The sequence below is a fragment of the Acomys minous genome, assembly GCF_964271855.1.
Source record: "Acomys minous genome assembly, chromosome: 14".
Lineage (NCBI taxonomy): Eukaryota > Metazoa > Chordata > Mammalia > Rodentia > Muridae > Acomys > Acomys minous.
Genome location: NC_140496.1, coordinates 7498882 through 7561886, shown reverse-complemented (window position 1 = coordinate 7561886; position 63005 = coordinate 7498882). Strand labels below are relative to the sequence as shown.

General features: G+C 51.7%; 3 protein-coding genes across 7 annotated transcripts; 2 read left to right on the top strand and 1 right to left on the bottom strand.

Annotated features, from left to right (window-relative positions):
- Positions 1-4240: 4240 nt before the first annotated feature.
- On the bottom strand, positions 4241-14812 carry MTHFSD (methenyltetrahydrofolate synthetase domain containing). 4 transcript variants are annotated; one of them, XM_084757309.1, is made up of 8 exons: positions 14762-14812; positions 13422-13525; positions 12715-12828; positions 11459-11572; positions 9522-9612; positions 8095-8207; positions 7780-7905; positions 4241-5640 (listed from the first exon to the last, which is right to left on the bottom strand). In XM_084757309.1, the coding sequence occupies exons 1-8, from the start codon at positions 14775-14777 to the stop codon at positions 5194-5196; spliced, it is 1125 nt and encodes a 374-aa protein (XP_084613435.1). In that variant the 5' UTR covers positions 14778-14812; the 3' UTR covers positions 4241-5193. The 4 variants fall into 4 exon arrangements, with proteins under 4 accessions (XP_084613435.1, XP_084613434.1, XP_084613436.1 ...); XM_084757308.1 differs by lacking the exon at positions 12715-12828 and adding an exon at positions 12571-12684; XM_084757310.1 differs by lacking the exons at positions 12715-12828; positions 14762-14812 and adding exons at positions 12571-12684; positions 14509-14742.
- A 9077-nt stretch (positions 14813-23889) lies between these two features.
- FOXC2 (forkhead box C2) lies at positions 23890-26688 on the top strand. Its single transcript, XM_084755668.1, has one exon. The coding sequence runs from the start codon at positions 24396-24398 to the stop codon at positions 25878-25880; it is 1485 nt and encodes a 494-aa protein (XP_084611794.1). The 5' UTR covers positions 23890-24395; the 3' UTR covers positions 25881-26688.
- A 2829-nt stretch (positions 26689-29517) lies between these two features.
- FOXL1 (forkhead box L1) lies at positions 29518-37998 on the top strand. 2 transcript variants are annotated; one of them, XM_084755493.1, is made up of 2 exons: positions 29518-29608; positions 35132-37998. In XM_084755493.1, the coding sequence occupies exon 2, from the start codon at positions 35272-35274 to the stop codon at positions 36274-36276; it is 1005 nt and encodes a 334-aa protein (XP_084611619.1). In that variant the 5' UTR covers positions 29518-29608; positions 35132-35271; the 3' UTR covers positions 36277-37998. The 2 variants fall into 2 exon arrangements, with proteins under 2 accessions (XP_084611619.1, XP_084611620.1); XM_084755494.1 differs by lacking the exon at positions 29518-29608 and adding an exon at positions 32936-32968.
- Positions 37999-63005: the final 25007 nt, after the last annotated feature.

Below are 63005 nucleotides of genomic sequence, written 5' to 3'. Positions count from 1 at the left end.
CTGAATGCCTACAAGGGCCTCACTGAGCACCCGCGGACTGCCCGCCACTCAGCCAGGACAGGACAGCCTGCTGTTGCCGCTTGATTGGATTGTGTCAACAGTCAGTCACCTGGCTGGCCGTTTGGAAGCAGCCTCGCTTTGAGGCAAGCCGGATGGGAAGCTGGGATTGCACGTGCGCTCCTCTCAGAGCAAGTGTTGGGTCCTGCAGCTGTGGGTCTCCTGAAGGGATGTCACCAGGCCTGGGCCACCCAAGGGACGGTGGGGTGGGACAGTCTGAACAGAGCTAAAAGCTAGCCCTACTGAACCCAACCATAGTGCCTGCACAGCCCCTTTCAGTGGCTGTTTGCCTGGCCAGGGTGGGCAGCCACGCTGGGACCCAACCCATTTAACTCAGGCATAGTTCTGGTGTTCAGCGCCCTCCTGGAGGCACAATAGTGGCCCAGGGAGGGACCATATGCTAAACCTCTCTGAGCATCTTATTAAAACTAGTGACATCACTCCAGTGACAACACTCTTTGTTCCCCGACTATCCCGGTCATGGCCGTGTGGAAGGATGCCAGGTCTTAGATGTCCCTGAAATAGGACAACTTGGGTGTCTTTGGGAATGTGTCCTGAAAGTAAATTCTAGATGTGCACATGATGTCTCTGAGTCTGTGAGACAGGGGATCTGGTTGGCTCTGGTCGCCTGGGTCAGAGAGCAAGGCCTGTGTGTGAAGACAGGCAGCAAGTAGGCCACAGGGGTAAGTAAGTCCCAGGAAGTCAGGGCAGCAGGTGGGCAAGGGGCAGGAGGCACAGCAGGCCACACTTGGTCGTGGTGTCAATACAGGGAGAGAGCTCAAGGTTAGGGACCTCCGGAAAAGAAGCAGGAAGCTGGGACACTACAGGAGAAGCACCTGGGATTGTGCCCTTGGCTATTTCTCATGAGGAGACAGCGCCACCTGCTGTCCATTTCTTGCAGTTCATGCTAGAAATGGGAAATGTGTTTATGTGCCCAAAGGTGTGGACCCTATTTTAGACCCTATGGCCTCAGTTTACGGGAGGTGGATTATTTTTATTGTTTTTCTTTTGTTTTTATTTTTCTTTATCGAGACAGGGTCTCTCTGTGTAGCCTTGGTTGTCCTGGACTCACTTTGTAGACCATGCTGGCCTCGAACTCAAAGCAATCCACCTGCCTCTGCCTCCCGAGTGCTGGGATTAAAGGCGTGCGCCACCACACCCGGTGAGGTGAATTATTTTTGTTGGAAGTTGTGTTTAACCTTTTCTAGTTACATAAGCAATACGGCTTTAGAAAAACTTCTGAAAAGTAGACGGTTAAGTCACTTCCAGTCCCATCCCAGGCAGCTTTGCAGCCCCTGAACACATGCTCTGCACTCGGAGAGACTCGTAGCCCTGGGGTTCAGGGCTCCGGGCACTGGGTGGAATTGCAGCCCTCCTCCGCCTCTAACTTTATCTACTTCCCTCCTGATATGCGAAATATGTTGTGTGTCTCAAAAGAATTAACTGAAGAAGTAAGGCACAGAGAGGGTGAGCCCTGCCTGAGGTTACACAGCTAGAACACGCGGCAGCCCCTCCCCTGCCCTCCAGGCGGTGTGTGGCTCTGACTCCGAATTCTTCAACCACTAAATGTTCCCTGTGTTCTGACAAGCTGCTGCGGCTTCCAGTTGGCCTGGAGGCCCTGTTTGTGGCAGGTCAGTGTTCCCCTGGGGACAGCCTCTTTTTCCATTCACCAAGGCCAGGCTCCAGGGCTCCAGCCTCTGGCCTGAGACCCTTTTTCTGGAGAGCTGCTCCTGTTGGTGGGTTTGTCAGACCTGCAGGTGGGAGCGATGTCAGCCTTACCCACAGCTCAGCACCTCAAGGCTAGTGCTTATGGCTTCCAACCACCGAAGCAGGGAGCATCCACACCACACAGACACATGTCAGCTCCCATTTCAACCTTTGTGATTTATGGTCCTGGAAAAGAAAGGGCTCCATTCACAGGACGTGGCATGGGAGCAGGAATGCTGCTCCTTACTTAAATCTGCTTGTCCAAACCTCTCTGTGGCGGTCCCCAGTTAAAAACCTTGGGTGACCCAGACTCTGTGGAGCTTGGCAGCATGGGAGGACCAGAGGGCTCCAGAGTCCTGGGGACCTGCCACAGGAGACAGCCCAGCACAGTGGCTTACCCTGACACCCATGCAGTAAGCCTAATGTCTCCTCACAGGACAGGGCCAATTTTCTCTCCTGCCAAATGGCCCTGGCTTGATCCTGCTCAGTGTGTGTGTGTGTGTGTGTGTGTAAGAGCAACTTGGCTCGGTTCCTAGGACTGAGTAACCTGCAACTGCAATTGTGATGGGGGCTATGGTAAATCTTCTACCTGCCCTTAAGAATTGCCATTCTTCAGAAGGAACATTGTCTATACTTTAATAGATGATTTGTGGGTGCCTATCATTATGTGAGGATGTGTGAAACCACACATCTGATTACCAAGGAAGCAAACACTTGACCCAAGTTTAGTGGCTGAAAACTCTCAAGTCATCTCACTCATGAGGCCTCAGGAGGCTCCCTCAGGGCGATCAGCTCCTCACTACTCCTCCCCCTGGCACACTGTCTTGGCAGTGCTGGGTGCCCGATCCTCTCCACAAGACTCCATGCATCATCACTGCATGGGGCTGGTCTCCAGATGACAAGACGAACATGGTGTGACTTTAGGCAGATTTGGGGGATGGCTTCTGGTGGGGAGGGCTGGTGCAACTTTACTGGGAAGTTGCACCAAGCTCCATCCAAGCAACCTGGGCACTTCCTGTTCTTGGGAGACTAAAGAGAGCTCCTTTCTGTAGGAAAAGGGAGTCCAGAGTAAGAAAAATCCAAAAATAAACAACAAATGTTCTTTGTTTTAGGGTGTGTTCTATTTTGGATGCTAGTCACAGAGCCCAGATAAAGGTACAACCCCCTTTGTTGCTTCTGCTGGGAGCTGGGGCTGTGAGAACAGGAGCCTCAAAAGCAGCATCACACACAGGCCAGGTGTCTGGGACCCAGGCAAGGTGGCATCAGGCCCAGGTGACAAGATTGGGTTATGAGGTGGGGCAACAGCAGGCCCAGGCGTCTGAGATTGGGTGTGAGGCAGGACAACAGCAGGCCCAGGTGTCCAGATCTGCCACCAGGCCAGGACTAGGAGGCGAGCCTGTGTGTTGGCTCCTTCTACAAGGACAGAAAGCTGCATCTCAGGCCACACAAGACCATCAGGATCAGGCCTGTGCCTTTAAATGTGTGTTTCTGGGTCTAGCCATGCAGAGTGGGATGGACTGTGGGTGTTTGTTGTGGGCGCCTGATAGGCAGACAAGCTTCATCAACTCAACACAAACTGGAGTTATTTTAGAAGAGGGACCCTCAGCTGAGGAAATGTTGGCCTGTGGGCAAGTTTTTTTGGTTCTCTCTCTCTCTCTTTTTTCTTTCTTTCTTTTCTTTCTCTCTCTCTCTCTCTCTCTTTCTTTCTTTCTGAGACAGGGTTTCTCTATGTAGCCTTGACTATACTGAACTCTCTTTTGTAGACCAGGTTGGCCTGAAACTCACAGAGATCCGCCTGCCTCTGCCTCTCTGAGCGCCAGGTTACAGGTGTGAGCCACCACCGGCTTTCTGCGCTTTCCTGATTGATGGTTGGTAGGAGGAGCACATCACTGAGGGTGGCGCCACCCTTAGGTTGGAAAGCAGACTTAGCAGGCCATGAGGATCACTCCTCGTGGTCTGTGTCAGCTGACTTGCATTCCTGCCCTGACTTCCTTCAATGACAGACTGTGGCACGGAAGTAAAAGATTTGAAAACCAAACCAAACCAAACAAACAAAAAACCCTTTCTTTCCCAAGTAGCTTTTGGGTAAGGGTTATCTCCCCAGTCCCCAGCTCTGATGGACAGCTCATGGAAGGTGAATTTCCTGGGTTGCTCATGCTGGTCTGGTCGGCAGCAGGAGGGGACAGACAGCTCCATGCTGCCATCCTGCAGCCGCTGTCCCCATGGATAGTAAGAAGGGACAAAAAGGGCAGAAGAGGGCCTGAGGAAGCAGAGCAGGGTGAGGGTGGGGTGGCCAGTGGCTGTGCTGGGGAGGAGTGAGAGGGAGGGCCAGGCCAGCAGGGGTCCAGGCCAGTGCTCAGCGCAGCTAGAGGCCTGCTTCCCACACACTCTTCACAGGATCTGTGACAACTTGGGAGAGGTAGTTACTGAACGAGCACAGCTTCTAAGGCTGGGTTCCTGCAAGGAGGGAAATGTGCATGTGTCACAAGTTTATTTTCTTTACCATCTGAGCAAGGCCTGCCCTTCTGGGGCAAAGGGCAGTATTAAGGGACAATGTGGAAGACCCACTGGTAAAAACAAGAAACTTCTCAGGCGTGCATATTTGAGCAAAATGACCCCGCCCCCCATCTAAACGTTGATTTTTGGCCTTTTTCCTAGGATCAATGGCATAAGTGGTTCTGGGAAGGCAGAGGCAGCTGCCACCCTCCTGTCACCCTCATCTGAGGGACAGCGAGGCCCTAAGCCTGTTGAGCAGCCTGGGTAGACTCGATCACGCATGTGCACAATGCAGGGGTTCCAGGAACAGAACTTGAGGTTTAGCCATGTGTGGTGGCACACACCTTTAACCCCAGCACTCGGGAGGCAGAGGCAAGAGGATTGCTGTGAGTTCAAGGCCAGCCTGGTCTACAAAGCGAGTCCAGGATAGCCAAGGCTAAACCGAGAAACTCTGTCTCAAAAATAAAACAAACAAACAAACAAACAAAAAACTTGAGGTTTGCCTTCTTGGGGCACAGAATCCCCTCCCAACCCCCGTTCTGCTGGGCTGGGGGTCTCCAGTGATCACAAGGACACCCTTCTGGCTGTCATTTGCCCCAGGTCTCTGCCACGGTCTCTTCTCTGCAGGCCTCTGTTCACTTTCTCCCGAGCCCTAAACCAGGTCTCCACTCTATTCTTGTGCCCTCTGCACCCAGAGACCATGGCATGGACTTAACAAAAGCCAGAACACGCATGGCTCAGAGCTCCCGGTAGCCACAGCGCTGTAATGTGTCTCTTGCCTCCGTGCCTACTCATTGACAGCAGTCTCTTCCCAGGAAACAGAGGAGATGCCTCACACAGCAGCAGGTCATTATCAGTAGCAAATTGTCACGTGCCAGGGACATCCAAACAACAGAATGGGCATGGCTCTTCTGCTAGGGACTGCTCACCAGGTCACGTATCCCTCTGTTGTCCTAGCGTCACTCTCAAGGTGTTGGCACCCAGATGTAGGCCCTGCAGGAGAGAGAGAGCCTGCTGGGCAGCAGCCGAGTCTGCGTAGTGTAGAATAGCCCTGTGCTGTGGCCCCTGCCAGGTAAGCCTCAGGGGCATCACTCCCAGCTCCCGGAGGGCTCTCTTCAGCTCACGCACTCGAGTATCATAGGGCAGGTTTCCCACGCACACAGTGGCAGCTGGTTGGGTGTCCTGCACCTGCAGGGAGCTATGGGACCCTCCTAGGGATCCTGCTTGTGACGGTGGTATAGCCCGGGGTCTCCTGACAGTGCTTGGGATGGATTGCTGGCTGCCAGGCTCGGACTGAAGAGTGACATCCTTTCCAGCTCGCCTCTCTCGCTCGCGGAGGCTCCTGAGTACTGGGATTTTTGTGAGCATCTCACAGCTGACCTGAAAGAGAAAGCAGCCTCAGCTGGTCATGGGGTTCCCAGGGGTAGTCACACAAGGCCACGCCCACACACGAGGGAAGGATTCTGGCAATGAAACCACTGCATCTTCAACTTTGTTTGTTTCTATGATGCTGGGGGTGAAGCGCGGGGCCGCACACAGGCCAGACAAGTGTGCACCACTGGCTACAGCCCAGCCATTTCTTTCTTTTTATTTGGAGTCAAGGCCTCATCATATTGCCCAGGCTTGTCTGGATGGCACGCTTGCCATCATTCTCCTGTCTCAGCATCCAGAGTGCCAGGATGATACGTCTACACCAGGCCTGGCCTGGACTCCACTGCTGAACAGAAAGTCACCATCCTGCTGCTGTGACCCCGTGTCAGCCTGAATGATATCCTGGCCCTCTGAAGGCATTCAGCTTGGCCCTCCATGCGCTACAGTGAGGGCGGAACAGGCCTCTATCTTCCTGGAGACCCTGGAAGTAAAACAGCTGGGGCTCCTTTGTGGACCACCCACCCAGAAGAGGCTCCTGCAGTCACTGGGATGAGCATGGGCCACAGAGGGCAACGCCCTGCCTACCTCCAGGAGAGCGACGGCTTCTACTGTGCCTGTGGCTGGGAGAGCCCTTACATGACCAGGAGCATCTCCTGGGTCAAACTGAGGCCTGGCCCTACACACACAGCCAGGCAGGCCTGACCCTGAGTATGACTCATGCAACACTCTCTGGCAGAGGGTCACCAAGCTGCTAAAGGAACAACTTGTTGAGCTCAGTGCCAACCTTTGGGGCTTTTGCCCAGGCCACCTGTGGCCCTGCTTGGTTGGTACAGTTAGCCAACATCCCAACAGCCTGCAGAGACGGTGGAAGTCAGATCACCACGTGGGCACAGTGTGCCTTGGAGGATGAGCGAGGCGCCTGATCCATGTGCTCAGACACATCTAGCAGCGGGCTGCCTGGACCAACTGGCAGGAGGCAGAGGTAGGCAGATCTCTGTGAGTTCGAGGCCAGCCTGGTCTACAAAGGGAGTCTAGGACAGCCAAGGCTACACAGAGAGACCCTGTCTCAAAAAAACAAACAAACAAAAAAAACAAAAAAAACCCAAACTAAACCAAACAAACAAAAGAAGCTGCTGGGCAAGCAGCTGCCAAGAAAACAACCATGGCTCCAAGGCAGGGTCTCCACGGCGTGCGCATCAGGTCGGCACTGTGAAGCTGAGCAGCTTGGGAGGCGCGATGATGGCCTCTCCCGGTGCTCAGGCTAGCGTGGAGCCTGAGTCAGTCCTCTCTAGAGCATCCTGATGTGAGTAGGGAGTGACGACGCCCAGCACATGGCCTAGTTCTCCAGGGTTCCCAGCCCCGATGGCTCTGCCATTTTCTAGCCGCTCACATCTGGGCTTGCAGAACGAGGTTCACACACTGCCTAGGCTGACAGGGGAGTCTTGCTTTTCCTAGCTGGCAGTTAGAATGGCCATTACATTCTGTCAACGTGCCACATGAAATGAAAACTCTACTTGTTGGCCAAACAGAAAGTAACATTTTTCAAAGTTCTGTAACTAATCCTCCAAAAATTATAATGCGGATTTGACTTTCACATGTCAATCATCTAGAAGTTTGCAATCCCTTACGGGGGCTGGTAGTGTAGGCTTTGTAATCCTGGCTACATGAGAGGCCTAGGCAGTGAACCCTGCTTCTAACGTAAAAATAAGCAAAGGGCTAGGAGGCAGCTCAGTGACAGAGTGCTTGCCCCGTATCACAAGGCTATGAGTCTAACCCACAGAACTGCAAAACGACCTCAGGGAGTGGTGGCACATACCCTGAGGCATGACACCCAAGGCTGACCTCTGGCTTCCACACACGTTCATACAAAAACACAAACTCACAAACACACGCACACATGCACGCACGCACGCACGCTCAGAATGAAAAACACTGCCAAAGGAGCCACAGTGCAGCGACCCTCCTACCACTGCTTTCTAGGTAGACTCTATGCCTCAGCCTGAAGATGTGACTTAGGCTACACCATTCAAAGTTCCACGTGATGCCAATGTCCAGCCACACAGGACAGTGGTGCGCAATGGCCAGGCCACACAAGGAACACCATGAGAGCCACCACAGTAGGCCGTGTCAGCCACGGGGATGACCCACCTTGGACCACGTGATCCCTGTTGGCTTTGGGCGTGCGCAGCCTGTAGCAATGACCCTGGAAGGAGTGATGATGTAGTCAACAGTGAGGTCGTGGTCCTCCACAAGAGTCTCAGGGATGTCAATGACCTGGCCAGGGTAAGGAACTGACAGTTAGGTTACAGCAGGGCCCAGCAGGAACTAGGCCAGCAGAGAGATGATCTTCAGACCCACACCAATCAACACCTTTCATAGCATGATTAGGAGCATGTGTCTCTCTCTCCCCTCCCGCTCCTGGAACAGCTGGAGGGGCACTGGTGACACATCTGCAGGACATACCTGGCAGTCATGGACAATGGTGACGACTGGTGTCCCCTCGTGGACAGCTCCCATTGACACCATCATGGCATATTCAAGATCAGCATACCCTTCTCCCTTCCCAATCCGCCAGCCTAAGAGACAAGGCAGGCAGGGCAAAAGGGGGTCCCTGTCAGGCCTCTGTGGAAAGGACAGATCCCAGTGTGCCTGTTGTCCACAGCGGCCCACAGCGGCCCCAGAACATGAACCCACAGGCACCAAACAAACGCTGAAAGTGCACGGGGAGTAAGTGAACCTCAGATGCCGCAGAGTGACCAAGCTCACACTTGTGTGTCTGTCATGACAGCAAGACACAGTGGAGAGCAGGGACGGGACGGGTGCCGTGTTCTGAAATCAAAACCCCAAAGTCATGAAGGGTCAGTGTGTGAAGACAGAGAAGGGAGTTCTACTTCCAAGAGCAGGTGTTTTGATCTGCCTGCCTCGGGAAGAAAAGCCAGATGCAAAGGCGCAGTGGGGCTTCGAGACCACAGGCCCATGCAGACAGAAGCACAAAAGACCACAGCAGTCTTCAAGCAGTAACAGCCTTCAGCTCCCAGGGTGCACCTGGGCTCTCCTTGCCTGGATTCTGGGTACCACCACGGCATACCCAGGCAGTAAGCATACCACCAAGATGCCTCTCTAAGACTCAGACCTGCCTGAGCCCCTGAAGAGTCAGAAACGCACACTGGAAGGAATGAGACAAAGACAGTGGGCAGCACAGCAGGAGATGGTATGTGAGGGCTGCACGGCCAGGGTGAGCTGAGTCAGGGGCGGTTAAAAGGCAGGCGGCAGGCCCTGCACCAGTGCTTCCCAGCCCTCCTGATGCTTCCACCCTTTAATACAGCTGCTCATGTTGTGGTGACCCCCAACCAGAGAATTGTTTTTGTTGCTGCTTCATAACTATAATTTTGCTCCTGTTATGAGTCTGAACATGAGTATCTGGTATCCAAGATATCTGATATGTGAAAAGGGTTGTTCAACCCCCAAAGGAGTCAAGACCCCACAGGCTGAGAACTGCTGCCCTACCTAGCGGCACACATGCATGTCAGCTGGGCATCTGGAACAAGGTGGACACAGGTGGGAACCTGAGGAAGGAAGTGTAAGTTTGAGGCTAGCCTGGGCTATATAGCAACACTCTGTCAACTAAAGGCAGGGGAGAGATTATGGCTCACTGTCAACCTGCTAGCTGTTGGGTAACTCCAACTGTGAGCAGGCCTGCGTGCACACCTGCGGGGATGTCCCAGGTTGCCTTGGTTGAGCTGTGAGATCCAGTCACTATTTCATGGCACTCAGCAGATTTGGAGGTGACTGGCACAGTGGCTGAGGTCAGGCTCTCAGAGTGGAGACTGGCAAGGGAGAATGCACAGGGCAGCCTTCAGGAGCATCTAGACCGCCTGTCTCTAGCTTACCTTTCTCAGACACAGCAACAGATCCCACAACAACTAAATCCACAAGGACACTGGCATCCAAGCCCACGGGGACGCTGAAGTTCCGCACACCCTGAGAAGGGAAATGTGAGGCTCAGCTCATGGTCTCAGAGCAGTCAGGGTGGACACCCTACAGGAGGCAGTGTCCTGGGACAGCCAGTTCCAGGAACAATCTGAGGGTGAGTCTCCTATGGGTCCTATCCTGGGAAGATGGAGAGACGGGACTAAACACAGACTCAGAACACTAATGCCAAGAGAGCACCAAAGGCATTCAGGTGGGAGCCGCACAAGCAGGCCAGACCCTGACGAGTCATGGGAGCTCCACGTTCCTCATAGCAAAGGGACCCCAGGACGCGTGTTAGAAATGAGGCCACTGCCTCCTTAAGCTAGACAGGGTCAGTACCCTTCATATGGGCACCCCTGCTCCTGGAAATACACCCCAAGTACAATCCGAAGCCTGTATAAGAGTGTGAAGGGAGGGACTGCACCTGGACAGCAGGTCTGAGACCAGTGAGACCAGCGTGGGTCTGCCTGGAGTGCAGCACAGGGCATGCCCTGTTGGAGCCTTGTGCTGTCCCTTTCAGTGGCCACGGAAGTAGGCTCCTCCCTGCCTGAAGTCTCTGAGCACCCTGCACAGGGGCCTGGGACTGACCAGAACTGTGCTGTAATCTCACTTTCCTCCTTTTTTTTTTTTTCATTTTTAAATCTTTTCCCGGTTTCTTCAATGCTGGGGTAGATTCTGAGGCCTCATACATGCTGTGGGAGGGCTCTGAGGCCTCATATATGCTGTGGGAGGGCTCTGAGGCCTCATATATGCTGTGGGAGGGCTCTGAGGCCTCATACATGCTGTGGGAGGGCTCTGAGGCCTCATACATGCTGTGGGAGGGCTCTGAGGCCTCATACATGCTGTGGGAGGGCTCTGGTGAGGTGCACACCACCACCCCGCCCTCAGTTCATTTTAATCTTTGTTCTGAGATGCAGCCTTGCTGTAAGGCCAAGGCAGGTTTGGACCAGCAATCCTCCCACACGAGCTCACCCAGCAGCTGATGTCAGATGTGAGCCACCAAATCCAGCCCTCCCTGCTGGCTCCTCTATGCACACATATTTTATCTTTACAGCATGTTGCACACATTTGTGTAAGCTGTAGCCGATTCTGTTTTCTAAATAAGTATGAGAAAATAATAAACACTTCAACCTGTACACGTTGGCCTTAAGGGTACATGTTAGCCTTAAGGGAAAATCCCTGTAAAAGGGAGAAGTGAAACGACAAGGGGTTTATGGTTCTTTAAAAAGCTACCAAATGTGTGGGGCGGTGGTGGCGCACACCTTTAATCCCAGCACTCAGGAGGCAGAGGCAGGTGGATTTCTCTGAGTTCCAGGCCAGCCTGGTCTACAAAGTGAGTCTAGGACAGCCAAGGTTACACAGAGAAACCCAGTCTCAAAAAAGCAAACCAACAAACCAACAAAAAATGCTATTTAATGTAAGGTATGGATCCTGGTCCTCTAACACGTGAGTGTGGTTACAGGCCAGCTCAGCTAGGCTGAGAAGGGTCTGGCGACATGTAACCGCGCTCCTGTCAGCAGGACACCCAACAGGGGTTTCCTGGCCTGCTCTGCCAAGGGGATGAAACCTGCTTCAGCAAGCACAGGCACGGGGCACCGAACCTACCATAAGAGGGAGCCACAGTGCAGCTGCTGCTTGAGTGAGCTTTTCTTTTCTTTTCTTTTTTTTTTTTTTTTTTTTGGTTTTTCAAGACAGGGTTTCTCTGCCTGCCTCTGCCTCCCAAGTGCTGGCCCGGCCTTGAGTGAGCTTTTCTAACTGGCCAAACCATTCAAGGATCTACAGTGTGGACATAGCTGCTAAATCTACTCCATAGTGTTCTATTTTACCGTCCTGACTCACGAGGTCCAGGACTCACCTGGGAGGTGGCACATTTCCTCAGGATGTCTTTGGTGGCTCCAGGGGGTGGTGTGATTTTGTTGAACAGCCCCGTCCTCAGCCGTGGAGTTGGGACCAGCAGTGTCTTTTTGCTCTTTGAGGAAGAAGGTAGTCAATCAACTACACAGTGGGCGCATGTCTTCCCCACTGCAGGAGGAAAGGGTCTCTCCACTAAAGAACACCTGAGCACACCTAGCTGCTTGGTCCCCACCCCACCCCAGTGCCACTGGGAGACTGCAGGTGACAGTATGGGAGAGTGTCCATCCCCTATGCCACCCCCCTTGAGCAACAGCTCCCCAGTGATCCCTGATGTCCTCGTTGTGGTGTAAGGTTGTCACTCTAATTCAAACAGGGTTCACTGCCTGGGAAGTAAGGCCAACAAAGTCATGTTTCCAGAAAGACTCCTGGAGGGAGTCTCGTGCTCAGCTTAGAGAACAGAGTTTTTCCCCAAATAATCTGCTCTTCCTGTGAGCACAAAGGCCACGTGACCTTCCTTACCAGACCATGTCAAAGGCGTCCTGCACAGCCGAGGTTTCTGTCATGTAATATGACAGCGGTGGGGGACAAGAGAGTCACTCCACAGTCTCTGGTGTCCAAGGCTGGTTTCAGCCTGACATTCAGTGCTGACAGCAGCAGAAGACTTGGCTCAGCAAAGCTACATCCGTCATCGCATTACATTAACTAGGTCATCCAGTGATAACTTTATAGTTCTGCCTTTATTCCCTTTGTCTGCTCTGAGTATTATAATTGCTTATGAGCTACAAGCATTAAAGTGTACACCCGGTTCCCTTCTCATATTGACTAAGTGAGATGCTGTAAAGCAGTTAAGTCAACCCTAGGGGTGCTCCCCTGTCTTTGAGAAGAGGCCCACACATTTAGGCCCAGACTCTGCTCTATTTGGGAGACAAAGTATCAGATTTCTAACTGGGGACCTTTTTGTTTCAAGGAATGAGAACAGCAACAACGTCATGAGGAAATGGCTTGCTGTGAATGCTGTCACCGCACAGTCTACCCAGATACACTGCATGCATCCAGCAGTGGCCTGCAAGTTGAGCCTTCATGAATGAGGGCAGCCTGGCAAAGTGGAGTCACCTGCAGCGCCAGTAACCGGACACCTTCCAGGGGCTTATCGGGGTCCACTTTCACTTCCTGTGTCCCAGCAAAGACTTCCAGGTCTCTGATGCTCTGGCAAGCCAGGTAAGACCCCTAGGTAGGCAAAGATAGCACAGCACTCACCTCCAGCACTAGGAAGCGGGCGTTTCTCTGAGGAGCATCAGGATTGACTTTAATGGTTCTGGCCACACTGAAAGCATGCAGCTGTGGGAAGTGTTGTGCAGCGCGAGAGGCGCCCTGTGTAAATGTGACTGCATTTACCATGAAGACATGGGCCAAGTAAGGCCTCAGCATCATAGCCCAGCATCCGCCCAGACTCCCCCAAAGAGACAGGAAGAGCACAGGGTGGAATGGGGCTCAGTTTTTACTGGAAAACTCTAAAGTGCAGAGTCTGCAGGATTTCCACAGAGAAAGGAGCTCATGTGATCATCAGCCAGTCAAGGATCACTGGCTTACACCAGCTCTTTCAGGCAAACTATTTTCCATGCGAACCATCAGCAACAGTCATCTTGGGTTGACTTCTATTTTGAACGGTCAGGAAACTGAGGCCCAGGGCTGGTCAGGTCACAGTGCTGGGCTTCCCTCTGGGGGCTCTGTAAGTGGCTGAGGGAGGCCAGCTCTGTGGAAAGCACTGGTAGCAGGCACACAGAGACCGTGGCCCAATAGGTAAGAGTAGGATGTGTCAAAACACAAAGAGCCCTCCAGGGCCTCACGGACTCTGCCTCTGCTCACTGTGCCCCCAGAACCAATCCCACCAGAAAGCATCACTGACTTGACTTCTCCAGGACCAGCTCAATCCCTTTCTAACAACACCAAGAACACTTCTGTACCTTAAAGTTAGGAATCCTGTGATGAACGGGCCGGGGAAAGTCGGCTAAGTCGTGTGATTCCATATAGTCCCAAATTTGTTCGCGGATGCTTTGCTTGGAGACACCTGTGACAACAAAGGACCGTGACCTGCTGATAAAAAGCAATCCCACAATGCACGTGGCCACATGTATACCTGTTCTGGTGAGGCCATTTGCCCAGGAGTCTGTGACCACACCAGACCAGCTTAAGGTATCAAGTCTCTTTTCAGGGCAATAAAAATAGTTTTCTCTCAAGCTTCTCACCAGTTGAAAGAAGAGTTCCTACTCTGGTCTTCTTTTTTTTGCTAGGAAACTGGAGCATACTAAAAAACACAGCTGAGAGTTCATTTGTGCTCTTTTCTCTGCAGTCCTAAAAGCTCCTGCATTCTAGGCGAGCACTCTAATGAGCTACGCATTTTTCTGAGGGACGGGGTAACTGCTGCACAGATGGGACTTGAACCTAAAGTCCCTTCAACACCCCGAGGAGCAAGGGTTATAAATGTGTGCCACCAGGTTTGCTTAGAAGGTGGTCTCTTTAATCCTTTGGTGGTACAGTCGGTCAAACCTGGGGCTCTCAGTGTGCTAAGCAAGCACACTGCCACTGAGCCACGCCCCCAGCCTGACCTTATTAGTTGTTAAGCCTTACAAATGAGTACATTTGCCTTTCTCATTATTCATGGCTGAGGTGGTTGGTGGCACAAGCCTTTTATCCCAGCACTCATTAGGCAGAGGCAGGTGAATCTGAGTTCGAGGCCAGTCTGGTTTACAGAGTGGGTTCCAGGCTAGCCGAGGCTACACAGAGGAACCCTGACTCGAAGAAAACAAAAAGGTTTTTTATTGTGGATGTGCACTGCCAGCAACGGCGGGGTGGTGCATGCGGGTGCCTATGTAGGCCAGGTGCCGGAGGACACTTGTGAGCCATCTCCTATGCTTGCTGGGACTGAATTTCCCGGCCTCTGCAAAAGCAGCAAGCTCTCTTAACCGCTGGCTGAGGCCTCTCCAGACCCAACTTTTGAACCCTTTGTAAGTTTCGTGGCATCACAGAGTTTGCACCGGCGGACCCGCTGACCTGCAAGGGGATGCGTTCCAAACTTTGGAGGCTGGTGCACATACTTCCTACTTGTTTAAAATGCTTTGTAGCGCGGGGCAGGGAACACGCTGGGCGACACCCCTAACCCTGTCTGATTCTCCTTCCCAGCTGTCAGTCATGCCATCACAGACATGACATGCCGAGCCGTGTCCTCCCCACGCCGCATTCGGACCACGGGGACTACAGTGCCATGCCAGCCTCGGTTTCTCCCTCTGCCCTGTGTGCTCCTCACCGGCCTGAGCCTCCATGGCTAACACGTCACCGCGCGCCGCCTCTAGCAGCGCATTCCGGCGCGCTCAATGACGTCAGACGCCTGCGCTTCGAACTGCGCCTGCGTATTGAACTAGGCTGCCGCAGGCACAAGCAAGGTTGATACTGTGGGCGGCGTTCCCGTTCTGGGTTGGGGCCCACTCTAACTGACGACTTGGGGTTCCCAGCTGTAGCACCCGACGAGTTAGGGGCCTCGAGGCCACCGCTGGAGCCGCCTTAGAACGCAAATGCCACGGTCTTTCCAGGGACACACACGCACCCAACAAGTATGCATTTGTATTATATGGAACATATATAACATATAGGGCCAACAAGATGGCTCAGGGGCTAAAGGTGCTTCCGGGCCAGCCTGACAACTTGATTTAGAGCCTCAGGACCCGCAGAGTGGAAGGACAAAAATGACTTCGTAAAGTTGTCTTCTGACCTCCACAAGCTGTGCTGTGTCATGAATGCATACACATACACACACAAATACAAAAGACATACGTATAACATAAATGTATATGCAACCATGTGTGAACTATCTTATATGTACATTTGTAGAAACATCGCTTGAAATTCAAGGTTAACAAGGAAACCTGTATATAGGAGTGGATCTGAGACTGGGGACACCAGCTAGGATTTCCAGCTTCATGTGTCCCAGGTCAAAGAATTGTACTGGGGACACATGGTTAGAAATAAAGACTAGGCGGGTGGTGGTGACACTTGCCTTTAATCCCAGCACTCAGGAGGCAGAGGTAGGCAGATCGCTGTCAGTTCAAGGCCAGCCTGTCCAGGATAGCCAAGATAGAGAAACCCTGTCTCGAAAAACCAAAATAAATAAATAGAAGAAGAGGAGGAGGAGGAAGAAGAGGAAGAAGAAGAAGAAAGACAGACAGACAATTTACTAAAGAAAGGAAAGGCACTCTTGAAATAAGGGTGATGAGCTGGGGACACCAGCACCTCGAATGTGGTTGTTGTTTTTTAAATTTTACGTCCACAGAAAAGCCACAGAGTTTCCATATGCCCCTTCTCATATGGAAACAGAGCTTTCCCCACTGTCAACACCTCATTGTCACATGATCAAGCCGCATAGTCAACTTACTGTCACCCTGGTACACAGCACTCCTGGTGGGGTGAAACAGTTTCCTGTAAGAGATGGAAGCCGGGGGAAGGGGACAGTATCTCAGGAATGGGAAATGGCAGCAAAAGAGAATGGAAGAGCGCAAACTTGAGTTTGGATCCAGCAGAGGTGTGCTCTGGCTGAGAGCTGAGGGTGTGTGTGGCCCAGGGAAGGTATACAGTGGGGGTTCAGGCAGGGGGAGGGGTTGCAGGAAAGTAGAACGTCAGGCAGGAAGGAAGAGGAGAGGCAGAGTTGGGAGACGGGTAGATGAAGGGTATCACCACTCCAATGTCTAATAATCTTTGTGATGCTTCAGGATTCCTGGGCTTACCGAAGTGTACAGTCTCCCATGGCAGGCTGGGCAGAACAGGGGGACGGAGTGCCCAGAGGGACAGTCCAGTATCTCGGTTAAAATTCTCGAAGACTTGGTGCTTTGTCCTTCTCCTTTTCCTTCCCTCCTCTTCCTCCTCCTTCGCTTCCTCCTTCACCTCTTCTTCTTCTTCTTCATCATCTACCCCCCCCCCCTTTCTGAGACAGGATTTCTCTGTGTAGCCCTGGCTGTCCTGGACTCACTTTGTAGACCAGGCTGGCCTCGAACTCACAGCGATCCATCTGCCTCTCCCTCCTGAGTGCTGGGATTAAATGCATGGTGTGCCATCACACTCCTCCTCTCCTTCTTTTATTGAGACAGGCTTTCTCTACACAGTCCTGGCTGCTCTGGAACTCACTTTGTAGACCAGGCTGGTCTTGAACTCAGAGATCTATCTGATTGTGTCTCAGGAGCCACCACGACTGAGTGGCACTTGCTTTTCTGCCCTCCCCCCAATCCTGGTCTTCCCTTTTCTTCTCCTCTTCCATTTTCCTCCTTCTCTTCCAGATCCTTTAGGTGTTTTGAGACAGGGTCTCTCTCTGTCCAAGCCTCGAACTTAAATTCCTCCCGCCTCAGCCTTCCAAGCTCCCAAGTGCGAGGATTACAGGCCAGGCTCACCACACCTCAGCTTGCATTTTCTTTTCTCTTTCTTTAAAAAGATTATTTATTTAGTATGTATACAGTGCTCTGTCTGCATGTAATACCCACACGCTAGAAGAGGGCACTAGATCACACTACAGATGGCTGTGAGTCACCATGTGGTTGCTGGGAATTGAATTCTGGACCTCTGGAAGAGCAGTCAGTGCTCTTAACCTCTGGGCCATCTCTCCAGCCCTTTCTTTGCTCTCTCTTGAGAGTCTGTTGGAGTGGTGCTCCCCCCATGTGAGGAGGCTGCTCTCATCCTCCAAAGCTATCCACTTTGTTTTCTGATATGCCTTCCCCCCCAGAATCTGCCTGTATCCACCTCCCCAGTGCTGGATTTCCACATGCAGATGTTTTTATTTTTTAATATGGGTGCCGCTTACAAGGCAAATGCTTGACCGGCTGAGCCCTTTCTTACTCCAAATGCCTTCTCACTGGATGTGCATGTGGAACGAAGGAGGGGATGGTGGTGTCCTGTTCAGTGTCCTCTGCTTTCTAGAACTGTCATTCCTTTGGGGACATGTCAGGCTGTCCTCTGAGAAAGGATTGGGACCTGGGCTGTTGGCCAGTCCCCCTCTGTGTGCACACTGAGCTACCTGGCCCTCTCCTTTCCATGCTACTTGTCTCCTGTAGCCCTCTTAGATGAAGCACATCTCCCTGGAAGTGAAGAGAACACCGCTCCAGCGGACTTTAACAGTCATCTATTTATTTATTGTAGACTATGAGGCAGGACCTCAGCACACAGGACCTACCTACATGGTGGGAGGACAGAACTGACTCCTGAAAGATGCCCTTTGACCTCAACACAGTCAAGTTAGCACATGCTCCCCCACCCCCAAATAAATAAATGCAAACATTTTTTTATTTAAAAAAGGAAGAGGGCCAGGCAGTGGTGGTGCAGGCCTTTAATCCCAGTATTCAGGAGGCAGAAGCAGGCAGATCTCTGTGAGTTCAAGGCTAGCCTGGTCTACAAAGTTAGTTCAGGACAGCCAAGGGTACACAGAGAAACCCTGTCTCAGAAAACAACAACAACAACAAAACACAAACAAAACAAACAAACAAAAATAAAAAAGGAAGAGATCCTAACAGCCCGGTGGGGGGTTGGGGGGGGGAGAGAGGCACCTGCTGAGTGTGGCCTGGCAACAGGTGCGAGCATTATTCTACCCGACTGACTGTGGCAGAGAAATGGAACAAGGTAAGGAGTGTTAAGTAGCCAGATGGTCCTCAATGGAGGCTTCAGAGGAGGCGGCTAGGGAGCAGGTACCTGAACTTGACGAACAGCCAAAGGTTCCACAGGTACAACAGAGACATGTCAGGCTGAAGAGAAGACTGGCTGAAGCGGAGGAAAGGCGACCTGGCTTTGTCACTCCTAAAGGTTAAGAATATCCCGTGGTACAGAGGGTAGCTTGATCCCCAGGGGTCCACTCTGCCCCTGCTCTACCCAGTCCGCGAGCATCTTCTCGTCCCTGTGAGGTCCCAGTGTCAGTGTTAGAGACCACTTTGAGTCACTGGTCCAAACTGGGGGGATCTGAGTCTGGCTTAGCCTCAGCTCTGGGAATAGATGGAGAATAGATGGAGACCTTCAATCTAGGGACTACAAATCCCAGAACCAAACAGCCACCTCCACACCCTTCCCGCTCTCAGCACCGTTTCCTCTCCCCAACCCTGGGACAGAAGGCCAAGTTCCTTTCTGAAGTTCCAGTCAGGGTCCGCAGCAGCAGGCTCCCACAGGAACCCATTAAGTCTGCAGGGCGAGTCACGGGAATTCACAGCCTCACAGCCATTCCTGGCTGGAGTTTTAGAAAACCCCAGAACAGTGGGAGAGGTTCTTGAACATTCGCCACTCTCTACCGACCCTGGAAAGAGCTTCGCTTTCTGTCTTTTTTCCCCCCCTCCTCCTATTTTCAGAATTATAATGATGTTTTGATTTTTAAAATTTCCTATCTTACAGAGAATTCGCAAGACTGCTACAGTGGAGAGGCCATAAGTATGGAAACCACCATTTTGTTGCATTTATGGGGGAACTTTCCTTTCTATTTTGGTCACCTGTGTTGGTTAGTGTCGAATGTCCGTTTGACAGACTCTAGGCCCACTTGGAAGAGGGAGCTCTGAGGGTGTCCGTGGGGCATCTTGGTGGCATTAATGGAAGTGGGGGGGGGGTCCAACACTGTGGGCGGCACTGTTCCCTGACTGGAGGCCTGGACTGTGTGAAACAGCACCCACCCTGTCACCCCTCCCCTCGGTCCCTTCTTCACTGTGGCTGCAATGTGAAGTTCCCGCCCTGTGATAAGCCCCGCCCCCTCCCCCCCCCAGTGTGGCTGCAGCCCCAGTAAGTTAGGGAACTGTGAGCTGAAATTGACTTTGGGTGAGTATTTTATCATAGGCTGGAAAACAGGCTAAGATGCCATCACTAGTTGATGGCATCTCTTTCCTTCCTTTCCTCCCTTTGCTCCTCCCTCCCTTTTTTTTCTTTTCTTTTTCTTTCTCTTTTTTTTTTTTGGACAGGGTTTCTCTGTGTAGCCTTGGCTGTCCTAGGCTCACTTTGTAGACCAGGCTGGCCTCGAACTTACAGCGATCCACCTGCCTCTGCCTCCTGAGTACTGGGATGTGCCACCACGCCCAGCCTCCTCCCTCCCTCCCTCCCTCCCTCCCTCCCTCCCTTCCTTTGCAGTACTAGGATGGAAACCAGGGCCTTGTGTGTCAGGCAGTCGCTCTGCTCCACGGCACATCCCTTTCAAACATTTTACAAGTTGCAAAGACTATGACATCAGCCCTAAATATTTTGACATGTGCTTGCTACGGGGCAGGACGTGTTCTTACCTGAGCGACATCCTATCTCACTTAGGAATCTTTACCTGGGGAAGTGAGGGTCCGATGCACACTCTGGATTCCTGTTCCCTCAGACCTACCCCTTGTTCATATTAAACTTCTGGCTGCCTGACATCAACTGCTACACATAGCCCTTGGATTTCTCTTCTTTTCTTTCTTTTCTTTTTTCTTTCTTTTTTTTTTTTTTTTTTTTTTTTGCTTTTGTTTTGTTTTGTTTTGTTTTTTGAGACAATGTTTCTCTGTGTAGCCTTGGCTGTCCTGGACTCACAAGGCTAGCCTTGAACTCACAGCGATCCTCCTGCCTCTGCCTCCTGAGTGCTGAGATTAAAGGTGTGAACCACCATGCCAGGCTGGATTTCTTTAATGTCTTTTGAACCTCCCACCCTCACCCTTTCCTTCACTGTCGCAACTTCTGGAAAAGTCATTCTTAGTAAAAAATGAGTTTGAATCCATCAAGGGCTGAGACTTTTGTCCTGAGAAAGGTAATTTCCAGAAGCTGACTCACAATGGCTATTTAAAAGGTAGCTTTGAGGCTGGGCGGTAGTGGCACACGCCTTTAATCCCAGCACTTGGGAGGCAGAGGCAGGCGGATCTCTGAGTTTGAGGCCAGCTTGGTCTACAGAGTGAGTTCCCTTGGAGACAGCCAGGGATACATAGAGAAATCCTTTCTCAATAGATAAGATGGATGGATGGATGGATAGATAAATGGATAGACAGACAGACAGACAGCAGCTCTGTTGTGGTGGGGTGTACACCTTTTATTCCAGCACTCAGAAAACAAAAGCAGGTGGATCTCTGAGTTCCAGGCCAGGCTGGTCTACACAGTGAGATCCTGTTTCTTAGGGAGGGACTGTTTCTCTGCTCATATCCGACCCACAGGTCAGTCCAAGGGGTGCTGAACAGGGAGCTGAGAGCAAAATCTGCTTCTAGCTTGTCTGCATTGGTCCACACTGGACCTGGAAGGAGGCAGAAGTCTCCAGACCTACCTGGCTTTTCACCACACATCCCATCAGTCAGCTTCTCACTCAACTTCCTAGCTCCCCGCCCCCACCTCTGCAAGGGAGCAAGCAATTTGTTCAACAGCCCTGTGGGGTGAATCCAGCCCTCTAGCCAGCCAGGATATGCAGAACCTCCTTGTTTCCATGGAAACTTCCAGATGTCTCAAGGATGTTTCTGTCTCTCAACCTTGACATAGCAAAGCTTTGATGAAGGAGGACACTCACACCCCCACAGAGTGAGGGCTCCTTCCTGGACCCTAGATTAGGCACAAACTACATCCAAACACCCGTTTTCGTGGAAGAAAAAGTGGCCAAATTAGGGAATAGACCTTGGGGGCTAACTTTAGGAATGTTATCTAACAGTTGAACTGGCTGGAGTCTCTTCATTCGGAAATTGGCTATTGGTAAGCCAAGAGTCAGGCTTACCATCTTTCTGAGCTTTGCAGGCTTTAGTGCAAAGCATCGTCGTGTCCACAAGGTGTCAGCACCTTCATTAGAACCAGACCAAACCTGTCCGGCTTTCCTTGCTCCTTTACTATTAAAAAAATTTTCCGTTGTAGTTCCCCATTTGGCCTCAAGGTGGCAGCATCACCCACTAAGTGTTTGCCGAGCGTCTCCAGGTGATGAAGCCTTGGCGCCTGCAGAGGAAGACCGGCCCGCGGGAAGCGGGGGAGGCACCTCTCTGCCCTTTTCATCGCTTATTATTTGACTAACACAGAGGGCCCTCTGGGGTCTGATTTGCTTTCGAGTCGTTGACAACAAGACAAGGAAGAGAAGGAACAGGCAACCAGAAAGAATGTAGCAACTCTTAGAGAGCTGAGGCCTCTGCAGGCTGCAGGCCGGGATGTGGTTCCTGCCAAGCCCAGGTGTGTGCAAAGTGTTGTTTTAGAAACCGGAACAAACATCTCTGTCGGCGCTTTACCGGAAACCCAGGTCCAGAGCGAAGGAGCATCCCTCTCATCTTTTTGAGCCTAAGAGGTGGATCAATGCATCTGAGAATTAAACCGAAGTTCTTTTACGAAGACACCGGTTTAAACCTGGGCACCCCCTGGCAGAAAGTGGCCTTGGGGAATTTATATTTCATAGTCATTTGGTTTCTGCCCTGTGCTTTGATAAAACTACGTAACATGGACGGACGGACGGGGACACACACACACACACACACACACACACTCCTCATAAAATCGGAATAAATAGTGTCCCTTCAGGAAAGCTTATGGACTTGAGGCGGGGGCGGCGGGGGAAGAATTCTTGATCAGTGAGTGGAATTTCCAGCAAAATCGTGAGAAAAACTGAATACTGCCTGTCACGACCCTCATGAGAAAAAGATACTTTCTATCATAGTAATTTTTAAAAACAAAGAAAAGGCATGAACGCAAACACACTAGGGGCATTGGAACAACACGGTCTTAGCGGGACCCTGAGAGTAGGGGAGAAGACTTAAACCCTACACCCTGACCTGCACCCGAAGTATGCACCCAGGAAGCCTTATTTTACTGCTTATAGGGGGGAAAGGGAAATATGTCTAAGAAGAATGCAGAAAATAATCTAAAAGATGTGTTTCCCGAGATCCTTCAGGTCAGGGGCCCTGTGCCGCCCTTTCCTTTAAATTCTGGTTATTGAGTCAAAGAAAATATACACAAATACTTATTTTGTTGTTTCGATGATAATTCATGTGATGCGACTAATGTCGCCTGCTCAAGCGCCAAAACTGGAAAAGAGAGCTCTGATCTCTAACACTTTTTTTTGCTGAAAATCTAATTGGGGGTGTGGGGGAGCTGAAACAAAAGTCTCATCCGTAGCTTTCTTCCCCACCTAACCGGACCAACAACTCCCAAAAGGTTCTGTGAGCTTGGAGCCTTTCCGAAGGGACGTCCCAGTGCTTCTGGGGAAGCGGGCGAGCAAGGATCCGATGACGACTCGAAGTGTTGAAGGAATAAATAAGCAGTCCACAAATAAACAAACTGTCCCCGGGATTCCTAGAGGGAAGCTTGAAGGCCTGGGACCTCGGAGTCGCTGCGCGTCAAGGCTGGCAACGAAAAAATCCTTCAGTTACCAGGCCCTCTAAGGAGACCGTGGTTCTCAGCTCACTTTATCAAAACTCAACAAAGCAAACAAAGACAGAAATATAGGTAGTCAATTTACAGGATCCCAAAGATGCTGGCCGCGGAGTGGGATCCGCGCTGAGCTCGGCGCGGGCAGGGGAAACGGGGTCGGAGGCCACACAGTGCTGGGTTCCCTTCTGTCTCCGGCGGCCGCGGCCAAAGCGCGGAGTAACAGGCCTAGGGCTCCCCACGCCGGGCGAGGACCCCCGGCCCAGCCTGCTCCCGGTGGCTGCCTGCCTTCTCCTGACCTTCAGGCAGCGGGAGAGTGGGCCTGTCAAAACTATTTCATAGCTGGGGAGATGGGAGACCAGCCGGCCGGAGGCTAGCCCTTGTCTACGCCGGAGAAGAGACCGGGAAAGCAAGCGGTGGGTTTGCGCACTTCCCTGAGCCCCACGAAATGGGCTGGAGGACGCTAGTTGGTCACCTAAGCCGCAGGGAAGACTGGCAATCAATTGCTCACAGGTGTTACCTTTCCCCACCAAGCCTTGCTTCCCAGGCCAACCGCCCAACTAGGGGCGAGAGGAACCGAGTTCTACAACCCGGCCTCCTTTGTGGGTTCTTAACTCGCCGACCTCGAAGTGTCCTGTGGATTATTCACCACCGCGTTCAAGAGGCTCTCAGTCCGTTTGCTCTGAAACCATTACAACTAGGCCCCGATCACTAACAAATCTAATTATTCGCCTCTTCACTCATCAATAAGACAAATCTTAAGGATCTTGGCTACTTACAAGGTTTTGGTCTGGGCAGATCTTAGCCCAACTTCATCAATTATATTTTATATTTAAAACTAAACCTCTTTATTTTTTAAAGGAACGGGTTTTTATTTTTTGCTCTGGACACGTGGCCTCGTTAAACAAAATGTGATAATAAAATAAAATTTAATAAGATGTAACTTATTTTTAAAAGTCCTCAAGTTAACTTGAGCTGTGGGGTGGGGGGTGCAATCTGGCTAAGAGCAGCTGGGTCTTAGAGCCGACGGATTGCGGCGCTCCTCGCTCTGATTGGTGCCATCCTTCTCACAGCTGCCAGATGATTGGTGCAAACTTCCTGGAGGGGGCGCGGCCTGAAGAAAGTAAAAACTCGCTTTGAGCTAGAAGACTTTTGAAATTTTTCCCAATCTCTAAAAGGGACTTTGCTTCTTTTTCCGGGCTCGGCCGAGCAGCCTCTCCGGACCCCAGCTCGCTGACGCTGTGGACTGCCGTTCTGCTGGCGGAGCTCTGAGAGCCGCTGTCTCCTTTCCTAGCACGCAAAAAGGCTAGTCTCGCTCCACGGTCACGCTTGGCGTCTCTGCCGACAGCTCAGGGCTGCCACCCGCCGGGCCAAGAGCCGCCCGGGGTGCGCCCTCCAGGATGCTGACCCGCCCGGTCGGCTGAACTCGAGCGCTCCCGGTCGGCCCGAGCGCCGGCGCCTTCCGCGCGTGGCCCGCGAGGCTGCCCCGAACCGGGGCTGCCCGCGCCGCCCCGTCCCTTCCGGTTCTTCTGCTCCGGGCCTCGCTCGCCGCGGGCCGCAGTCCGTGCGCGCAGGCAGCGGCCGGGTGTCTGGGACGCAGTATGCAGGCGCGCTACTCGGTGTCGGACCCCAACGCCCTGGGAGTGGTGCCCTACTTGAGCGAGCAAAACTACTATCGGGCAGCGGGCAGCTACGGCGGCATGGCCAGCCCCATGGGCGTCTACTCTGGCCACCCGGAGCAGTACGGCGCCGGCATGGGCCGCTCCTACGCGCCCTACCACCACCAGCCCGCGGCGCCCAAGGACCTGGTGAAGCCGCCCTACAGCTACATCGCGCTCATCACCATGGCGATCCAGAACGCGCCTGAGAAGAAGATCACCCTGAATGGCATCTACCAGTTCATCATGGACCGTTTCCCCTTCTACCGTGAGAACAAACAGGGCTGGCAAAACAGCATCCGTCACAATCTGTCGCTCAACGAGTGCTTCGTGAAGGTGCCGCGCGACGACAAGAAGCCGGGCAAGGGAAGCTACTGGACGCTGGACCCGGACTCCTACAACATGTTCGAGAATGGCAGTTTCCTGCGGCGGCGCCGGCGCTTCAAGAAGAAGGACGTGCCCAAGGACAAGGAGGAGCGGGTCCACCTCAAGGAGCCGCCCCCGGCCGCAGCCAAGGGCACCCCGACGGGGACCCCGGTAGCTGACGGACCCAAGGAGGCTGAGAAAAAAGTAGTGGTCAAGAGCGAGGCGGCATCACCCGCGCTGCCGGTCATCACCAAAGTGGAGACGCTGAGCCCGGAAGGCGCACTGCAAGCCAGTCCCCGCAGCGCAGCCTCCACGCCGGCCGGCTCCCCGGACGGTTCGCTGCCAGAGCACCACGCTGCGGCGCCCAACGGGCTGCCAGGCTTCAGCGTGGAGACCATCATGACGCTGCGCACGTCGCCTCCGGGCGGCGATCTGAACCCAGCGGCTGCCCGCGCCGGCCTGGTGGTGCCGCCGCTGGCGCTGCCTTACGCCGCAGCGCCCCCAGCCGCTTACGCGCAGCCGTGCGCGCAGGGCCTGGAGACCGCGGGCTCCGCGGGCTACCAGTGTAGCATGCGGGCTATGAGCCTGTACACCGGGGCCGAGCGGCCGGCGCACGTGTGCGTTCCGCCCGCGCTGGACGAGGCTCTGTCGGACCACCCGAGTGGTCCTGGCTCCCCACTCGGCGCCCTCAACCTCGCGGCAGGTCAGGAGGGCGCACTAGGAGCCTCGGGCCACCACCACCAGCATCACGGCCACCTCCACCCACAGGCGCCGCCGCCCGCGCCGCAGCCCCCTCCCGCGCCGCAGCCTACTACCCAGGCCACCTCCTGGTATCTGAACCATGGCGGGGACCTGAGCCACCTCCCCGGCCACACGTTCGCGACCCAACAGCAAACTTTCCCCAATGTCCGGGAGATGTTCAACTCGCACAGGCTGGGACTGGACAACTCGACCCTCGGAGAGTCCCAGGTGAGCAATGCAAGCTGTCAGCTGCCCTACCGAGCTACGCCGTCCCTTTACCGCCATGCGACCCCCTACTCCTACGACTGCACCAAATACTGACGCGCCCAGTTCGCCTCTGCCCCAGGCCAGCACCGGCTTCGCCTCCCCATGGGACCCTCTTCGACAGAGCCGCAGAAAGCGACGGAACGCGCCCCCCTCTCAGACCCGGGAACGGAGATCTCAGTGCATCTCGCAGGTAACTTACCCGCAGCTGGGTTCCTGAGATTCCCGGCGAGTCCCTCTAACGGGGGACGCCGCCCAGCAAAACGAAATACCGATATTTTTTTAAAACAGTCCCCTTCCCGTACCCGGATGCTGCGCCTGCACCCCTTGGGGCTTCACAGATTAGCTTATGGACCAAACCCCACAGGAACCCCTAATGACTTCTGTGGAGACTCCCCACGGGCGCTTGAGGTCTCTCCGGATAAGGTGCCTTCTGTAAAACGAGTGCGGATTTGTAGCCAGGCTGTTTTGTGTTGCCCAGAGCCTTTAATATAATATTTAAAGTTGTGTCCACTGGATAAGGTTTCAGCTTGCCCAACCGTTTCTGCCAAATTGATTTCAAGAAACCTATGTTGGTTTTCTTCCCCACAGTACCATGATAAAATAGATTTTACCCCCAACTATAGGTCTTTTACAAAACAAGAAAATAATTTATTTTTGTTGTTGTTGTTGTTCTTGGATGACGAGGTCAAGTATCTGATACTTTTAATTTAGGAACCACGATGGCTTTGTACAGTAGATGCCATCTGGAGTATTCCTAAAAGACACAAAAAGACTTTAAAAATTCAACTTCATCTGTGTTTGTCTCATGTGGTCTCAATGTTGTATTTACCTTAAATAAACCCATGTTGTTTTTCTGCCCAAAGTTCGGACAGTGTCTTTGTGTTCTTGCATTTAAAAGGGAAAAAAAAAGTTGTAGTAAGCCCGCTTCTGTGCAGGTGGCCTGGGACCTTGAAGCATGAACATGATTTGTTGAAATATTCCATCCTGGAATTTTTCTCTCAAAGCAATCTGAGAAACTGTTCTCCCCCGTACCCTCCCTCAAAACACAGACAGGGTTGCCTGAAGGCATAGAGAGAACTACTTCTTTATGGAATGCTTTGCGGGATGCAGAAAACTATAGCCAATTGTCAAAACAAAATGGTGTCGCTCTATCTCAGTGTCCAGCTGTCCTCTGTTTAGTGGAGAAACAGAGCAAGGACAAACAGTTGCACAGCTAGTTAACCTCAGCCAAGTCGCAATCTGGGTGAGCCCTGTGCTCCCTCCATTTCCTTAAATGCGGACTTCTTGCCCCTGTTAGTGTTTGAATCCGGCCAGCAAAAACCAAAGGGGATTGATACCTGCTATTTAATGGCTGGCGTTGGGATCAAATTAGAAATGCATTTCAGTCTTGATTTATTTCTCAATTTGGGCTTTAAATATTTAGCCCTGTATTTCACTGTAGTGAAAAGAGAAGCTGCAGTGCCACTCAAAACCATGATATTTTGCCGGGGGTGGTGGCACACACCTTTAATCTCAGCACTTGGGAGGCAGAGGCAGGTGGATCGCTATGAGTTTGAGGCCAGCCTGGTCTACAAGGTGAGTCCAGGACAGCTGAGGCTACACAGAAAAACCCTGTCTTGAAAAAAAAAAACCCTTTATTTTAGCGCTGAAAGGGATCTGGTTTTCAGCACACTAAATAACAGGGAGAGATTTACCCCCTGATTTTGATATCTTTTTCTTAACAATAATATAAAAGAGAAGGGCAAACCTTAGTAAATGTATCTGGGGGGGAGGTTTCCTTTCTGCTGGCGGGAAGGTACATCTTCATTGCAGGCCTGTGTGTTGGACTTCAGGTGCTCAGCCTCCCCGATTCCCACCCCAGCTGGTAACCTGCCCTGTGCTCGCGAAAACTCTTTCTGCACAGAATCTGTTGGCAAGGGGGCACTTTGTAGGTCATCTGCTTGGCTCAGTGGTGGCCACAGTAACACGTGTATTGTGTTAATTGTTAAAGCTGCAAGTTTTATACCTATGCTATTCTGAAATAGAATTAGGGGAAGTTTGAATCCTGATAATTCTCCCCATATGTGTAACCTGCGGTGCCGGAAGGTGACCGAGGCTTCATTATCTTTCATACAGTGGGGAAACTGAGGGCTTGACTGGGGTGCAGCGGAGGGTGGGAGCAGGCCAGGTATACCTTGGTTCCTGAACCAGAGCAGACAGCATGGGAAGGGGTCAGGAGATCTTTAGTCCCTTCCAACACTGGTTTCATTTTGCACAGCTCTCTTCAAACCGCTTGCCCCAGGAGAAGCGAACTGCTTCCGTAGCCAGCTGGCTCTCTCCTTTCCCAGATGTTTTACGGGGCGCCTCCTTCTTAAGATCCAGAACTCCTGGTGCCTTGTGACTGACCGGGGTGGTGGTGGTGGTGGGGAGTTTGGTGGGTGGGAGCTACTTAAAAGAAAATCCTTCTAGAATAGGTGAGCTAGAGAACAACCCCCTCCACCGCCCCAGCCTGCCCTCTGCAAGTCTTGTCTTGGAACACAGGCCTGTGTTGCGGGCATTTTCAGGCCTCCTGGAGCCGCAGTATGGAAAATAAGGCCCTGAGAAATGTTGGTCTGGGGTGTTGCTTCCTCAGAACAGGCAAGGAGGAGGAGAATAGGTTCCTGAAGGTCAGCTTCCTACAGTTTGCACTGAGCTCACACGTTCACAGCCCTGCTTGGCCCAGTCTTAAGCACCTTAGACACAAGGGGCTTCAACCGCCACCGCCACAACAGTAACTAAGCCAGGAAGCGCCCCTAACCCACAATGTTGCCAGCAGCAAGGAGCAAGGTCGGGGCCACAGTACTGGGGGTCTTAACAGCAACTCTGAGAGTTGGATACTCCTTGCACTAAAACCTCTATGGGGACACAGGTAATTCTCCGGTTCACTGGTCTTCCTCATGCAATCCAGGACATTCCAGGACATTCCAGGAAAGAGGCGGGCGGGGTGGGGTGGGGGGGCAGACAAGGAGTTCTGAGATGGAATCACTCTCTGCCAGGGTGATCCTACAGACCACCGAAACTCAGCCTCTCAGGCTCTCTCGGTTGGGCAGATTGCAGAGGTAATGGCAAAAAAAAAAAAAAAAAAAAAAAAAAAAAAAAAAATGATAGCAAGGCCCGCACGCTGGCAGAAACCTCCATGTGGGTTTATCCCAAGTCCTAGCGCTGACCTTAACCAGGTGCACCGATCAACCCAGCCAGTTTCGAAGGATCCAGGTCTGCCGACAGCCTCCATGCCTCACACACCTCACACTCCCAACTGGAGGGAGCATCGAAGCTGAAGGGAAACCACCACACCTGAACAGTTTCCAGGAAGTCCCTGCCCACCCTAACCAGCTTGGGTCTGCAGCCCCAATCCTCACTGTGTGGTGCAGGTGGCCTGTCACAGCAAATGAAAATTTCATTTCGGTCCAGGATGTGTCTGACTGGGAACTTGACTCTTAACGTTTCAAGGTATGGACCACAGCCTCCTGAGCATATGCAAGGATCACAAGCCTGACCAGTTCCGCCACTCTTAACCTCTCTCTTACTGAACTAAGTGAAGATCAAAAGTTTAGGAAGAGACGACAATGAAGGGGTTCGAAGGTTCCACTCTACTGCCTGGATCTGGAAAAGGCGGGTGAACTAAAGCTTCACGCTGTACATATGCTTCACGAGACAGAACGGAGTTTCCATGGTGTGTGTTGACTGGTGTCTTCATCCTTGCTCCCACTCCTAAATCCAAAGGTGGGGGCAGGAGTCTCCCACCTTGTTGTAAAACCGAACAGGTAAGTGTGAATAACGATGAGGAGAAGACGCCTCAACACTTCACTGGAGGACCAGTATCCTGAGAAGGTTCTGGGATCTCCTAGCCTGCAAAAACTGCTGTGTCCCACAGGGCAGCCTGCCACTATATACAGCTGTGATCTGAAGATGGGTCGGTGGGTGGCTCAGCTAGGAATAGAGACAACCAAAGTCCAATTTCCGATTCAGGTCGGGTGACAGGCTGGGTCAGAGCCACAGAGTACCATCCAGCTCTGAATATTTGGAATGCTTTCCCAAACTTTTGAGGAGCATTCCCTGCCTTCCATGGCCAAGGCGTTGAAAATGTTTTCTTTTTTGACACAGGCATGCAAGGAAGTGGGTAGCGTGCTTCCAGGGTATTTAGGAGGCTGGCAGCCACAAGCCCTCACTGGGGACGGTGTCTGGGAGGATGCCATGTGCTTTTTGACTTGTGTCAACCTTCTTACTTTTCAACATCCTTGCTCTGTGGGGATGACAGCAGAAAGACTTGCCGTGCGTGTGTGCTGCCTCTTTGGGTACTGTTGTATAAGCATTAAAGTGTAGGAATCCCTTGCAGAGGCTGTGAGAGTGTGTAGCTCTGGGGTGCAGGGAGGGGAAGTGATGGAGGTGCGGGCACCTAGCTGACAGACAGATCCCTGTAGTGGGATGCTGCGACCTGCCCTGTTCTGTCATGGAGTGTTTTAGGACCTCACTCTCTGGCCACTGCAGTGGCTGGTGGTAGTGGGGGGAGGCAAGAGGGGGGGGTCAAGAATCCTGCATGGCAATCGGAGACCTTTCCAACCCCAACTCTGCGATTCCCCTGGCACTCTGCCTCTCAGGGAGTCTGTCTATAGTTGAAATCTTGTCTATAGTTGAAGTCCCAGCACCATTTCAGACCCCATAAACAGTCTTAACTTCATCCCATTGCCTTAAGCTTTGGGGCCAGCTTCTTAAGGTGGTATCTCTCAGGATTCTGAAATAAGTTTTTTTTTAATTATTTAATTAATTTATTCAGATTACATCCTCAATTGTTTTCCCAAACTAAGTTTTAATGGGAGTGGTGCAGTTTCGCTTCTAAGAGCACTCGGTTAGCTCTCTCAGAAGGGACTCTGTCATCTGTCTTGCCTATCTGGATGACTTTGGGTGGGGTAGTGGATGTGCCCTGGGGCCTCCTTGGGAACCTTCCCACTCTTTCTGGGAACAAGGTGCTCTATAAATAAGTATGTCATTTGGAAAACCCTGCTCCGCTCTCTGGGCCCCACTCAGCATCAGATGACCAGACCCAGCTGCCCTACCCCTATCTACACACCCCAGGGGAAGCAGGGCAGACTCAGATCTGCTCTTTTCAAAAGAGGAGGGAAGAGCGCTCTCGGGAAAGCCTTCTGAGTTTGTGAGGATTTAGGGCTGCACACTTCCCCAATTCCTTCTCTTCTCTCTCTCCTGAGGACACCTGAGCATTCAGCCGCCCCCTGTATCCAGGCTTCTGATTCCGGTCCTGCCAGTTGCCCAAGTGGCAGTGGCCTGGCCCTGTGCTCTGTGACTTAGCCGCGCTCTGCAGAATGGGCGGACCCTTCAGACTTGTCTTTCATAGCTGCTGGGTGGGGGTTGGGAGGGAAATCATTTCCACAGGGGTCCTGAGTGCCACATAGAGGGTGGGTGGCTGTTGTAGTATGATTCTGTCCCTGTCTTCAGGACAGGTCCGCCATGAGAGAACTGAGACAAGCTAATTAACTGGGGCCTCAGTTTCTTGGTCTGAGAAATGAAAATAAATGTTTCTCCTGTGTGTGTGTGTGTGTGTGTGTGTGTGTGTGTGTGTGTGTGTTGTGTGTGTGTTACTGGGAAGTGAATCTAGGACTTCTCACATGCTGAGCAAGTGTCACATCGCTGTCACCACAACCCCTTTACTTAAAACCATTTTGTTATTATTAGCTTGTCCCTGGAGCTGGAGTTAGAGGTGGTTATGACCCACCCCATGTCAGTCCTGAGAACCAAACTCCTTCAGAACAATAAGTGCTCTTAACCGGGAACCCATCTCTCCAGCACCTCCTTTTTGAGACAGGATTTCATGTAGCTTAGGTTGACCTCAAAGTCTCTATTTAGTTGAGAATGACCTTCAACTTCTGAACTTCTTGCTTCGGCCTCTTAGGTGCTGGGTCTCCTGGGCACCATGCCTGCATAATGTGGGCTTCCTGAAAGCTAGGCAAGCCATCTACCTACTGAATGATACCCCCATCCCTAATTTACCTTTTTCCCCCCTTTTTTGTATTTTGAGACAGGGTCTCACCAACTTCCTATGAACTCACTGTGTAGCCCAGACAGACCTTGAACTTGGAATTGCTCTGCCTCAGCCTCATGAGTAGCTGTGACAAGGTGCCCAAGGGTAGGTGTGGTGGCACAGGACTTTAATCCCAGCACTCAGGAGGCAGGCTGGTGGGTCGCTGTGAGTTCGAGGACAGCCTGGTCTACAGAGTCCAGGATAGCCAAGGCTACACAGAGAAACCCTGTGTTGAAAAACCAAAAAAGTATCCGAGGCTGTGTGTGTGTGTGTGTGTGTGTGTGTGTGTATGAGAAATGATTTAATATCAACACTCCACAGGGCACACACAGTGGTGCTCAATTCGCTTCAGTAACGATGCTTTGTCCCCTGGTGCTGGGGTTAAAGGTATGCATCACATCCCCGCGTCCATAACAGTTTTGTCATTACGGAGACAAGTCCAAGTCTGCACCCCAAACATAGTACACTAGGTGAGCTCAGAGTCTTAGTGCTACTTAGACTGTCAATTGAATAGAAAAAGAACTGCATTTCCTCAGAGAATAACACAGATGGCCTTGGGTGTGCCTGGGGCCAATGGGAAAAAGATCCCGGTGTTCATTCCTCCCGGGGCTGGGTTTTTGAGGGGCTTGTCTCCTCATAACCTCCAGGAGCAGCGCGCATCCGCTTTGTCCCAGCAACGGGAATGTTGCTGTCAGCCTTCATCCCACGCAGAAACCACTGCCAGTTCTGCTCCCAGGCCTCTGGAGGAGCTTGGTTTCTCCTGGGAAAGAGATGTCTGTCTCCCAACTGATTGCCCACTACAACAGTGTGTGTGTGTGTGTGTGTGTTCGGGATTTAAGGAACCTGGTTGGAACCCCTTCTCTCTTCCGTAGGACACCCACACCTTCCTGGCTCCCCCACCCAGCCAGGTTGACATTCAGAGGACTGAGCTTCCGCACGAGGGCGCATCCGCTCCTAGACTCAAGTCCCCGGAAAGGCCCGACGGCGCCCTTGCGCGAGGATCCCCCCTACAGCCGACCTTCCGAGGCTAAGGCTGCTGAGAGTATCACCTGGTGGCTTAAGCTGCAGACCGCGCCCGGAGCTGGACCCGGTACGCCGGCTCCAGCCTCCAGCACACACTGCCAACCGCCAGCCCCGAGCCTCTAAACTGCTGGCGCAATTTCGCGGGAGGTTTCTAAACTCCCCCCAACTTTACTATCCGTGCCCCTCCCACCTGCCGGGCGTGTCTCCGCCGGCGACCAGCCCACGCCTAAAGTGGGCGGTGTTTATTATTGTCGAGAGTCAGCTCAGATTTGCCTAAGGGGTTGGAAGAGGTACAGGGACGGCGGCGCAGCGGGGCGCGCCTTCCAGGAGGGTCGAGGGTGAAGGCTGGACTTGGGACTTGGGTCTTGGAGAGCTCTGGGATTGGCGGGAGGGGGGCAGGGGGAGGGAGGGTGCGGAGGTAGGGAGAGAATTACACAGGGACACTGACACTGGCTTATCTCTGGGGAGTTCAGAAGCGAGGGGAGCGGGTTGCAAAGGTCCGAGGTTGCTCATACTCACCTTTTATCACAGAATTAGGGTAATCTGGTGAAAGCCTGGCCACCAACCTTCCTACAGAATGTATAAGCTGCTACACTCGGGCTAGAAATGCTGAAGTCATAGAGGAAGAGGTGGTGTCTGACAGGGATAGCTGGGACACTCCTGCAGGTCCATCTATCACTGAATCGGGTTTTGTTTTGTTTTGCTTTTTTTTTTTTGTTTTCAACCAAAAGTGAAACTTCCATTTTCTTAATTCCTCACTCGCTTCTCTGCGGTGGCGGTATGTTGGGATGGGAGGACATCATAAACGCAAAGGCTATATAATCCGGGTCATCACTACACTTCTCCACCATTCAGAGGCCATCAGAGACCGGCAGCTGGTCCAAGCCTGGTACCCTTGTTGGCGCTCCTTCTAGAAGGGGCAGAAGTCTTTTCTCTACACACTTGCACCCCCAAACACTTCCTCTTCTCTGGCAAGACACTCAGCGAACAACTGTCAACCCAGACCCCCACACTTCCTTTCAACAAACAGTCGCAGGCAGGCAGACATCGTGGAGAGAGACTGGTCACGAAAGGCTAACCTGCGTCCCTACCCTACTGGAGGGGAGCCACTTGGAGAGATGCCCTCTTTGGAATAAGCATCATTCAGGAGTTTGGATTCAAAGCTTGACGTGGCAAAATGTAAAATGAGCCGGGGTAGGGGATGCTTACGCCCCTGGATGGGTGGGCGGGTGGGGGGGGGGACGAGCACGCAGGCTTCACAAATGCCTAATGTAATCACCAGCCAGCTGTGCACACTTGTAAAGCTGTTGTAACCCCCCTCCTTGTTATAAACAGGAAAGCACAGAGTATGGAGCTAAAGACCGACGTTCAGGAACACCAGCTCCCTGCCAGCTGCCACTCCCCCCCCCCCTTTTAATGGTGTGCCTTGCTAGCAACCTTAGCCAGACCAGAAAGACCTTGTTTCCTTCCCCAGCCCACTTTCCAAGGGGAGTTGTTTTGCCATCTTCACTGGAGCCAGGGACCCTGTCCATCTATAGTTTCCCAGAGCTTGTCTGTTACCCAAAAAGGCTGGCTCCTGGGGTCCTGACAGGTGAGACATCTGGGACAGTAGTCCCCTAGTGGGTGCTCATCTCCATGGGGGGGAGGGAGGGGCTGGCTAGTGTCTTCCCAGCTCCCCAAAATGCAGAGAAGGGTGCTATCTCTACACTGCCTGTTAAGCTTGGGGAAATAAAAGATCTCTGATGGGAGGCTCCCCGAGACCAGCTTAAAATGTACCCCCTTTGCTTCCCCACCCCCATCTCCATCTCTTCTTCCTGGCCTAGCAGACCCAGCTTAGGCAGAGGCAGAGCCACCCGTCCCTCCACATCCTGCCTTGCTGACTGTGTGCTTACAGCGTCAAGGGGTGGACGTGGTATTTCAAACATCAGATCAGTGCGTTTATATATTGGGTGCCCGGAAATTTTTCCAAATAAACACAGCTTGATTCAACTTGGGTGGGCGGACTTATCAACAGACTAATTCTATAAACAAATGAGGAATAGCCCCGAAACCGATTGGCTGGTATCAAAAAGACACGTGGAGGGAAGAGCTGGGAGATTTTCAGCAATGAAATTTTAATTAATGTGGGTGGGCTGAGAACACAAGGACTGTTTATCATAGACAATTTATTTTCCAGCGCTAAGTCAACACATAATAGCAAACTTACAACAATTATTTAACATTTTTAAAGCCATGAAGAAGGGACAGAGCGCGCAGCGGCTGGGGAGAGCGGCAGATCGCAGGGCGGACGCACGGAGGGCTCCCCAGGAGGGCTCTAGCGCGGGGCGAAGTCCTTAGGCCTCCCGACGGAGCGCAGCCGCTGCTGTCGCCATGAGCCACCTCTTCAGTCCCCCGCTGGCTGCTTTGGCAGCCTCGCCGCTACTGTACGTGTACAGCCCCGAGAGGCCCGGGCTGCCCCTGGCCTTCGCTCCTGCCGCTGCACTGGCCGGCCCGGGCCGCGCCGAGCCCCCGCAGAAGCCGCCCTACAGTTACATCGCGCTTATAGCCATGGCGATCCAGGATGCTCCCGAGCAGAGGGTCACACTGAACGGCATCTACCAGTTCATCATGGACCGTTTCCCCTTCTACCACGACAACCGCCAGGGCTGGCAGAACAGCATCCGTCACAACCTGTCGCTCAACGAGTGCTTTGTGAAGGTGCCGCGTGAGAAGGGGCGGCCGGGCAAAGGCAGCTACTGGACCCTGGACCCTCGCTGCTTGGACATGTTCGAGAACGGCAATTACCGGCGCAGGAAAAGGAAGCCCAAGCCCGCCACCGGCTCTCCGGAGGCCAAGCGCACCCAGGCCGAGCCGCCAGAGTCTGAGATGGGCTGCGCTACTGGATGCTCGGGCCTGGCCGCTGCTGTCCCGCCGCGTCCAGATCGCGCCCAGTCCCCGGCAGAAGGCGCCGCGCGACCCGCGATCCTTTCATGGCCTGGCCCTGAGCCCCGGGACCCCGACGTGGACCGCACAGTCCAGGGCGCAGTGGCTGTGGCAAGCGGCCAGCGTGAGAGCACCGTACAACGCCAGGGGTCCCCTCTGCGCCCCGCCCCCAGCGGTTCCCCCAAAGGTTCCAAGTCCAAGAGCTTCAGCATCGATAGCATCTTGGCGGCGAGGCCAAAGCCGGTCTCAAGGGCTGAGGTCCCGAGGCTCCACAAGCCGCTGTCGGGTGCGCTAGGCGCCTCGCTGCTGGCCTCCTCAGGCCTCCCGCCTCCGTTCAACGCCTCGCTGCTGTTCGACCCGCACGTCCAGGGCGGCTTTTCCCAGCTGGGAATCCCCTTCCTTTCCTATTTCCCTCTTCAGGTCCCAGAGGCCGCCGCGCTTCGCTTTCAATAAGGCGGAACAGCTGCTGCTTCTCCGCCCCGCGATCCCCCCCATCTCCATTGAGCCAAGGTTGCTTGCTTCTGGGCAAACGAGTCGCCCCAGACTCTCTCTGCCCTGGCGATTGTGGGTTTGGAGCAGCTTACATACCCACTCCTGCCAAACTCGGTGCACTGGGGGCTACGTTCATCTGCTTTCTCCGAAGATGACTTAACCAGCCACTGGTACCTTTGCAGATTTAAAAGACCGGTCCTGGGGAGGACATCACCGCACAGCCAGCGCTCACAATCTGCTATCAGTAGAAGCCCCCTCTTCCCATTGGTCTCGGCCTTGACAGCAGCCCACAGCAGATCCTCTCCTGCAGACTCCTAGGGCAGGACTTACAGACAGAGAACTTTTCTACCTGGAGGTTCAGCTTTTCTACCTGGACCACTAAAGGCTCAGGGGACTCCGTGTGGCCCAGGCCTTGGCTTTGACCTCTTTGGACGGTGGCAACTTGCATCTAGGATGCTGGGGATGGTCACGGGGTCTGGGAGAGATGTAGGCCTGATTAACATTTACAACTAAGGTCGAGAGAAGCAGGAAGAGCGGCAACGTTCCATATGAGTAGACAAACCTTCTTCTAGACAGTAAAAGAGTCATTTATTCTTGGCTTATAACCCAGACTCCTCTCACTTTGGCTTGTAGCTTCTTTTAAGGCACCCAGTGTGTGGCATGCACCCTGGCTTTAAGGTGGCACATCAGTGCATTCCACAACATACTCGGATGGCTTTCTTTTTAAGGGACCAAAAGATTTCAGGGGACACAAGAGGCTGTGTGTGGAAGGAATGAGCACCCCTCAAGGTCAGAATTTTTTTTTTGTAATTTCTGTAGCTTTTCAAGATCTAAGTTTTCTTTTTAATCCTCACATTTTCCAGATTCACATAGTGAAGGGCTCCATCCATGTCTTGAGAAAGGCTAGGGGAGCCAGCACACTCTGGTCTGAGTGTGGGACAGAAGTGCCTCTGCAGACAGCATGGCTTGTTAGGGACCCTCTTCAGACACAGCCAGTGGTACCCCAAGTCAGTGCTTCTTCTAGGCCCCTCCGGAGGGGTAAACCTGTAAGGGGTGACCAGTGAGTGGGGGCGGGGCACTGACAAAAATCTGATTAAGACACCTGAGTTGGTTACAGTTCAATCCAGCTTTGGGGAAACACTCAGGCCTTCATGGTGCCCCTGTTTACAACAGAAAGAACTGGTCTTTTATCTGGAGTAAGAAAGGTACAGAAACGAAGAGTTCTCGGGCATGGGCTCAGAGTGAAGTCCCACAACAACCAAGGTGTTCTCAGCGTCACATCTGTAACTTAAGTACTCAAGAGGCAGGGGCAGGGGGATTGCTGTGAGTTTAAGGCTAGCCTGTGCTATGGAGTTAGACCTGTCTCAAACCAGCCAATGAAAACCAAACAACCCACCAGGAGTTGGGCAAAAAATGCTTAAGAACTCTCAAGTTCCCCTGCTGGTCAGTGTTGGGAAGGCATCTCGGGCAAATGTGATACCAATCTGTTTTATAGCCCTTCAGCCCAATCCAGGTCCCACAGGGTCTGTGGGGAGATTGGGGAGATTGGGGAGACGGGGGATAGTGTGCGGCAGCTCTGTTTGAAGGGCTGTGCTGAGACGCTATGACTAGAACGCAGCAGGCAGGCTGCAGTCGGATGTTTCCCATGTGCTAGCCTCTGAATAAAGGTTGTTTTTTCATTAACCTCTCACTGGCTGGTTCAGTGGATTATGAGGGCATAAACAAACAGTGGGGTAGGGGAGAGTGAGATAGATCCGGAACTGGTCAGCATCTTTGGCAGCCTTGGCTTACAAGGGGGAAAGGACAAGCTGCAGGGGAGGGGACCAGAGACCCCGCTGAGCCCTGGAGGGGACTGAGTAGCAGAGAGAGTGGGCAATTCTGCTGTACTGGGTGTTTTTAGTTTTTTCTTTTCACTCTTGTGTTTGACACGCTGTCTTGTGTGTGTTTGTTGACTTGTGACAACCGACTTTTGGGGAAGCAACTGATTTAATAACTGCTGTTCTTAGAAAAGTGACATTTCAGGGTTACAACTCCAAAGGCGTTTGCAAGAGCATCATTTTTACGGAGCGGCTGGGTGCAAGAGCATGTATGTACTTTGTGTGTTTACTTTGTGAAGATTCTATCCAGCTTCAGCTCTCATCAGGCACGGAATCGCCGGAGAGGTGGACTGTGAAGGTGTTTTCTATCTAGTCTGAGTCAGTGTCTGTGTGTGGAAAAAGGAAGGGCGCTGGGCCCTCGATAGCCTAGCAGCTGCTCTAGTGTCCCGGATGTGTAACTGGTTGAGCGGCAAGGACCGGTGACGGTGAGCACTATTACTATTATTGTACATTAGCTAGACCAAGAGATGCTTTCAGGCCAGGCATGGTACAGCATGCCAGTTAGCCCAGTTCTGAGGAGGAAGAGGCAGGCAGGTTGATCTCTGAGTTCAAGGGCACCCTGGTCTACTGGCCTAAAATAGGAGGAGCTCTGGGCCCAGTAGGGTTACACAGTGAGATCCTGTCTTAAAACAACAGCAACATCTGAACTCTGCTAGTAATTAAGACAGCACTCCAGTTCTGTTTAGCAGGAAGCAGAAAGGAGACTGTGTGGTTCCACTCTCACGCAGCCAGAAGGTCACCTCTCTCCACAGAACAAAGGGGTGGGCCTCCCCTGACAGCTCTGTGTCCCACTTTCTACCTCTCTCTTTGTGTCTCACTGTCTCTTTGTCTTTGCATCTCTCTTTGTCCCTGCCTGCCTGTCTCTATTTCCCGCGTACTGATGAATCTGCTGAATGTGACAACAGATAGGTTAATGATCAATGTGTCTCCTTAGGTACACACACACACACACACACACACACACACACACACTCACTCCTGTGTATGTGTGTATATGTGAATATCTATGTCTGTGCAGTGTACATAGGCGCCCAGAGACTTTGACGTGCATGAAGGTGGGAGGGACTTGGATCGAGTGCTGGATTCTGTGGCTTTGTATATGACTTCCTTTTAAAAATCTTGTGTGCGTGTCTTTGTGTGTGTGTGTGTGTGTGTGTGTGTGTGTGTGTGTATGTTCATGAGTTTGGTTATATGTGTGTGTTTGCATGTTCATGAGCATGAGTGTGGTTACATGTGTGTGCCTGTCTTTGTGTGTGTGTATATGTGTGCGTCTGTGTGTGTGTGTGCATGTTCGTGAGTGTGGTTATATGTGTGTGTATGTATGTGTTTGCATGTTCATGAGCATGAGTGTGGTTATATGTGTGTGCCTGTCTTTGTGTGTGTATGTCTGTGTGTGTGCATGTTCGTGGGTGTGGTTATATGTGTGTGTGTATGTGTGTGTTTGCATGTTCATGAGCATGAGTGTGGTTATATGTGTGTGCCTGTCTTTGTGTGTGTGTATATGTGTGCGTCTGTGTGTGTGTGTGCATGTTCGTGAGTGTGGTTATATGTGTGTGTATGTATGTGTTTGCATGTTCATGAGCATGAGTGTGGTTATATGTGTGTGCCTGTCTTTGTGTGTGTATGTCTGTGTGTGTGCATGTTCGTGGGTGTGGTTATATGTGTGTGTGTATGTGTGTGTTTGCATGTTCATGAGCATGAGTGTGGTTATATGTGTGTGCCTGTCTTTGTGTGTGTATGTCTGTGTGTGTGCATGTTCGTGGGTGTGGTTATATGTGTGTGTGTGTGTGCCGTGGCATGCATGTGGAGGTGAAAAGACAATCTCTGTCAGGCTTCATCTCCCATCTTGTCCTTTACTTCTCTATACACACCCAGGGCTAGCTGACCCACCCGCTTCTGGAGCCTTCTGTCATCACCTCTTAGAAGCCCTGAGATAGCAGTTACCAGCTCTACTGCCTCTGGCTTCTCATGGGCTCTGGGGATTCAAACTCAGGTCCTCAAGTTTACACGCGGAGCCACCTCCCCAGCTCTGTATATGGTTTTCCTCCGCCACTTCAGTTTCTATATTGTTCTGACTAGGGACAGATGGTCTGTTTCTGAATTACTATAATGAGACTCTCCTGGGCTTTGTGCCTCAGAAGACACCTTGAGTCTGGGGTCTTTGTCACTGTTTATCAGTAAAGAGTTTTGTAGACCAGATGCTTTGAACACTAAGGGCCTGACACAAAATTTCAAGGACACGAACAAGACCCATCCAGGGTATTCAAGGTGCGGCCACCAACCCCAGGCATTCCTATAAGGACCCTGGAGCAATGTGTGCGCCTCACCATCTCAAGGAGTGGCCAGTGACTGTTCAAGAAGTGGCCACAGAGCTGGGTGTGGGTGGCACACGCCTTTAATCCCAGCACGTCGGGGGCAGAGGCAGGCGGATGGATCGCTGTAAGTTCCAGACCAGCCTGGCCTACAAATCGAGTCCAGGACAGCCAGTGCTACACAGAGAAAGCCTGTCTCAAAAAGGGGGGGGGGCAGGGAGGGCCACAGATGACTATTACGGGAACCAGGACTGGACTGATCCAGTGTTGGCAGCCTGAAGTTTTCCACCACAGAAACCTGCTCGTGAAGAAATCCACAGAGAGCCTCGGTTTTGTGCACGGCCCTGCCCCATTGTGTCTGAAATCACGGTTGTTTCGTAGAGTACAAACGATCAACGCCAAAATCACCTGTTGTTAAAAAGAAAGAACAGGACCTTGTGGGAAAAATAGGATGTATTTGCTATGCATTCAGAGCAGTTTAAAAATAACCCAGTGATAAGTGGTCTGCCATAGCACTCTGGCCTCAAGGCCCTGGGGCCAGGTTCTGCAGGCCCAGGCAGATGCCAGAGTGCTTACAGCTACTTGGGAGGGGCCTCAGGGAGGGCTGAGACCCCACCTTCAGGTGGGCGTGGAGAGTTCCTGTTCCTTCAAATGGCATCCAAGAGCCAGTGTCCCCAGGCAAGATGGATAGGTGGCTCTGAGGCCAGATTCAGGGGTGAGCTGGGTAAATGCACCAATGGGGGTTGAGAGGCTTTGACCTTTGGGTGTCCTTGTTTATACTGTGGGGTTAGGGTTGGCCTCTTTTACTATCAAGTTTGAGAATCAGGATCCCACAGGAAATTGAAACTCACTCAGATCAGTGACAAGGATCATACTGTGGGGACAGAGGGTCAGGAGAGGAAACCAGAGGGATGGGAAGGGTGAGGACACGGCTTCCAGCACCTCCCAACAACTTCACCCCTCCCCCACCCTCCTGCCTGGTCCACCTCACACCACCAATACCTATGATTGGCTGTAACCTGCCACATTTCCAGCCGCAAGGAAGACTAGGTAACAAGTCTTAGAGAAGATGAGCTATGTACTTGCGGCATACTTGGGACAGAGTGGGCCTGAGCAAGGACAAAGTTGTGTGAAGGCAGGTGACAGACTGGGAGGTTCTCCTTCTTGGGCCAGTCAGTGGCTGCTGTCCTGACCACAGCTGTGACACCCAAGAGCGAGACTGGGATGCCTGAGAACAGTGCCTGGCTAGCCTTGACTTTCTGGAGACCGGGTCCCTTCTGGGCAAGCCTTCAAGAGGACACGGCAGCTCTAGACAGGAAGCCAGCGTCTCTTAGGTCTGGAGCTGGTCATGGCTCCCAGGGGTCAAACTTGGTTCCTTCAGGCTCCACCCTTATACCTCAGAGCACGGGAGGGGCCTGCTGAGCTGGCAAGGTTGTATCAGACTCCGTTCAACTCCTCTTAGTTTATCACGAAGCACAAAGCCACCCTTGCCAATGGCTCTCTGGATGTGAGAGACTCCACACTGTCCTTCCAGAATGTGTGTCTACAGATAGTGATGTCATCTACAAGTATAGAGGAAGGAGGGCACGCACGATGGGGTTTTGGCTGCAGGGCAGTGTGTCTTCCAAGTCCACTTGGAGGGAGCAGGACCGCACCCTGGTGCTCATGGGTCAGGTGGACATTGACAGGGCTGACTTTCAGTGGTGACTCACTTTCTCATGATGTACAGTGAAGGATGCTGGGAGCCTGAGGCCACAAGACATCTGGCTCACATTCCTTGCCACCACCCATCATTCCATTCTTTGGGCATGTTCCCACTTCCGGACAGTCCTGCCACCAGCTTCCCACCAATTTCACCCATTTGGGACTTGATGTTTTGGCAAGGTGGGAAGGAGGCATTAACTGGAGAAGTAAGTGACCGGGCTTTACGTTTACTTGCTGTGGACTTTGGGAAAGCCACCAAACTCCCTAGCTCTTGATTTTTGTCAAGTGTCCAAGTGGAGGAGACATTCGCCACTGCCTCTGGCCCACAGAGCAGTCGCAAGCGGTGACGTAACAGCTGGGCGGAAGTCCGCTGTGCTATGCCTGGGTCACCCACTCGGCTTTGTCCGGTCTTAGTTGGGTGGCAAGTGTGACAGACTCCTCTTCAGGTGGCTTCTGAGTCCTGAGACAGCCTCCAGAACAAAAACAGCTCAGCCAGAGGGGCTGCAACTCTGCAGGCTGCCCATCCACCCCCCCTAACCTGAGCAGCCCCAGGCTAGACCCATGGAATCTCTTTGTTGCATTTAGGTTATTTCTTGGGATGGGCTGAGCATGTGAACACACAACATACAAAGCGGAAGAAATTGCTGGCTCAGTGGGGAAGGACAGCGGGGGGGGGGGGGGGGGTCAGGGGTTGGGGTGGGGGGCTTGGGGGGCTGGGAGGGACATATCAGGGAGAGCACCAGAGCACTCGCACTGAGGGAATGGTTCCCAGGGGCAGCACTTCCTTGCTGTGTCTAAGGCAACATGAGGCCTTCAGGGACACTTCCTGGGACCTGAGGTCTAGCCTTGTGAGCTCTCAGATTTACAGAAACCCCTTACATCTGCCCCAGTGCTGAGGTCCTCCATGGCACAAGGGACAGCCCAGATCCCTCTCCTGTGATGAAGGGGACCTGAAGAGGACTCCAGCTAAACCCTTCCGTCTCATGGCCCCGCCTTATAAAGAACGTGGGCTTTTCAATGCTGTGGCTAAATATAGCAAGGGCTTGATCAGCGAGAACGCTTTTAGAAAGCACATTACAAATCAGGAATGTTTGGTGGGAGAAATAAACTTTCCCACATTTTTGAACTTGGCGTTGGCACTGTGCGCTCCGTCTTCAGCACAGGAAGGAGGTGGTGATGATAACCCATCTGGGCACTGCCCAGGGCCCCACCCCCACCCCCTACCCCCTCTGGCGCCCAAGGACACAGACACTTTGTAAGGTTCCAGATGGTAGGACAGGAGCTGGGTGAGATGCTCTCTGGGGAAGGGTAACAGCAGTCGTTGTAAGGCCCACTTAGCCAGCAAGGAAGTCAGATGCGAGAAACAAACCTAATCCTGAGGCTCTGTTTCTTGTCTTTGCTAGTTTTCGCTGAGGCATTCATTGAGATGAGATCACAGCCATGAGGCCATGGGCCGCCTACTCTGACCAGTGACGGCTTCCTGGTGCCTGTGTCCTGTCCCCAGAGAGCAGAGTCAGCTGGTAGTGGGACCAGATGGCTGAATTTTTGCTTTTCATTATTTTCTTTAAAGAGGTATTTTTTATTTTCTGTGTTTTAACTGCATGCATGTCTGTGCATCGGCATGGATAGATGGTTGTGATATAGGTGCTGGGAACTGAACCCACGTCCTCTGAAAGAGCAGCCAGTGTCCCTTAATGCTGAGCCTTAAGATCCCAAGGAGTGAGGTTTTTTTAATTTTTATTTTATTTTTATTTTTTATTTTTTGGTTTTTCGAGACAGGGTTTCTCTGTGTAGCCTTGGCCATCCTGGACTCACTTTGTAGACCAGGCTGGCCTCGAAGACCCCAAGGAGTGAGTTTTTAAAAGTGTGGTGGTACACACCTTTAATTCCAGCACTCAGGAGGCAGAGGCAGGTAGATCTCTGTGAGTTCGAGGCCAGCCTCATCTACAAAGTTAACCAGGACAGCCAAGGCTACCCAGAGAAACCCTGTCTCAAAAAACTAAAACAACAACAACAACAACAACAAAAAAACCTCCCTCGGGTGACTTGGCAGATTATGCAGCCAGCACTAAGGGACATTGCAATGACAGGCAGGGGGCAAGGCTGGATTTAGGGACAAGGAGTGAGGGAGTTCCCAACCACAGATCCCTATCTTCCCATGTTATCACTTGCATATCTCTTATATCTGACCTACCCTTTGCATTTATTTGCATTTGGCCCCAGTAGGCTTGCGAGGATCTGATTGCTTAACTGTCCTTTTCTTGTCTTTGTTCTCTCTGATGACACATGTGACCCGCAAAAAACACTGAAGAGAGGAAGTCCGTGTCACCTGGATGGTCCAGGAGTGTACTTAGCGTTTCCAAGGAACATTGATGTTTTTTGTTTTGTTTTGTTTTGTTTTTCAGTCTGTAGCTATGTGTGCATCTCTTTTTGTGGTGCAAAAAATGGATCCCAGGAGCTTGCACATGGTAAGCAAGTATATCATCAACGGTCCACCCTTCACTGCCATCATCTTTATCATCATCACTGTCACCACCATTATTACTACCTCCACCACCATCAGTATCACCATCACCATCATCACCACCATCGCCACCACCACCATCATCACCACCAGTTGTAGGTGTACCATCATCATCCTCATTGCCACTATAACAAAATGTGTTTACCGTTTCCCCATGAAGTGCAGAAATCTCTGGATGTAACAATCCTGGTCCTGCTGGCAGCCTGCCTGTGGAGAGATGCGTTTACTCAGTCCTTTTTTTTTTTTTTTTTAATGCAGGATGGTATGAGGAAATATATGGGGAGATGAGAGAATTGCTTTGTTTAAGAATTCTTTCTTTAAAAAAAAAATCAGGTCACATGGGCTGTAGAGATGGCTCAGCAGCTAAGAGGGATTGCTGCTCATGCAGAGGACCTGGGTTCAGTTCCCAGCGCTGATGTTCTGTGGCTCATGACGATGACCAGTTCCAGAGGATCTGATGCCCTCTTCTGGCCTCTGCTGGCACTCAGCGCTCACATGGCATCCACATATACATGCAAACAATCATTCAAACATGTAGCATTTTTTAAAATCTTTAAGTTAAATCACAGGACATGGTTGTGAGTCCTGGTCCCTCCTCTCCCTCTCCCTCTTTTCTTCTCTCCCTCCCCCATCCCTGTGAGATGTATATGTGGGGCACATATGCGCCACAGTGCATGTGGAAGCCAAAGATGCTTTTGTGGAGTTGGTGCTGTCCTCCTTCTACCTTTACATGGATTCCAGGGATTGAACTCAGGTGGGCAGGCTTGCTGAGCAAGTGTCCTAGCCACCCTTATGTGGCATTTTATATATGCACACTCCTTCTGTCTGGAGGTCAGGTGGCATTTCTGGTACTTGTAGTCACCTTTAAAAATTCTCCCATATAGCCGGGCGTGGTGGCTCACACCTTTAATCCCAGCACTTGGGTGGCAGAGGCAGGCGAATCGCCGTGAGTTCGAGGCCAGCCTGGTCTACAAAGTGAGTCCAGGATAGCCAAGGCTGTACAGAGAAACTCTGTCTCAAAAAAAAAAACAAAAAACAAAACAAAACAAAAAATTCTCCCATAAAGGGTCAGAGAGAGGGCTCAGCAGGCAAAGTGCTTGTCCTGGGATCCATACAAAAAGCCAGATGTAGTGATATACACCTGGAGTCCAAATGCTCCTGTAGCAAGACAGGAGGCAGAGACAAGGCCTGAGAGCAAGCTAGACTGTAGTACACAGTGCACTAGCAGGACACAGAGAGACCACACTGCAACAAGACAAGGGGGAGGAAAGAGCTGCTCCCAAAAGGTGTCCTCAGATTGTCACATGCATCACACACACACACACACACACACACACACACAGATATGTACACAGAGAGATGCACACACACAGAGACATACACAGATTCACACACACAGACACACACATAAAGACACCACACAGATACACATGCATACACATAGACACACACATAGAGACATGCGCACACACACAGACATACGCAGTTTCTCACACACACAGAGATACACACACACAGAGACATGCACACACATCCTCCATAAGTGACCTTTTGATTGCACAAGTATGTAGGAGCTGTTATTAAATTATGGTTAATTCAATGTTCACACTTGTGACTTATGCCCAAGATAGTTCACATGCAAACATTTCAAGGTCTTGACAAAATTCCAAACAAGAACCCCTCCTCTAGTCCCGAGCTCTTTGCCTAAGGGTCGGCTCTCTGAGGTGCTGAGGTATGGCCAGCTGCATGGAATCAGTCCCTTTGTGAGCTCTCAACGTTGGGCGGAAGGAGCCCGTGCGACAAAGTGCCCTTGCACCATCTTGTCTCCCTGTGACAGGTTCACAGAGCTCTGGAATTCTCTTTCCTTTTCCTTTCTGTGGTGCAGCAGGTGGATGCAGGGCCAGGCGACATTGCGTCCTCTGGTCTCGCTACACCTGTAACTACTTCTCAGGCTCAGGGGATAAATGGCTCTTCTGCATTGGTGTCCGTTTTTCTTTCAGACCCAGGAGGCAAATGAAAGCAGTTCAACAACGGGAAGTGGCCACACTTAAAGAGTGAAAAGAAGCAGGCGAAACTAATTTTAGTAATGTATTTGATTTAACCTCAAATATCCTACCTCACATATCAAAATATTATCATTTCACTGGGTAATTTAGTATGAAGAATTACTGAGATATTTTACATTGTTTGTGTGTGTGTGTGTGTGTGTGTGTGTGTGTGTGTGTGTATGTGTGTGTGTGCGCACGCGCATGCACATGCTGTCTTTAAATCTTGTGTGTACTTGGTGTTCACAGGAACTCTTAATTTAGACAAGCCACGGTTTCCACACTCTGCGTCAGAAATCATTCACATTTTATGGCTGCCATGGAGCATGGCACACCCTCCTCTGTACTGGATCACCCCATGCAGTGCTCCTGTAGAATTCAGAAGTTCTTTGTACTTATTTGCTGTGGCGGTTTGGATGGGAATACCCCCATAGGCTCAGATATTTGAATAACTGGTCCCCAGATGGTGGTGCTGTTTCACCAACAGCTTATGGGGAAGTATAGCCTTGCTGATGGAGAACGTGCATCACTCCAGTGGGCTTTGAGAGCTTAACGCATCACACCCACTTCCGGTTCATTGTCTCTGTTTGTGCTTGTGGTCACTCACTACTTTATCTGGAATCATACGCTTAAATAAGATCTTCTATAAGCTGCTTGGCTGTGGTGTTTTATCACAGTGACAGACACGTAGCTGGGACACACATCACAGACCACCACTGCCATCACTACCGTTATCATTAGCAGCAGCAGCAGCAGCATCACCATGACCATCACTATCATCACTAACACCACCAGCATCATCTTCATCACACCGTTATAACAGTCCCCATCACCACCATCACCACCATCATCATCACCATCATCATCATCATCATCATCATCATAGCATCACCTCTGCTATCAGCATCGTCACCATCGCTGCCATCACCAAATTAAAAAAAAAATGGTTCAGAGTGCCTGATGATATTGTGCTTGCCTAGCCTGCATGAGGCTCCGGGTTAAATGATCAATACCCTCTACACACGCGCGCGCGCACACACACACACACACACACACACACACACACACACACACACACACACAAAGGAAGAAGAAGAAGGACGTGGCTGGCTCTGTCTTAAGTTTGTACCTTTCTCCTCAGCTGGTCCATGAACAGCCTATTGGGATGAAGGCTCTATTGTTCTTGCTGCTTCCCATTTTGCCAGTGTGGTACCCAATGAGTCTGTCACAGGATTAAACTCGCCCCAGGGATTCCTGACTCTTCCATCTGAGGGGAAGCACATACAGATGATGCTTGAAGGACTACTGCGTCGCTTCATAAGGTGTCTCTTCCAACACCCACCCAGCCCAATGGCTAAGTGGAGAGTGTGTCTCACCTCAGAGAAGCAGGAAGTTTCCAGACAAGCCTTTGTAGTCAGTTGTTAGGTGCCCTGTGTGTGTTTTCCTGGGTCTCTGGTGATGACCTCACTACAGAGCCAGGAGGGACGAGCTCACAGCACTAAGCGTGGAGAGTGTTGGGCTCTCACGTGTGAACAGGACAATGCCACCATAGTGAAAGCCAGATGGTATTTGTCTTCCCTGCGTCCGGCTGGGGTGAGACCCTCCCTGAAGAGACAAAGAAGAGACCCCACTGGCAACACCCTTTCCCGGAGGGACATGGAACCCGGGGGGCGGGGGTGCTGCTGCTTCTGGGTTCACAGGATTTCCAGTAGGTTCCGTTGCTGGCTTCTGGCTAGGAGGACACTCCTGAAGGCTGGTGTTGTGGTGCTGGGGGTGGGGTGGCAGTTGGGAGTGTGAGAAATGAGACAAATCCTTTGCGTTCCAATGGGAGTGACTGGTCATCTTTCCTAGCACCTGGAATTCTCCGTGGGTCCCCCGTAAGTCGCCTTGCTGAGCCTGGCTTAAAGCTGGCCTGGAGAAGTTGCCGTCTGAATGACCATGGGATGGAGATTTGGGGTGTGTGGAAAAGTGGAAAGGCAGATGACTTTGGCCCAGGGTGGGTGGGGTGAGTGGGGTGGGGGGGTGAGTGGGGTGGGTGGGGTGAGTGGGGTGGGTGGGGTGAGTGGGGTGGGTGGGGAGGTAACAATAGAGTCTCCACTGTCACTCCTCTTGTCCTTCTGATTGGTGGGGACGGTTCCCCTACTTGTAACTACCTGTGAGCTCTGTCACTGCCCCAGGACTTCCCAAGCCTCTGTTTTTCTTAGCAGAGCAACATGCGATCATAGTTGTTAAAATAATTGTATTTCTGTTTTAACATCTGTAAAGATGAAGTTAAACAGTGTGAAGCCCGTTAAACCGTTTCGTGGCACAAGGCCATACATTGCCCTTCATTCCCGTGGCTTCTTCAACTGCGGAGTCAAGTTTAGAGATGAATGCCTGCCATGGAGGGAGGGTTATTTATGGCGGCTCATTCATCAATTAAAAAAAAAAAAGCTTCAAAAAGAATCAATTACTCTTCTATTGGGCAGCCAAAAAGGGAAAGAAAAGAAAAGAAAAGAAAAAACCTCGCAGAAACGACCCCATTAAGAAACAAAGTGGAGACCACCACAAGACCCCGGTTCACTAAAACTCAGATTTCTAACAAATATCCCATCCGGGGAGAGAGGGCAGTTTAAACAGCTCAACTCCCAATTGGATAGCTAAAATAAGCTGTAAAACAGTTCTATTTACCTTGGCTTCAAAGGGCTCAGGCCCCTCACTGGGCTTTAAAAATGTAACAGATTTGCAATTTTTGACGTGGTGAAGCAACCCTTTCATCTCTAGCAAGCTGTGTGTGTGTGTGTGTGTGTGTGTGTGTGTGTGTGTGTGTGTGCACTTGCTCACTGTTTAGACCGGTAGCATCCGTGGCTCTTCCTGGGACTCTCGGTGATCAGAAGAGGTCAGTGATGAGAGTGTGTTTCCTCATCACTCACCAGGGTGTTAACGCTGCCTGAAGAAACAAATGTGAATGGTTCCATTTTACAGACGGAAAGACTGATGTCGAGGGTGTTATTTCTGCCCATTGGACTGGGTAGCAGTCATGCCCCTGCCTTTGGTGGCTTGGAGGATTACAGTGATTCTTTTTTATGTCAGGGCTTCCAGAAAGCTGAACCAGGTAATCTACGGGGATATTTATGGACCTTATTAACCTGTCCAGCAGCTGGCTGGCTGTGAGATGGGCTGAGAAGATGCAAAGAGAGGCCCAGTTGGCAGGTCGCCCTGCTGTTCCTGTGCCTTGGTGCAGGCAGGTTCTGGTCTGTGGAAAGCTGGCTCCTTGGGAATGGCGTGGAAACTCTTCTGCATTTCATCTTCCCCAGTCCTGTGGCGACTGCCATTAGGGCTCACAGTAAGGTGAGGTTACCCACCAAGGGAAATTGGCTGCTCTGAGATTAGAGCTTTCCTGGGAACAGAGTGCCTAAGATCTAACCCATCCCAGCTTATAAGGGCAGGAAGCTCTGCGTTCAGAAAGGGTCCTAGCATCATGCTTACTCACCGCCCAGAGCCCCTGCAGAGAAACTGAGCTGATTGGATAGTCAGCTCAGATCCTGCTTGCCAGCCTCACAGCTCCAAGCAGAGGCGCCTCCTAGGCTCGAGATGGTCTTGGAGCCAGGCCTATCAGACTGGGGATCTGGCTTTGCCGGTGGTTAGCAAGTCACTCAGCCTCCAGGAGCCTCGGATGTCTCATCCCACAAATGGGGCTAATAACGCCAAGGCAGTGGGAAGGATTAAATGGGATGAGGTCATTTCTGCGTGCTGATTGGCACATCCTTACGGGAGCAGCGGGCACTGCCTAAGCGCTGCAGCATGTGTGGACTCATGCAAGCCAGCTGCCCATCCCCCACCCCCCCTCCACCCTCCACCCCCAACCCTGAGTGTTGCCAGTGTCACACAGCCCTCCAGGGTGGGGCTGGGAGGCAAACCCAGGCAGTTGGTTACAGAATTATTCTCCTCGTGCTGTTTACATCTGCGATTTACACCTGTGGCTCCAGTGGGCTCTGGATAGACAGATAGACAGAATGGAGGCTGAGTTTCCAGAGCACGGACAGGTCGTGTTCTAGATTTTTAGACATCTAGAATGCTGCCTTGGGTTGTGCTCAGTGATCTTGGTCTACAGCCTGGGTGTGTCCTGGGAGCTGGGAAGCTCATGTTCCACCTGGAGCCTGGCTCAGCTGCTCTTCTTGATGAATGACACCGATGACATGGCCACCATCCGCTCCATCGGGGGGACGAGGGTTTCAAGGCTTTGCAAATGCCTGGTCTAGAAGCATCTCCTGTTGTCTTGACTGTGATTGTAAATAAATGGACACCCAGAACTTTGCATTCACTCAGAGCCTGGGATGGAGCCTTAGCTTTTTGGAGCATGATCACATGACTCTCTGGTAGAAGCCATGTTGGTTTTTTTTGTTGATGGCTGAGGAGAGGCCTTGGGTGCATCTCTCATTGTGGGTGGTGACTAGAAAAACCTACAACCGTTGCCAATCTCCTTGAACTTCTTTCCTGCCTTTTCATCCTTCAAGAAGAACAGGCTATGAAGCCTGGGCACACCATGGCTCTGAGAGCTGCAGGTTTCTTTCTTTCTTCTTATTTTTATGATCTATTTATTTATTATTTATACAATATTCTGCCTGCATGTACACCTGCACCCCAAAAGAGGACACCAGATCTCATTATAGATGGTTGTGAGCCACCATGTGGTTGCTGGGAATTGAACTCAGGACCTTTGGAAGAGCAGATCTTACCTCTGAGCCATCTCTCCAGCCCAGAGGGCTGCAGTTTTCAATGGAACCTTTTGGTCGGCTGGATGGAGGCCCAGAAGCCAGTGGCCATGGGTGGTGTGCCCCCCTCATGTTTGGAGGCACTTTCCCTTGAGCCCAGTGTTTTGGACTTTCTGACCATCTCATAACTGTTTGAAAAAAAATTGTGGGGTTTGATAATTTTGAGAAGTTATTCGCCAGCCCGTTTCCCTCGGTGTCTTAAATCCTTGTGGATTTGAAGGGGAATTCACTCCATATGCGTCTAGCTCATTTGCTCTCAACTCATCAAAACCTTGTTTCCAAAAAGCTATTTGATGTTCAGGGAGCCTTTGCAGTTGGGTGGGTTTAAGATCTTTTAAAGTCTTTTTTTCCCCAGCTTTGAAATGAGAGGTCGCGTTTTGCCAAGTGCAAACGTGGTCCCCACACGAATAAAGGTTCATGTTTGGTTCATAATCAGAGAACTGTGAACTCTCGGTAGGCCACGCAGCCGTCAAAGGCAGGAGTCCTTTGAAGACCTGCCGGAGCACCCTCCCCCAAATCCAGAACCCGGCCCTCAGCCCTTCAGAGAGAAGCCTTGCTATTGCCTGGGGGTGACAGGACACAGGAGACCTATGCACGCAGAATGGAGCCCTGTCTTCTCAGAGAAGAGCCACTGTGAGACATGTTGGGAAGCACTTGACCTACATTTTAGGGGACTACTTCTAGGGGTGCTTTCATAAAATCTGATTTATGTTAAACTTTTATGATTACAGATTGGGTAGGGGCTGGGAGGACGGCAGGAGCGGGGTTGGGGGGGTGGGGGTGGGGAAGAGGGATGGGGAGAGGGCCCCGTGCTAAGAGTGCTGTTCTTAAAGACAGCTTGCAACTGCCTGAAACTCAGCTCCGGAGGATCGGGTGCCCTCTTCTGGACTCAAGGGCAAATGCATGTGTACCCACCTACCTGGACGGGGACACACACACACACACACACACACACACACACACACACACACACACACACACACACACGCTTCTTCTTTGAGCCAGAATCTAAACAATGGTTTTATGTCGCTTTTGTTGTTTTAAACTTGTGGGTCTTTTCCTCTCCTTTCCCCTCTCCTCTTCCTACTCCTCCCTTTCTTTACATTTTAGTACTTTTTATTTTCATAAAATAACATTTTAATCCTTACACACTTACATTGTGATTTACAAAAATTAATCTCAAGGGTTTATTTAATTTTAAAAATCACGTGTGAGCTGGGTGTGGTGGCGCACGCCTTTAATCCCAGCACTCAGGAGGCAGAAAGAAGCAGGTGGATCGCTGTGAGTTTGAGGCCAGCCTGGTCTACAAAGTGAGTCCAGGATAGCCAAGGCTACACAGAGAAACCCTGTCTCCAACCCTGCCCCTGTCCCCCAAAAACCACGTGTATGTGCACGTGTGTGCAGGTGCCTGAGGAAACCAGAAGCAGCACCGGATTTAGTTATGAGCTAAGAAATGAGCTTGCGTTCTTCACAGGAGCGATATTCCTTCTAACCCTGGAGTCATCTTTCCAGCCTCCCAAAAAAATTAAAAAAACAAAAACAAAAACAAAACCAAAAAGACAGGGTTTTTCTGTGCAGCCTGGCTGTCCTGGAACCTGCTCAATGGACCAGGCTGGCCTCAAACTCACACAGATCTGCCTGTCGTTGCCTCCCAACTACTGGGAGTGCTGAAATTAAAGGTGTGTGTCACTCATGTCTGTGAGTTTGACCATTGCACCGGGGAGTATAGTGGCAACACAAGTTGGATTTGGTGTTTTTGCTTGTTTGTTTGTTTGGGGAGGCACAAGAGTGGGAGGGTGGACCTGGGAGGAGTGGGACGCAAGTGTTATGGGGTGCATTGTACTAAGCTCCCAAATAATTAATGGAAACAATATGTTGGGGGGGGAAGACAAATTCAACAACAACAATAACAAAGGTCAAGGTACCTGCTAAGTCCAGGAAAACAAAAGCAAGAAGGGAAATGAAATAAAATCAGTGCTTCTAGGAATCAGTTTCTGTGGTCTTAAGAGGAAAACACAGCGGATAGAGGACAGTCCGAATACTGGCTGTCTATTTGACTGGACTGAGAAATACTTAGATCAGTGAAGTCCACTTCGGGGCATGCCTGCAAGGGTGCTTCTAGCGATGATGGGCATGTGGGAAAGCAGCCAAGGGGGAAGAAGTCCCATTCCCAACAGCAGTAGCGGAAACCCAGGAGCCCCTCCCCCACCTTTATGAGGTGAGCATCTCTGATCCTTCACACTCCCACTGCCACAAGGTTCATCTTCACACAGGCCTACCTAAAGGGACAGAGCCACCCACAGACCCAAATGCCCCAAACCGTGAGCCCAAACCAACTTGCCTTTAAATCAGTGATTCTCAGCCCACGCATAGGTCTCTACCCCTTGGGCAAGCCTCTATCTCCAGAAATATTTACATTACAATTCATAACAGTAGCAAAATTAGTTATGAAGTAGGAACGAGGGTAATTTTATGATGGGGGGGAAGTTTCACTACAACACGAGGAACTGTATTAAAGGGTTTCAGCATCAGGAAGGTGGAGGACCACAGCTTTAAATGATCTCTGTCTGGTATTTGACACAACAACAAAAACTAATCTAGACTTCACAGCACTCGGGAGGCAGAGGCAGGCAGATCTCTGTGAGTTCGAGGCCAGCCTGGTCTATGTAGTGAGTTCCAGGATAGCCTGGGCTATGTAGAAAGATTCTATCTCAAAACAAAACAACAAACCAAAAGCCAAAGCTCTAACCTAGACTTCAAGGCCCCTCTGTACGTTTTGACTCTCAGCTCTCCATTCCTATCAGGAGAATTATCTCAACCTGATGTCCCAACATGTTAATAGAATGCTGACTTTGTGCAGCCATGCAGGATGCCTCTATTTCTGGGTGAATTTTAGATGTGGTATTTTGTGCCTGAAGCTCTTGCCTCATGCAGATGGGCACTTTTGTAAGTGCTGGTTTTCGGGTTTATGAGGCTGGTCTGTCCCTTTATGGACCTATTTCACTCTACCATTGTGATGTGCAAATGGGGATGTGCTGTAGGCAAGCCCAATGGCTGTAGCTATTTCCCAGACTTTATCACCATGAAACAGACATTCATGGTTTTTATGTGACACAAAATAATCCCAAGAGATCCCCAGCACCTTGTCCCAGGACCATTTAACAGGGAGGGAGGCAAAGCATTTGCCTCACAAACACTCGGAGCTAAGTCTGATCTCCAGGACCTAGCTGGGCGTGGTGGAGCTGGGCAGGGAGAGCCAGGCTGCCCCAGGGGCCCACTGGCCGTCAGCTGACTTGCTGAGCCTAAAGCTCAGTGACAGAGAATCTCAGAAAACAAGGTAGATGGTAGCTGAGTTTGACCCCTGACCTGCACACATAGGCTTTTAACGTAGAGGCCAGGGCTGTTTTAGCTCAGGGATGTGGTGTGTGTATGTGTGTGTGTGTGTGTGTGTCCCCATTTATCTGACACTTTCTCTAAGGATAGTATTGGATTTCTAATAGAATTCTTTCTAGTTGTCAAGAAAGACCGCCTCCATGCATCCCAGAATCCTGTGCAGACTAAGCCAGTGATCTGCCACCAAACTATCCTGGCTCGTTTTGAAGGGTGTGTTTGAGTGTGTGAATGCCTCAAAATGCATGCATGGTCTCTCTTTCCACAATGTGGGTCCTAAGGACTGAGCTTAGGCTGTCACCCTTTGACAGCAAGCGCTTTACCTGACAAACCATCTACCGGCCCCTGGAATCTTTTACTTAATAAGGAGGGGAGTCCAAAGTCCTGGGACCCTGGAAAATGAACACATCCCGGAATCAAGCACATTTTGCACATTGGAGTTTTAGGTAGTTTGCAGACGCTGGGGACAGTCCTTTGCTTCACCCTGGGGTGGGAAAACCCTTCCTTTTTCACTCACCTCCATGCTGCCTGATTACATCAGGAAGAGTCAGCTCTGTGGCTAACTGCCTCCAACACCTGCCAATCTAGGCATTTAACAGGCAGCAAGCCCCGGGCAAGGCACCCCTGGAGGGGAGCATTGTCTACCTAGACATTAATCATACTGGGTTGTTTTTTCTGTGTCCACTCAGTCAGTTGCATTCCACACATCAGGACAACTGACTGCCACTGCGCAACACCTCAGCGTTTCCCTCTTAAGATGAAGTAAAGCAAAAATTCAACCTGAGGGAAACGTTTACCAGGTGGAGCACAGCAGCTGGCTGCCTGAGGTCTGAGGAGTAAGCTAGGAAGCCTGGGAGGCTGTGGGTCATCATGTCTCAGGATCTGACAAGTGCATGGCCTTGGGCAGCCACCCCACTTCTGGCAGATCTTCCTGTGTCATCTGTAGAGAGGGCTGAGAGCCCTGCCTGGGCCCCACTGCCTCCCAGGGCTGCGGTTGGGAGCAGCGTTGATGAACGTGAAAGTGCCTTGTAAACTTTAATTATCCTGCGGCCCTAATGGGCTCCCCTGCGCTGCCTAATGGGCTCCCCTGCGCTGCCTAGCTGCCGGGTGCTTCAGCCACCCCTCCCCTCCTCTTTCTCTTCCTTCTTCTCCTCTCTTCCACCTCCTCTTCCCCCTCCCTCCCCTCCCTCCCCGTACCTTCTCTCTCCTTGACACACACACACACACATACACACACACACACACATACACACACACACACACCCCAATCCCACTTCTCAGTTTGTGCTGGAACCATAGCAGAACGAAGAGCTGGCCACAGGGAAGAGCCTAGAGGGTAAACAGACTTTTCTAGAAGGCACAGCATCTAGTCAGACGCTCTCCCTGGCCGTGGTGACTGGCCCATCTTTATCCTTGTGACGTTCATTGGGGCCAGTCAGAGTTGGCTCAGGGCTCTTGGTATTGAGTCAGGAGGCAATGCCTCCTTCTCTGGCATGACTGTGGCCTCCGGGGTGGGGGGCAGGGGGCGGGATGGCACCACTGTGGGCTTTCAATGTGGGGCTTTTGTTTTTCCTTGGAAGGATAAACTGAGGCTTTCGGAGAGGGGAGAGAGAACAGAGAGTGACTAAGCAGAGAGGGCACATCTGCTCCCAGAGGCCCACTCTGCTCCTGAGATTTCATTTAAGAAGCAGGCAGATTCTGAAGCCAATCTGGGTTTCTGTCACCTTTACTTTTCCAGAGCACAGATTGGATTCTGTGTGGCATCTTGGAAACCTGCAGAAGACAATGATGGGTGTGTGGCTCTGCTGGGTCCTCCTCACAGCCCACTGCCGTGCTGGCTTACTATGGCAGCTCTTCCAGAGCCTTCGGGCCCACCCTCTCCCTAGAAACTCTTACATCTGTCACCATGGCCTTTTTGTGTGTGTGTGTGTGTGTGTGTGTGTGTGTGTGTGTGTGTGTGTGTCATTTCTTCTGCAGGTGCAGAACGACTGTCAAGCACCTGCCGTGATGGGGCCAGCCCCGGGATGCAGTAGAGGTACCAGAGTTTCTGTGGCAGTGTGGCTGACACCGAAGGGGGGGGGGCTAAGGACTCACCCAGGCTTTCCATGAAACCAGGAAGTACTGTACGTTGCACCCTTTTCCTCCCTCCCCAGTTTCTAGAAGACATGAGCCCTGGGGTGCTGTCTCCATCTACCTCCCTCCACAGAGCTGTGCTGAGGTGGATGGCCCCCTCAGAAGCTCTCAGTCCCTGTGTTGCCCCGAGAGAGACGCTCCTGCCTGTGCCTTCCTTTCAATACCCTGAGTCCTCTCATCCTTTCTGGGTGACTCAGAAGACATTTGAACAGCCCAGTGAGTCCTGCCTGGTCTCTGGCTTTTCTCTCCTTTCATCACCAAAATGGTCTTTGTAAGCCCTTTGAGTCTGAAGCCATTGGGCCACGGGTGCTGTCATATGCTTCGTAGTGGTGTGTGTGTGTGCGCGTGTGTGCGTGTGTGCATGTGTGTTCATGAACATGCATATCAAGGCCAGAGGACAACCTTGGATGTTTTTCCTCAGGACTCATCCCTCTTATTTTATGAGACAGACTCTCTCACTGGCTTGGAACGCACAGATCAGGTTTGCCTGTGAACCTCAGAGCTCTGGCTCGCCAGTGCTGGGATTACAATCTTTTTTTTTTTTTTTTTTTTTTTTTGAGACAGGGTTTCTCTGTGTAGCCTTGGCTGTCCTGGACTCGCTTTGTAGACCAGGCTGGCCTCGAACTCACAGCAATCCACCTGCCTCTGCCTCCCTCCTCAGTGCTGGGATTAAAGATGTGCACCACCATGCCCTGGCCCTGGGATTACAATCTTGTGCCATCTCACCTGGCTCTTTATGCAGCTTTTGGGGATTAAACTCTGGTCCCCCATGCTTAGGCAAGCAAGCACTTTACTGAGATGCCTCCCCAGGTCCCACCTCTTAGTTTTGATATCTTTTCATGTTCCACTCTATAAAAAGCAGGTAAGGGCAACAGTCTCCACACACCCTTCCAGTCAACCCCTCCCCCCAGATAGGATGTGGTCTACTCTGTGACCCTATAGGGAGGGAGGAGCCTGTGCCACCAGGGCAGGGGGAATGCTCTGGCCTTCTGCCATCAGATCCACTTCCTTTGCTCTTGGGTGACACTGAAGAGCTAGAGAGAGAGAGAGGTTAAGGACGCGACCAGGAACTGCGCACCCGATGGACTCTCATACCTGTTGCCTTTCCCTCACTCTGTGGCTCTGAGCCTCGGTCATGTGGCCATGTCGGAAGATCCATCCTTTTTCAGTGCTGAGCGTCACTCCCCTGCAGGGCTGGACCACAACTTACTAGCCTAGAGGCAACTGACAGGTGTTCGGGTTTTGGCAGTTTGGGCTCCTTAAAAGTATAGTTGCTGTGAGCGAGGCCTTCTCAGAGGGCAGAACTAACTTTACTCTTTTCTTTTTACCACATTTTCTGGCATATAAGATGATTCCCCAACTTTTCCAGTTAAAATACAGAGTTGGGAGTATACTGGCTGTATGAGACTACCTATCTTCCAAGGCATGCCCTGTGCAGCAGACTCAAGCATGTGTCTATTTGCAGGCAGGGAACAGACAGCAAGGTGCTTTATTAAACGCCAGCAGACAGCCAGTGACAGCCTATACTTCCCCTGTAAGGCTCACTCCAGCTGCAGCCCTTGGAGCTCGGTCAGACAGCCAATCCTGCTCACGTTCTCCTCCTGGAGGTACAGGAAGATGGGTGCAGCTTGCTTCTCCCTGCTTCATACTCCCCACACTGAGCAGGGAATCGGCCTCGGTTCCCCCACCCCCCCATATGCACCGGACATATGAAGCAAGGGGGAAGTGAGCTGCAGGTAAGTACCTGGCGTATAAGATGACCCCCCAACTTTGGCACAGGGTTAAAAAGTTGTCTTATATGCCAGAAAATACAGTTTACTTATTTGAAACCTGGGCCTCCGGAACTCAATATGTAGCTAAGGCTATGTGGCCTCAAAATGCAGCAATCCTCTTGCCTCGGCATCCCGAGTTCAGGGATTACACATGTGACCCACCCCACCCAACTTTATTTTTATTTTTTTTTTCTTTTTCTCCTTTTGTTGTCTTTGTTTGAAGCAGGGTCTCACTCTGAAGCCCAGGCTGGCCTGTAACTCACTCTGACGCTATCTCAGAAAGCAATACTCCTGCTTTAGCCTTTGGAGTTCTGGGACACAAATCCCTCTTACACTCCAAAGTCACTGTGACAACCACCTGGAACCTTCTATCATCATAGATGACAGTGGTGGACAGTGTCTCCTTGGACTCTGGGTCCCAGCACTACAAGGCAGGTGTCAGCATACCCTGTTCACAGATGCAAGCCAAGGCCAATGCAGCCATCCTCCTGCCCACACATTTGTCGGCAATGGAATTGGGATACCGGTCTACCCAGGGTCCTGGTTTTCCACCCTGGTCCCATCTGCTCCAGAGTCCCTGAAGTGGCCCCTCAGTGCCCTTGGAAATCCCTAGCGCCCATTCCCCCTGGTTGTCCATCCCGCAGCAAGAGAGCATTTCTTCCAGACAGTCCTTCCGCAGCTCTCCAGGGGCTCCGTCTGTTTATAAAAGGCCCCAGGCCTTCTCCCTCCCTGGCCTCTATTGACAAATAAGTGACTGACTCACCCGGGTAAAAATACACTTCTGGACTTGAGCCGGGCAGAGTTATTAAAAGTTTGTTGTGTCTAGTCAGACAGGACAGCCCTGCCGGGGCCGAAGCAGTGACTCCACTCCAAGCTGAACACAGCACCGCATCCCCCTCTCCTGACTCGGGGGCTCCCATTTGTTCCAGACACTGTGACAGGCTCACGGGATTCCTGGTGACTGGCCCCCTCTGCTTACTAGGCGGACTGTACTGTTACATCTGGAGCTGTGAGAACACTAAGCATCACAGGGCTGTCATTCCTCAGCGGTGTGACCCAGGATGAGTCACTTGCTCTCCAGGAGCCCTTCTCCCTCATCTATAAAGGGAGAATCATGAATCTCCCTCCCAGGGGTTGGGATGCAGTATTAGCAAAAGATAGATGGATAGTGTCTGGTTAGAAGGCTGGTGGGGGATGTCAATGGTGGAGTGGGAGGAGGGATTTGTGTCCCAGCACCGAGGGGGCTGAGACAAGAGGATTTTCTGCAAGTTTGAAAGCTAAGTTATCTTGACGTCGGAGGGCTAGGGCATGATGGGTTGAGAATGTTAAATTCCTGGATGTGATCTGTTACCTGCCCCTCCTGTGTCCCTGCAGACATTGCTAGTGGATCACAGAGTTTCTCCTGCTGGGTCTGAAGCCTGTTTTCAGTTCTTGCTGAAGCTCTGTATCCCCCAAGTTTGCAACCCTATCCTATCAAGTGATACCAAGATGGCTGAGGCAGGAGCATCCCACCTGAGACTGAGGGCATTTGAGTTAGAAACTCAGAAATTAATTTCCTTTCGGTTCTATGATACGGAACTTCTCAGTGACCACTGCCTGTGTGCACATGGGATGAGGAGCCTGTGTCCACAGTCTATTCTCTGACGTTGTGGGCAGTGCTGTCTCTGGTGGTCAGTTACGCGGCCCTTGTCTGTCTGTGACTGGCTTTCCCCATGTGTCAGAATGTCCCCAGCTTCTTCCATGCTGGACCTCCTTCCACTAGAGGCTGATGGACAGCCTACAGTGTGCAGAGACCCATTTCGTTAACCTCTTAGCTGCCACACCCACTTTTCAGCTCTTGTGACTGGTGCTCCTTTAAATATATGTGTGATGTCTGCTGGAGCCCTGACCACAATTCCTTGGGTACCCTGCCTGGGTCCTATAACTAGTACCCAGTTCTTCACCCCACAACATCAGCTTTTAGTGACAGACAGAATCCATGGAGAAGTGGTCAGCTGGGCCAGCCAACCTCAAAGGAGAGAAAGGATTTGCTGACCTCTCTTCAGTTGCCAGCTCTGTGTTAAAACTTCTCCAGGAGCAGAGCCTGAGACAAGGATGTGGGCATGAGGACCGTTTCCGAGGTGGTCCTGGGAAGCGTTTGCAGGGGAGTGGGGATGAGGGGAAACAAGAGGTACACTGATGCATGTGACAGCAGAGGGCACCTGATCAGCTTCCTGGTGTCTCCAAAGATGCAGCAGGGGCCCCAGTTGTCCCAGGCAAACAGGGCACGAGGGGAAGGATATTGTGGCATTGGTGAACTGATGCTGGCTGGTCCTAACTGAGAGCTCGCTTTCTGGCACTCACAAGGGTCTAACATCTCTGGCAGAGGATGTCCACAGGCAGATGGGAGACCTTTCTCATGGACAGGTGACAGAGCATGAGGGAAGGACGCTAGTGGCTACCATACTAGGAGAGGTGCTGCCGAGCCCTGTCCAGAGGCTTGAGGCTGGTCTGTATTCAGTTTGCGGCTCCCTGGATAACAGGACCTATCTGCTCTCTGTGCCTCTCCATGGACGAGTGTTACACTGGAAGGGGCTTCCCCGACAGTAAAAGACAGATCAGCTTCACTTTGCCAGGAAGGGATCGTGCCTAGAGATGCCTGCGGACTCTGGCCCTCTGCTCATGTCCCTGCCCCAAGGATCTCAAGTGCTTCAAGGTCACAGTGGCTCAGGTAAGCAATCTATAGCCTTCCTCACTGCACAGTGGGCCCTTAATGCTCTTGGGTGTTTGTTCATCTCTTTACAACAAAGCTGCCTGAAAATAGCCGTCTTGACTCACACAGGGGCTTTTTCCAGGGGACATGAGATGGCCTTGCATTTCTATTCTTGGCCTTGAGACCACTCCCTGGTTGTCTATCCCACACAGTCACCTCTTCCAGGAGACCCAAGGCTAGGGTGTCCCCACAGGCGAGGGTGAGGATTTTGCAGCTGCAGTGTTCTGGTATTTAGGTACAAGCAATAGCCATCTGAAAAGGTTAAAATTGTGTCTTTAACCTCTGGAGTGGTACCCAGCCTCTGATGTTGAAGGAAAGTACACTGCTGTATCTCTATGGTTTAATGGGTTCGCATCTGATATCCGGGGACCTCAGGCATGCTGTCCATCATGGTACGTCCCTCCCTCCAGGACAGTGGTGGAAGCTGCATGGGGCCTGCAGGAGGCACATGGAGGGCACATGGGTCTCTCTAGGAGGTGAACACTCCCTACCTCAGAGAAAACACCTTCCAAAGAGATGGATGGTTCTTGCCAGTAAGGAAAGAACCTTGTCCCACAGATACCAGTTCACAGAAGATGGGCGTGTCCCCTCGCCTCAGATTTCCCTGTCCTTGAACCTACAGAATTCTTAGGGACCCACCAAAGCAGAAGCCTGAGACTCTTTGTAATCTTTAATTCCAAGCAGGCAGGGGTGTGTGTGGCTCAGAGTGAAATGTTTGCCCAGCATGGCTGAGGCCTTGGGTTCTAACCCCACCACGGAAGAGTAAAAGATAATACATACATCTGTGTTATTGTTCAGAGGCTGGGAAGCTATAGGAAATCACGGCACACACAGCCATTTTCCAGCAATGCCAAACTGTTTGCTGCTAACAGATCCCAGGGACTGTCACACCATGTACAGAGGCTGAAAGTCATGCCTGCACCATTTTTGCCAGGGCACGCAGGAGACTTCTACCCTCCACACCTTTCTTAGGCTGTCTCTCACAGCCTCTCCCAAGATTTCTACCTCATGTCACCACTGGCTTGTGCCCAGTAGGCAGAGCAGACCACTGACATCAGTTTCTCCTCCCACTTAGGGAACGTAGGCAGGTCAAGCTGATGCCCAGGAGTCCAGGAAGATGTCTTTCTTCCAGCTCTGGGATCTGAGGAGGAAGGTGGGTTCCGACTGTCCCAAACACATCCAACGATTATCCAAACACACAGCGGGTCATGCATCTCCACCGGTCGCTGAGGCCAGAGGATAAGCATGACCCAAGTTACCCTTGAGGGAGACAGAATGAAGGTTGGATTCACGGGGGACATGCCTCGTGCAGAGCCAGAGCCTCTTGGTAACACACAGGGGCTAAGTCAGAGGCCCGTGAGCAGGGGACACCTCAGGCTAGACAGAGCGGAAGCCCCATTTGCCTATGTGAGAATACTGGAGCTGAT

Excerpts from the sequence above, each read along its gene's own strand:
- MTHFSD (XM_084757309.1), bottom strand. Across the intron at positions 9,613-11,458 it reads GGAAATGTGCCACCTCCCAG|GGTGTGCGGAACTTCAGCGT; the intron begins GTGAGTCCTGGA and ends TTCCCTTCTCAG. Across the intron at positions 5,641-7,779 it reads CAGGGATCACGTGGTCCAAG|GTCAGCTGTGAGATGCTCAC; the intron begins GTGGGTCATCCC and ends TTTCTCTTTCAG.
- FOXL1 (XM_084755493.1), top strand. The coding sequence starts at position 35,272 with ATGAGCCACCTCTTCAGTCCCCCGCTGGCTGCTTTGGCAGCCTCGCCG.
- FOXC2 (XM_084755668.1), top strand. The coding sequence starts at position 24,396 with ATGCAGGCGCGCTACTCGGTGTCGGACCCCAACGCCCTGGGAGTGGTG.